The 67,092-nt window shown below is 60.6% G+C and overlaps 4 protein-coding genes across 4 annotated transcripts; 3 read left to right on the top strand and 1 right to left on the bottom strand.

The window, feature by feature from the left end:
- Positions 1–10,544: 10,544 nt before the first annotated feature.
- On the top strand, positions 10,545–14,903 carry LOC125084421 (homeobox protein MSX-3-like). The gene is given in 4 exon segments (XM_047701648.1): positions 10,545–10,899; positions 11,530–11,792; positions 14,462–14,541; positions 14,900–14,903. Coding segments are annotated over 4 exon segments (702 nt in total).
- Positions 14,904–22,894: 7,991 nt separating this feature from the next.
- ZNF511 (zinc finger protein 511) lies at positions 22,895–26,477 on the bottom strand. Its single transcript, XM_047701708.1, has 6 exons — positions 26,325–26,477; positions 26,044–26,117; positions 25,572–25,773; positions 25,282–25,406; positions 24,106–24,255; positions 22,895–23,286 (listed from the first exon to the last, which is right to left on the bottom strand). Exons 1-6 carry the CDS (start codon positions 26,475–26,477, stop codon positions 23,208–23,210), a joined length of 783 nt encoding a protein of 260 aa, XP_047557664.1. The 3' UTR covers positions 22,895–23,207.
- Positions 26,478–26,487: 10 nt separating this feature from the next.
- Positions 26,488–44,678, top strand: TUBGCP2 (tubulin gamma complex associated protein 2). The gene is made up of 18 exons (XM_047701706.1): positions 26,488–26,623; positions 29,042–29,224; positions 30,437–30,565; positions 31,319–31,492; positions 32,459–32,618; positions 34,697–34,904; positions 35,190–35,389; positions 35,767–35,956; positions 36,545–36,690; positions 38,173–38,353; positions 39,034–39,214; positions 40,059–40,231; positions 40,494–40,622; positions 40,893–41,013; positions 41,518–41,661; positions 42,180–42,308; positions 42,984–43,147; positions 44,274–44,678. Exons 2-18 carry the CDS (start codon positions 29,075–29,077, stop codon positions 44,407–44,409), a joined length of 2,715 nt encoding a protein of 904 aa, XP_047557662.1. The 5' UTR covers positions 26,488–26,623; positions 29,042–29,074; the 3' UTR covers positions 44,410–44,678.
- Positions 44,679–46,027: 1,349 nt separating this feature from the next.
- On the top strand, positions 46,028–56,586 carry ADAM8 (ADAM metallopeptidase domain 8). Its single transcript, XM_047701707.1, has 24 exons — positions 46,028–46,550; positions 47,384–47,493; positions 48,318–48,394; positions 48,485–48,563; positions 48,654–48,730; positions 49,014–49,197; positions 49,483–49,545; positions 49,623–49,691; positions 49,800–49,969; positions 50,092–50,173; positions 50,344–50,495; positions 50,576–50,753; positions 50,940–51,029; positions 51,117–51,306; positions 51,399–51,480; positions 51,820–51,982; positions 52,461–52,538; positions 52,970–53,054; positions 53,655–53,760; positions 54,132–54,282; positions 54,721–54,786; positions 54,999–55,049; positions 55,824–55,901; positions 56,217–56,586. The coding sequence occupies exons 1-24, from the start codon at positions 46,508–46,510 to the stop codon at positions 56,265–56,267; spliced, it is 2,475 nt and encodes an 824-aa protein (XP_047557663.1). The 5' UTR covers positions 46,028–46,507; the 3' UTR covers positions 56,268–56,586.
- The last annotated feature ends 10,506 nt before the right edge of the window (positions 56,587–67,092 follow it).

Raw genomic sequence — 67,092 nt, 5'->3', positions numbered from 1 at the left:
ACAACTCCCTGCCTGCTGCCTTGATCAAGAGCAGGAATCCTGCGGGCTCGGCCTCTCTGAGCAGAGTCCCAAGTGCGGCGCCTCCTCCCCCATCCACCCCCACTGGAGGTAGGGAGTGGGGGCTCCCAGTAACATGCCACCCGCTCTGGCGAAATCTGTGAGGCAGGAGAAGATAGCGACTACCCCGGAGTGGCCGTCGAAAACTTCAAGCCCGGGCCTGCACACCCCGCCCCTCACTACTTTCCATGACCCCAGGATTCTAGTTCCCTTTCTGGCCTCCTCCTGCAGTGCCGGCCTTGCCTCTGTCCCCAAAATACTCCCGGCATTAGATTCACTGCTCAGATTTCATGATTTGGGTTTCCCTAACCACACCCCAATGTCCTGTTTGCCCCAGTGGCTCGAAGACTGTGGAGGGATGTGTTCCCTGCCCCTAGCGTGAGGAGTGTCCCTCACTCTGTCCCTGGAGAGGTCAAGTCTTGACCAGAGGCCAGTATGGAGGGTGGACAGGGCCCTACTTCCCCTGGACCAGGCTGGGCCTAGGCACCAAGGGAGGCCGAACAGCCTGCCACTTTCTGGGACCAGCCTGCTAGAGCCTCACACCAGGATGCCGCCTCTCACGTGCCATTTTTGGGGATGGAAGCGGTCAGCTTGGAGGCACCACTCCTTTCCATGTACTTACTGAGGCAGGATCAGTGCTCAGTGTGAACCCGAACTCCAGAATGCCCACAAAGAACCCCAGTGTCTCCCGTCTGGTTCTGACCCAACCAAAGTGGTTGTGGAGGGCCCAGCTTTGGTTTGCTTTGGCCCTGGACCTCGGCTGGGCTGAGGGTAGGGCGCAGAGGGGCAGCCAAGGCTGGCCCGGCTGCCTGTCAGTTTGTCCTGGACCCAGATCCCCAGGGCCCTGAGGGGCTCAGGGCTGGGAGGTGGCCACTCTCCTGGCCTGTCGCCAGGGCCGGTCTCAGCTGGGACTGCTGCGTGTGGCCTTCCTGCAAGCCTGCGAGGATCTGAGGTCCAGCAGGATTAGGCCGGATTACAAGCCCCAGAAGCTTCCCCTCGGTGGGCTCAGGCCTGGCCGGAGCACCCGTTTGCAGGGAGAACTCCCACTTGTCAATGGCTGGAGGGCCTCACTCCGGAGCGGACAGAGGTTGGCTGGAAAATCACGGTTGAGGCTGCATTTGTTCTGAGAACTCATGTACCTCAGTGAGGATCCAGCAAAGGAAGCTGTTAGTCCTCGAGGGTGTGGGGCTTCCTCCTCCCTTTCCACAGCTGAGAAGTTTGGAGGGGGTTGTGCTCGGGTCCTGTGCCTTACTGTAGGGGCGAACCAGCTGAGGCCAGGGCTGCTCACCACGCCTCGCTGTCCTGACACCCTCCGCTGGGACTCACAGGCCTTCGGACTTCCTGGGGCTCCTGGCAACCGCAGAAATGAGGTTTGGGAATCAGGGTTTCAGCTCCGAGTTCCAGGTCCAGGTAGAAAATGGCTCACAGGTCCCCGGGACCTTGCTGTTGGTGGCCCATCTGTGGAGTCTCCCGGCAGACGACTCTGCAGCAGACAGTGGGGAAGCCCTGGGTCGGCCCCTGAGCACAGCCCTCCGCCCCAGGGCTCAGGCTGGCCAGCATTGACCCCACAGACCACCCGCAGGAACTCGACCATCCAGCCCTCAAAAGCTTCATCTCCTCTAATGGGAGTGTTGGGCTGGCCTGAAAGACAGGAGGAAATCCTCACAGAAGCGTCAGGCCCTGTCTGCTCAGCTCAGAGATCTCTCCAGCGTTCGTGATCGTGTATCTAGGAAATGACCGAGAAACTCTCCACAACATCCCCAGAACAGCACATCTTGCGGCCTGAGACACCGCCATGCAGTGAGTATGGTGTTGCCAGGCAAGGGCAAGGTCTGGAGTGACCATCATTCTCCTGGGGCCTCCCAGGTAGGGCTGACCTAACAGACCTTCCCAGTGTGGGGACACAGGGAGTGGCCACCGCTCAGCTCTGCCCGGCAAGGGGATGGGTGTGTTACTCTGGTCCAGAAGAGGGGGTGGGGCTCTGCGAAGTGGGAACAACAGACTCGGTTGTGGGTTTTTTTAAGTCCCATAAAAAAATATTAAATTAATCGGGGCGCCTGGGTGGCTCAGTGGGTTAAGCCTCTGCCTTTGGCTCAGGTCATGATCCCAGGGTCCTGGGATCGAGCCCCACATTGGGCTCTCTGCTCAGCGGGGAGCCTGCTTCCTCCTCTCTCTCTGCCTGCCTCTCTGCCTGCTTGTGATCTCCGTCTGTCAAATAAATAAATAAATAAATCTTTAAAAATAAATAAATAAATAAAAATAAAAATAAAGCCTCATCATTCCCTGGGTCCTGGCCCAGTTCAGGGTCTCTCTGAAGGCTGGTGGGCTTAGGGTCTTCCTGGGAGGAGGCCTAGCCCCTCGCCCAGGCCTCTGCAAGGATGCACTGGGCCCTCTGGACAAAGGAAGTCAATTCCAGGTTCTCCGGTCCGGGCCGGGGCGTTAAGTGACTCTGCTGGCCCTGAAGCGGTTTTCCGCAGCCAGGGAAGCGCAATTGTATTTTCCAGCTCATTAAGCCCTCGCACAAAGCGCAGCTGTCCCCAGGCCCCAGCCACCCTCCAGGGATTCCACAGGTCCCTCCCCGCCTGGAGAAGCTGTGGCCCATTGTCCCCGAAATGTAGTGCCTGATTATGCAGCCACGCCTGGGAGACTGTGCCCAGACAAGCTCCCCCCACCCCACCCCCGTTAAAGGGCCGGCGCCCAGGGCAGAAACATGGATGCAGCCTTCCCAGGTCAAGGTGCTCCGAGTGCCTGCAGGCGCCCCCCCACCCCGTCCCCATGCTTGGGGGCGGGGCGGGGGCACTCTCAGGATGCTCCTTGAAGGCCTCCAGGCAGGGGTGCACGTGGCCCTAGCCCAAGCCCACCCTCTAACTTCCCCATGGTGGGGGCCTGTCGAAGAGGACCCCTCTATCCCTCCCTCAGGTGGGGTCTGGGAGGTCACCTTCCTCACCCAGGCTCCTGCACAGCGACCACTGCGTGCTGTCCCTGTAAGTTGAGCGGTCCCTTCAGCAGTGAGCCGGCGGGGGTGGGGGGGTGGGAGCACACCTGGTGGCTTGCGTAGACCAGGGCGGCTGCCCCTGCACATCACCCAGTGCGCACAGGCGCCCCCACCCCTGTGGGTAAGCCGTGGTACAGACTCCCGGGCAGCACCAAGAAAGCAGGGAGGCTCTGAACCTGGCCCGTTTGCCTTCTGCTTCCCTTGCTTTGTCTGTAAGTGAGGGCTGCAGCTCAGGAGTCCTGGCCATGACCCTAAGCTCCAGGCTGTCCCTTCCCCTGCGGCTCCGGAGTCCTCATAGTACACTTGCAGACCACACAGTGGCTGGAGGAGGCCCACAGCACCCCACAGCCCCACAACCCGCCCCCGCGCCCAACTTGCCCATCGCTCCCCGCACTGCACCCACAAAGGCCTCCTGCCCTTTCCAGGCCAGCCCCACCAGCCCCTTCTCAGCCAGAGGGTCCTGATACTCAGGTCTGGGCAGAGCACCTTTTCCCACTAGTCAGCTGGAAAACCCCATGGTCCGTGGGGTCTGGGCAGGGGGACAGAGGGCCCTGCCTCAGTTGGGGGAATAGTCCTGGGTGAGCACAGCTCCAGACCTGCCTGAGACATCAAAAAGTACTCGAAAGGACCAACCGTTTCCAGACAACTTACCCACATCCCAGAGCAAAACTCAAGGGCATTTCCAGGAAATGACAGTGAAGCTGTCCACTCGCCAACAAGGTAAATTCATAAAGTGTAACATCTAATAAAATATTACCAAGAAGTAAAAAGCAGTAAGATATGACCCTAGTGAAAAGAAATATCAAAACTGACCAAAACCTGAAATAGATGAAGCACTTGGTGTAGCGGTTACTGTAGCAAGATCTCAATGCTCGGAACAGTGGGTAGAGATATGACACGTGTCAAAAGACCCAAGTAGTGGGGCGCCTGGGTGGCTCAGTGGGTTGAGCCGCTGCCTTCGGCTCAGGTCATGATCCCAGGTCCTGGGTTCGAGCCCCACATCGGGCTTTCTGCTCAGCAGGGAGCCTGCTTCCTCCTCTCTCTCTGCCTGCCTCTCTGCCTACTTGTGATTTCTCTCTGTCAAATAAATAAATAAATAAACCTTTAAAAAAAAAAAAAAAAGACCCAAGTAGAATGTCTTAAGATGAAAACTGCCACGTCTGGGCTGAAACAAAACCAAAACAAGTAACAAAACACATCAATGGCAGAACAGACATCACAGAAGAAAAGGGTTAGTGAACTTGAAGACAGTACTAGGAAATAGCCCCCCCCCCAAAAGGAAAAAGGTAATTTTTTTTAAATTTTTTTTTAAAGATTTTATTTATTTATTTGACAGACAGAGATCACAAGTAGGCAGAGAGGCAGGCAGAGAGAGAGGAGGAAGCAGGCTCCCTGCTGAGCAGAGAGCCCGATGTGGGGCTCGATCCCAGGACCCTGAGATCATGACCTGAGCCGAAGGCAGAGGCTTAACCCACTGAGCCACACAGATGCCCCAAAATAGGTAACTTTTTAAAGAATGGAGCCATAGAACGACTTCAAGAGGCTCAAGATGCATGTGATTGAGTACCCACGTGCGGAGGACGTCAAGAAAAATCCCTGAATAATGGCTGACAATTTTCCTAATTGAATGAAAACTAAACTTGCAGATCCAGGAAGTTCAACAGAAACCAAGCAGAAGAAACATAAATAGAATCACCCCAAAGTCCATCATAACCATATTGCTCAAAATTAATGATAAAGATAAAATCTTAAAAGTAGCCAGAGGGGGCACCTGGGTGGCTCAGTCATTAAGTGTCTGCCTCCCACTCAGGTCATGATCCCAGGGTCCTGGGATTGAGCCCCACAACGGGCCCCCTGCTCAGCGGGGAGCCTGCTTCTCCCTCTCCCACTCCCCCTGCTTGTGTTCCCTGTCTCACTGTGTATCTCTCTGTCAGATAGATAAATAAAATCTTTAAAAAAAAAAAAAATGTAGCCAGAGAGAAAAGACACCTTATGCATGCAGAAGCAAAGATAGCAAACGTCCACGACAGATTTCTCACTGGGACAACTCAGACAGTAAGGAGGACAACATGTTCACAATACTTTGACCTGTCAAGTCACAGTTCTGCTCCCAGGAAGATATCTTTCAAGATTGTAGGGGAGAGAAACATGTTTTCAGACATACAAAACCTGGAAGGAGAGTTTACCTGCAGACCTACACTACCAGAAACACTAAAGAAAGCCCTTACACAGGACAGTGGCGACAGACGTAAGTAGAAATGGACCCAAACAGGTGAAGAGCGCCGGAAGTCGTACCAATGTGAAGGGATAGAAGAGATAGTTTTCTTACTATTCAAATCTCTTTAAAAGATAACTGACCCTTTAAACAGAAATGATGTCAGTGTAGTGTGGGGTCTACAAGACATGGAAGTAAAAGGTGTGACAGCAGTAGCCCCAGGGCCTGGAAGGACAGATGAAGACACCAGACACTCCAGCAAAGTTCCCACACCAGACACAAAGGGACGATGCCACGAGCAGTTATGTTGTCATAAATTGAATACATTACGTCGCCCTTACAGCAGCCCCTAAAGTGACAATAATAAAAGAGTTACAGCCAATAAACCAACAAAGGAAATATGCTGGAATTATAAAGAAATTCAAAGGACCCGAAAGAAAGGAAAAGTGTGACAACAACGAGTGGGGACTTGCAACGTGATCAGTGGGATGACAGACTTAGCAGAGGCGCATCAGCAAGCACAAGAATGTGAACAGTGTCACTTCCCGATAAAGAGGCAAAAACGAGCAGAACGTGTGGAAGAGCCAGACCCGATGGCCCGCAGCCTACACGAAGCACCGCTTATTTTATGTAGTTAGTTATTTTTAAGGATTTTTTTTTTTTACTTATTTATTTCAGCGAGAGAGAGAAAGAGAGGAGGGGAGGGGAGCGGCAGGAGCAGACTCCCCGAGGCCAGGAGCCTGACCTGGAGCTCAATCCTGGCACTCTGGGATCATGACTTGAGCAGAAGGCACAGGGTCAACTGTCTGAGCCACCCAGGTGCCCCCACAAGGCATTTTTTAGGGACACCAGGTGGCTCAGTCTTTAAGCATCTGCCTTGGGCTCAGGTCATGATCCCCCATTAGGCTCCCTTCTCAGCGGGGAGCCTGCTTCTCCCTCTCCCACTCCCCCTGCTTGTGCTCCCTCTCTCCCTGTGTCCCTCTCTGTCAAATAGATAAAATTTAAAAAAAAAAAAACACTTTTTAAAGACACAACTATATTAAAAGTAAAAGCATAGAAAAGATATCCCGTACTAACACTGGTTAGAAGAAAGCCTGAGTGTCTATACTACGATCTTAAACACTTATGCAACTAACAAGACAGCTTCAAAATATACTAAGTAAAAATGGTAGAACCAGGGACGCCTGGAGGCTCAGTCGGTTGAGCGTCTGCCTTCATCTCAGGTCATGGTCCCAGGGGCCTGGGATGCAGCCCCGAGTTGGGCTCCCTGCTCAGCGGGGAGCCTGCATCCCCCTCTCTCTACCTGCTTGTGCTCGCTCTCATTCTCTCTCTCTCTCTCAAATAAATAAATAAATAAATAATATTTTTTTAAAGAAATGGTAGAACCGCAAAGAGAAATCAAACCCACAGTGACTGTTGCAGACTTCAGTTTGCTCTCAGGAACTGATTAAACACGCACGCAGAAAGCCCGCACAGCTGTTGTCGTACGTGCGGCATCCAAATGACCCAGCTGACGTTTTCTGGACGCCCTGCTCTGCCATAGACGAACCCATGGTCTTTTTGAGGCAACAGAACATTGGCCAGGATAGACCATATTTGGGGCCATAACACAAGTCTCTAAATGTAAAAGGACTCATGTCCCAGTGCGTCCCTGACCTCACCAGAAGTAAACTGAAAGTCAGTTTAGAAACATCCCTGGAAAATGCCCCAAATACTGAGGAGCTGAATGACACACTTTTAAGTGACCCTGGGTCAAAGAAGAAAAGGGAAAGCAAAGGTAGCGATTCGAACTGAGTGAAGATGAAAACATCCCAATTGCAGGATGTCACCACAGCTGTACTCGGGAAAATCTGTAGCACGGGATGTTCTATTAGAAAGGAAGACAGGGGGGCGCCTGGGTGGCTCAGTGGGTTAAGCTGCTGCCTTCGGCTCAGGTCATGATCTCAGGGTCCTGGGTTCGAGCCCCGCGTCGGGCTTTCTGCTCAGCAGGGAGCCTGCTTCCTCCTCTCTCTCTGCCTGCCTCTCTGCCTACTTGTGATTTCTCTCTGTCAAATAAATAAATAAAAAATCTTAAAAAAAAAAAAAAAAGAAAGGAAGACAGGTTTGAAGATCAATGACTCAGTATCCCCCTTAAGAAACCCACAAAAGAGCAAACAGAACCCAAGCCCAGTAGAGGAAAGGAAACAATAAAGATTGGGGGGACCCCCGTGAAGCAGGAGCCAGGAAACCATAAAGTGATGGATCTGAGAGCCGGTGCCTTGAGGTCCGCAGTACTGCTGAGCCCAGGCTGCCCGCACAGCCGGAGCCCACACACTCCTGCAGGGTTCAGGTCCCTGTCATGCCACCGTCCTGCCCTGCCCAGCCTGGCTGAGAGCAGGGGCCCGAGGCCCTGGGTCTAATGACGGCTGCCTCTGGGGCCTTGGAGCTGAGCCAAGCTTGGAGGGGCAGCCTGGCTCCCGTTTCCAAAACCGTCCTGCACTCATCCTCGTCTGGCTTCAGTGGTCTTGTCCCCGCTCTCCACGGACTGTTTTTCTTTCCCCAAGGATCGCCAAAGAAAAGTTGTTAATCCTCGATGCAAATATTGGGGCACCTGGGTGGCTCAGTCAGTTGAGCGTCTCTGCCTTTGGTCAGGTCGTGATCTCAGGTCCCGGGATGGGGTCCTGCATCTGCTTCTGCCTTTCCGCCTGCCGCTCCCCCTGCTTGTGCTCTCAGTATGCCCTGAGGCCCTACCTTTGTGCCCAGGCCCCTTTGGTGAAGGGGTCACATCTGTTCATCAGCCCAGCCAATGCCAGGGTGACAGGAAAGCCAGAGTCAGAGACACAGAGACAGATACAGAAAGACAGGGAGGCACAGAGAGGGAGACGTCAGAGAGAGAGAGAGAAGGTGCACGGAGGCAGCATCTGGGGCCTGGTGGAAGTGAGAAGAAGCCCCAGTCCTGTCTGAGAAGCTCTCCTGGCCTGGAAGGAAGCCTCCTCCGTCCTCAGCAGCCCCACCCCACCTGGCCCTGGTGTTCAGAGTCTCCAGCCAGCACAGTTAGGTCTCGGGGGGCTTGACAGCAGGCAGACAGCCAGTCTTGGTGTGTGTGGACCGTTGCTAGTGCACGGGGTCCTCACAAAGGCACAGAGCCACCTGCCTTCTACCGCCTGGGTATGGTCAGCCGGCACCCTGTGCCCAGTTTCTCAGGGTAGAGACAACTGAGAACACGTCCCACCTCAGGGGCCGTGGAGATGGGCTGAGCACCCGGAGCAAGGGAGCCTGGGAGGGAGGCCCGGGCTCCAGGGGGAGGCGGGGCCAGAGAACGGGCCCCAGCGTCTCTCCTGGTGGCCAGACACAGTGTCTCATCTTTCTTCACACATAAGACATGGGTTTCTAGCTCCAAAGCCACTACAGTGGCAGCAATGGGGACCCTTCTCAGCCCTCCCCACTTGTTCCTCTGCGCCAGGCCCCGGGGGTCTGAGGACACGCTGCTCTGCTGGAAACCTGTTTGTGCTGAGTGCCGGGGCCGGATCTTCATGTCCAGACCTGGAGGCTCTCCCCAGCCCCCACATCTTCCCTCTCTTCTCTGCCACTTTGCGGGAACCCATGCCAGGCAGGGGCCTGGTCAGCACTGGCCCAGCCTTGCCCTGCCAGGAGGGACAAACACCAGTTTGGATACCACAGGGAAGGAAAGATTTCCCAGAATGTTGGGACTGTATCTGGCCCTGAAACTCCCTTCCTCCCCCGGGCCCAGCCAAACCCCAGCAGAGACTCCCACCTCACCCACCAGACGCCACCTTCGGAGGGAGCTGAGCAGACCTGGTACGGGCTGGGGCAGCTGGCTGTTACCCTCATTAAAATTCTTCTTCAAACACATCTGTGAGTGTGGCTTGCAGAAGACAAGCTACCAGGAGAGAGTCCTTCAAAGAAAGTGCTTTCGTGATGCAATTTACTCCATTCAGCTCAACATCTTTACTACATGGGAACGGGGCAGCCCGTCTCAGGTCGGAGAGCGGCCCGCGCCACAGACACTAGGCTTCGCCGCCCAGCGGGTCCCAGGCCGCGTCAGCCGCACTTCTAAATTCAAACTAATGGAGAAAAAAAAGTTCTAATTGTATTCTCTGGCTGAGCCCGAGAGTTAACTGTCCCCAAAACTGGATTTCATGAAACCAACTTTGGGTTTTCAAAAATAAATATATATGGATCCAGGTTGCTGCTCCTGGGTTCTGGGACAGTAATCAGACGTAAAGCCTCCTGCAAACCAATCTCATGATTTGTTCTAAAACTTCAGGGAGAGAACGCAGAGGGAGGCCTACAGCACCCAAGAAGGTTTTTAAACCAAAGATGGGTCCAGTTTTGGAGAGGTGCTCTGAAGAAGCGCAGGTCTCCGCGGGGCTCGCGGGGCTCGCGGGGTTCTCCGGGCTCGCGGGCGCCCCCCCAGAAGCAGCTCCGGGGATCGGTCGGAAGCCCAGGAGGTCCCTCTCCCGGGACCTTTCCTTGGTGCCAGGTCCCGGGTCCCGCGACCTGGGATGATTAGGGTGAACAAGTGCGGAACAGGCCCCCCGCCGGCCTGTGTCCCAAGCCCGGCGCCTGAGGCGGGTAAGGTGCCCCTGCCACCCTCCCGGCGGCCGCAGGCCCCGCGCAAGGACCTTCGACGCACCCGGCTGACGCTCCTAGGGCCGGACCCTGGGACACTTGGGCAGTGCGGCGGGCGACCCCCGCCAGGGAGGGCGCAGCGCAGCCACAGGTGACTGAAAACCATCCAGGGCCAAGGCGACTTCAAGGGGACAGAAGCAGAGTCGCCAGTTTAGGCGGCGGATCCATCATATGCGGCCCCAGGGTTGAGAGTGAGCGCTGGGGCCAAAGCAGCAGAGCCGAGGGTTCCGAGTCCGGGCTGGGGCGCAGGAGAAGAGCGGGCGAGCCACAGGGGGACCGCACGGCCTCCGATGGTGCTGCGCTCTCCGCGTCGCAAGATCCGCGCTGTCAAGGCCCGTGTTCCCCTCGATTGTGCCCGCCGTCGAGTCCTCCCTTTGGGGAACCTGGGGCCAGCTCCGCGTGCTCCCTGGGTGTCCCAGGCACCTCCTGGGCAGAAGGAGCGCGGGTCCGGCCGGCAGAGCTCCGGGAGAGGCCGGCGGGCGCTGGGAGAGGGACAGGGGCGCGCCAAGCCGGCGGGGACCTGGGGCTTAGGGTCCTAAGCGGCGGACCAGCCCCTCCCTGTCCATCCCCCGCTCCCCCACCCCGCCCCAGGTCAACGAAGCCAATGGATACACAGGCTCACGCTGCCGCGGCCCCGGCGATTGGATGGCGGCGCATGAAAGGGGCACCGCCTCCGTACAGGGGTCCGAGCGCGCGGGCTCCTCCTGGCCCTCTGCAACCGTGCCGCGCGCGACCCTCTCGTCGTGTCTGCCGGGCCCCGCCAGCCCTGCGCCCGCCCGCCTGCGCATGGCCCCGGCGACGCTCGGCATGAACCTCGCTGGACTCAAGACGTGCAGCGGGGGGCGCGCGGGGCCCGGCCCGCTGCCCTTCAGCGTCGAGTCGCTGCTGGAGGTGGAGCGCCGGCTGGACTCGGAGCCCGCAGCGCTCCGGGAGGAGAGGCCACGGGGCACCGCGGAGCCCTGGGCCTGGTTCCCGACGGCTGCCCGCTCGTCCTCCCCACGTAAGTGCCCTGTCGCACGGTCCGGGCAGCGAGAGAAGCCCTTATCCGGCCCGTGCTCGGAGGACGAGCGCGGGAAGGGCGCTGTCGCTCTTAACTTCGCAAAGTAGCGGCTAAGGCACCTGGCTGGGGGGCAAAGAAAGAAACGAGCCCACCCGAGCCCTCGTGCGCGCGCCAGCCCGCAGCGGCTCCTGCGGCCCACGCCAACCCCGAGGCAGAGTCGGGAAACCCGTGAGCCCGCGGCTTTGCGGCTCAGAGCTTCCCGGCCCAAGCATCCCCCGACCCGTCCGTCCCTGCGATGCTTAACTTCCGCTTGGCCGAATCCCACCGCCACCCCCGCCGCTCGGTTCTTGAGGCCGCCTCCCTCCAAACGGGCAGAGTTAACCTCCTCCCTGGCGTGCGGGGCAGCCTACTTGAGGAGCAGAGCTGGAGTCCAGGGCCCACCGCCCCGCCCGCGCTCACACGGCCTCCCTGATGCCCTGTTCTCTGGCCCCAGGGGCTTCTGGAGTCTCGACTTCCCTCAGGGCCGACACTCGCATTGGTAACCGGCCTTTGCGGGGACCCGAAAGTGTCGGAAAGAGGTGCGCACTGCTGGCGTCTGAGCGCCCGCTTTGTGCTTTTCTCTCCTCCCAGGCGCCCCCAGCCCTCCACCCTGCACCCTCCGAAAACACAAGACCAACCGCAAGCCGCGGACTCCCTTCACCGCCGCGCAGCTGCGGGCGCTGGAGCGCAAGTTCCGCCAGAAGCGGTACCTGTCCGTGGCCGAGCGCGCCGAGTTTTCCAGCAGCCTGAGCCTCTCGGAGACGCAGGTCAAGATCTGGTTTCAGAACCGCCGCGCCTAGGCCAAGGGGCTGCAGGAGTCGGAGCTGGAGAAGCTCACGCTGGCGGCCCAGGGCGTGGGGTCCTCTCGCGGAACTGCTGCTCTGCGGAGCCCCCGGCACTTCTTGTTCTGTTTGGTTTTTCAGTTTTTATGTTTCTGCTACTGTTAATACATGTATGACTGATGCCTCAAGCTTACTTGGGGTTATCTCACGGATCTTTTAAAAGAATCACATTCCTACAAACTTCTCTGCAGGGAATGAGGGCAGCTTCCTTCTGAGTCCTCGGAAGGGGCCACCGCAGAGCTTCCCATTTTGGGCAAAGCAGCTAGTAAGGTGTTCTGAGGTTTACTCTGTGGCGTGTCTCCTGCACCCTTCCTACCTTAAGCAGGACGCTCAGAACTGGCTCCGTGGTTTGGGGCTTCGGCAAGAAACTGAGGCCCGAACAAGGAGGTGAGAATAGTTTGGTGCCAGGAGTGCGAAATGAACTTACTAGTTACTTCCACTGACCAGGTTTGTTGCCATCCTGACCAAAGTTCACGCTTATTTTAGGGATTTTGCTCGCATATTACTGTTTTCGTGGAGAATGCCCTGCAGCCTTCTGCGAAATGCTGTCTGTAGGAGTGTGTGTGCGCGTGTGTGTGCATGTGTGGGGGTGAGTGCCTTTGGCAGGTGTAGCCCTGCGGGGGCGGCACACTGGGGAGGCGGGGCGCGGAATGGGGATGAAGCTGCCCTGGTCGCAGGACCCGCAGCTCCTGGGTCCTGTTGGTCGACCTGCCTGCCAGGGACCAGCGGCTCAGCCGCCACCGCCACCGCCGCTTTACTAACCCAGGAATTGGGTTAAGGAAGCCGATGGTGTCCCTCTCAGCGTCCACAACACTCAGCCTCGGCCCAGGGGGCGGCTGAAGTTCCCCACGAAGACCCACAGGGCCCATTTCCTGTCCTCACTGTGGCTTGGGGCTGCAGCAGCCCCTCTGGCCCCGCCCACCCTGCACACGGCCCACCCAGACCACAGGGTGGGGGGTTCCAAGCCTTTCCCTCCAGACAGGACCGCAGGGTGGTTGCCCCGGACTGGGGTGCTGCCGGCCCCAGGAGGGGGAGGACCTGGTTTTACTGAGCAGGAGGCTCCCCAAAGTCCTAATATTGCATGAACTTGCCTATTATTCTCCCTACGTGTCAGGGAAATGAGAATTCACAATGGATTTTCAAGGGCCCCCACCCCCGCTGCCGCCAGTGACAGTGAGCGGCCAGGGAGGGAGGGAAGCCCCTCCCATTTTCCCGTGCTGAGGACAGGTGCGCCTCCCACTATGCTAGCTCTGAACCGAGTCCAGGTCCGGAGTCCAAGGGCGCAGGTCTGCACATATGCCAGAGGCGTGGCTGCAGGACCCTGCACAGGGGCCAGTCCCCCCCAGTCTGGACAGTCCCGTTCAGCCAGCACTGATCTCTTCACAAATCTGAGTTCCCTGAAAGTCAGGACCAAATCTTATGGACAGACAACAAGGCTCACTTTGCAAATAGTTTGAAGATCAGTGTGGTCATTTGGGATGAGCCAGGGCAAAGGCAACAGTGACACGAGCGCGGGAGGGAAACCCTCATCCAGCACCCACTGCCCAGCATTTCCCCTCGCATCCCCTGGTCTCCATTCTGGTGGTGCTCTGGCCATGGAGCAGGGGTCTACACACACGTCTCCACACTCGATTCCCATGGTCCTGCGCAGCCCAGAGCTGGACGACTATGGTGCTGACTCAGTTTGTTACTATTTCTCCATAACCATTTTCAGCCCAAGATACCTGCCTGCTCAATGGCCCACTAGCCCAGCACCCTTGTCGCTTGTCAAGACCAAGTCTGTCTGCTGTTCTGGAGAGGGCTACTGCCTTGGGCAGGGACTGTCCTTCCTCCTGAGACTTGCTGCCTGTTTGCCTTCCCCCTCAGGTTCCTGCATGTCCTGGGCCAGATCCCCAAGCCATGTGGACGTGCTGGTCTCTCTCCCAGCCAGTGCGTCTCTGATGGAAGTTCTCAGAGGCCCAGAGGGTGTCCCAAGCTTGCCAGAGCTAACATGGAAGGGTTCACCCATCAGGAACCTGCACGGAGGCCTGGGGCCTCTGCTGCCCTCGTCTTGGGACAGACACCCTGATCTCCGAAGTCATGCCCCTCATGTGTTCCATGCCCGCAGAAGGAGGACAAGGACAATTCTGTTCCAGTATTTCTCTGGGAAATATTTCTCTGGGAGGGACTCCCGCCGTCTGACCGTAGGTCCCAATGATCACAAAGAAGCCATTGCCTAGAGGGCAGAGGCTCCTCATGGGACTTCTGGAAATGGGACCCCAGGGTCCTTCTTAAGCTGGGCAGTGGGGTGGCGTCTACCGTTCCCACCAGGACATGTGACTTCACATGTGCATTTGCACTGCTAGGCATCTCGTGACAGGAGCACACTACTTTCTGTCGGGTACAGTGATTGCTAAAGAACGCCACCGTCTCTGTGCCCTGGGATGCAGGCACGTGCTCTGGGGGGCTCCCCCGCGTCTTGTGGCCCCAGGACCTGCCCAGGCCCCAGTGTCTGCGAGTTCAGGCGGCATCTTTGGGCAGACGGGCTGCACTGTTTCTTCGGTGTGACGATACATGAAGCTGTCCCGCTGCCTGAGTGCTCGTGCTTTCATTCTGACGTCCGCGGAAGTGGGGTCTCCCTCCCCTGAATGGACAGTTTTCGCTGTTGCTGGTGCTCCGCACTTACGTCTTCCGCCGCCAAGGCCATTAAGAACGAGCACTGTGCAGCGCTGACGCGGACACGACTCGTGAAGCTCGGCGCTGGGCTGCAGAGGCGGCGCGGGTGGGGGGAAGCAGCTCGCGGTGTGCAGGGCGAGCATCTGAAACCCACACCCAGCGGCGACACTAGTCCTTTAAGCGCCCAAGGGTGCTGGTTTTTTCCAGGTTGTACTTTGAAAATGTGTAGAACGCAGAATGACGTACTCACCCCTGCCCTCCCGGGCCCCTTTTTACGGCTTGGGACTGTGAGCGCTGCCCCGGAGGCCCAGGGGCCCTGCGACCCTGCGGGAGGCGGGGAGGCCATGGGCGGGAGAGACCCGCGTTCTTACTCTGTTGCAAGTTAGTGTCGGCGTTTCCATAAACGGAGCTGAAAGTCCGCACAATGGGACGTACCCTCAGCTCTTTTCCCTGTCACTGGGCAGCTAGCGCCTCCGGCCTCGGTGTGCACAGAAGCTGCCAGAAGGGGCATCTTGGTCTCATTCTTGATTTTTAAAGGAAATACTTTTAACACTTCACTATGAGCATAATATGCATGTGGTGGGTTTTTTGAAACACCTTTTCCAGGTGACTGCAGTTCACTTATGCAACTAATTAATACAAACTGTCATCCTCAGTGAATGTTGTACTTTTATCAGATTCTTTTCCTGCATATATTGATTGAGATGCTGTGTTTCCCTCAGTCTGTTAACGTGGTAAAGATTCTCCAATGTTGACACTAGTGTGAATTCCTAGAATAACCCTGGGGAGGGGAGATTTGACACATTTAGGCAAAAAAAATGGTAAAGATAACAAATGATGGATTGATGCTGTAACTGTTCAAGTCAGGTCCAGCAAAACAGCACCAGGAGAGCGGCGTCACGTGGTCTGCCCTGGAGACAAGGCGGACACGCCTGCCTCCCTGTGGATGTGTCCGCGTGCATTTCTGGAGACGAAATCCTATCCTGTGGACCGCACGCGTGTTTGCGTGTGTGTCTGGCTTTGTCCGTTCAGTGTAATGTTTTCGAGGCCCTTCTGTGTCATAGCAGGTAATAGCTTCATTCCTTTTTACAGCCAAAGAATATTTCATCATTTAAATACACCACATTTGTTTGTCCATTCGTTAGTTGACGGATCTTTGGGTTGTTTCCACCTTTCGACTACTATGGGTAGTGTGTAAAGTTCTGTGTGGACATGTTTTCATTTCTCAGGTGCACGCCCCTTTCTCTGGCATGTGCATGTCCAGCTCTCCCGGTACCATGTGTTGGGAAGACCATTCTGTCCCCACCAGTCGGCCACAAGTGTGTTTGTTTGTTTCCAGACTCTCAAATCTATCCCATTAATCTGTGTGAATTTCTGCAGGTACCACAGTGTCATGGTTACTGTTACTTTGCAGTAAGTTTTGAAACTGTGAAATTTTGTTCTCTGTCAAGACTGTTTTGGCTATTCTGGGTCCCTTGCAACTCCATAGGAATTTTAGAATCAAGCTCGTTAATTTCCACGAAGAAACCCACTGGGATTCTGATGGAGACCGCTCTGCCTCTGTAGATCGGGGAAATTGCCATTTTAACGACATCAAGTCTTCCAATCACGAGCATGAAATTTTCTCCAATTCTTTAGACTTTTAATTCTTTGAGCAATGTTGTACAGCTCTCAGAATGTGCGTTTTATACTTGGGGAAACTTATTCCCAAGTATGTTATCTCTATTGATGCTATTGCAAATGAAATCGTTTATTTCTACTTTTGGATTGTTCATTGCACGTGTGTAGAAATATAATCAATTTTGTATATTGATCCTTTACCCTGCAACCTTGTTGAGCTTGCTGCTTTTCATCATTTTCCAGTGGGTTCCTTAGGATCTTCTATATACAAGATCATGTCTTCTGAGAATAGAAATACTTTTACTTCTTCCTTTTAAATCTGGATGTGTCTTCTTTTTCTTGCCTCGCTGCCCTGGCTGGAACCTCAGCACAACGTTGGACAGAAGTGTCCTTATCTGCTCCTGAAAGCATCCAGGCTTTCACAGTACGTATGATGCAAGCTGTGGGCTTTCACAGATGCCCATTATCAGATCAAGGAAGTTCCCTTCCAACCTTAGTTTTTTAAAGTCTTTTTATCAGGAAAGGGTTTGGGTTCTTGTCAAATGATTTTTCTGTATCAGTGGAGATGACCCAGTGCTTTTCGTTTTTTATTGTAATGATACTATGCTATGAGGTAGTACGCCAGTCGATTTTCTGGTGTTAAAGCGACCTATCGTTCCTGGGTTAGATCCCACGTGGCTGTGCTGTGTGATTCTTTTTACATGTTGTTGATTTGGTTTGTTGATGTTTGCTGAGGATCTCTGCATCCGTATTCACAAGAGGTATTAGACTATGCTTTTCTTTTCTTGTGTGTCCTTGTCTGGTTCTGATGACAAAGCAGTACTAGGCTCAAAAAAGGGAGTTGGGAAGTGTTTTCTTCTCTGCTATGTTTTGGAAAACTTTTTTAAAAATTGCTATGAATTCTTTCTAGGTAACTGGTAGAAACAGAGAAACTGTCTGGTCCTGAACTTCTCTGCTTTTCTTTACGGGCAGATTGTTGTTTACTAATTTAGTCTTTTTACCGGTTACAGGGCTATTCAGACCGCCCATTACTCCTTGAGTCGGTTTCAGCCTGTGTCCTTCTGGGAACCTGCCTGTTTCATCTGAGTTCTCTGACTCTGTTGGCATAAAACTATTCATAACATTACTTCCTAGCTCTTCCTATATCTATTAGGTATGTAATAACATCCCCATTTTCATTCTGATTGCTGGATGTAGAATTCTCAACAGCTTTTCTCTTGAAGCACTTGGAATATGTTATCCTCCTATCGTCTGGCCTCCATTACTTCTGCAGGAAACTCCTCTTAAGTTTACCGAGGTTCCCTTGTAAGTAATGAGTCACTTGGTCTTGTTGCTTTTTAATTTTTAAAGTGGGCTCCACACCCAGGATGGCACGCTGAGATCAGAAAGTCGGACCTTAACGGACTGAGCCACCCAGGAGCTCTGGTCTTGTTGTTTTCAAGATTTTTCCTTGTCTTTGACTTTCAGCATTTTTATTATGATGTGTCCAGCTGCTCCCTATGTTTATCCTACTTGGAATTCACTGAGAGTCCTAGATGTTAGGTAACTTGTGTTTCTATGAGTTTAGGAAGTCTTTAGCCATGATTTCTTCAGTTTTTGCTCCTTTCTCTCTTCCTCTAGTGTTCCCAGCACTAGTATGCTGGTGTTCTTAATGGTGCTGCAGTTTTCCCTGAGGCGCTCTTCGTGTTTTTTTATTATTTTTCCTTTCTGGTCTTCAGCATACACAATCTCAACTAAGCTATCTTCATGTTCATTTATTCTTTCTCCTGTTAGTTCAGCTCTACTGTGGAGCCCCTCCAGTGGGTTTTTTTTTTTTTTTTAAGATTTTTTATTTATTTGTCAGAGAGAGAGAGGGAGAGAGAGCAAGCACAGGCAGACAGAGTGGCAGGCAGAGGCAGAGGGAGAAGCAGGCTCCCTGATGAGCAAGGAGCCCGATGTGGGACTCGATCCCAGGACTCCAGGATCATGACCCGAGCCGAAGGCAGCTGCTTAACCAACTGAGCCACCCAGGCGTCCCCCTCCAGTGGGTTTTTTAAAAATTTCGGGTATTGTATTTTTCAACTCCAGAATTTTCCCTTGGTTCCTTTTAAAATAATTTCTATCTCATTGTTGATAGTCTTCATTTGATAAGACATTGTACTCATCCCTTCCTTAATCATTTTACCATAGTTTCCTTTAGTTCCGTGAAATGTTTATGATGGCTACTTTGAAGTCTTTTCTGATAAATCTGACACCCTGTCCTGCCCACAGTTTCTGTTCCTTGCTTTCTCAGATACAAAGGTTATACATTCCTTTCTTTGCATGCCTCGTATTTTTTGTTTGGAAATTGCACATTATAGTTAATATATCACAGCAACTCTGGTTACCAGTCCCCCTCCTCTGGGGCCTATTATTATTTACTTACTTATCTGTCTAGTATGTGGCTGGATTATTTGAGTGAAGACTATTCCTTTCCACCTCCACACCCCCAACATGCTGAGCCTCTGGTGTGTCCATAGGACTGTGCAGCTTTGGGTAATCCTCAGACCCCTCGGAGAATAGTGCTTTCCTGGGACTCACCTCCTCTTTCCCTGACCACTGCTTGCCAGCTGATTGCTCTACTGTTGTCAACAATGCCCTGGGCACAAATTCCTCTGCAGACTAAGCCAATCAAGTTCTGGCTTCCTGGGTTTCAGAGGTCAGTGTTTCATATTTATTTGACCCCAGGAGGTTCCTCCCAGTTTCCTTATTTCTGGGTTCTCTCCTATGAACTGGCCTCTGATCCAACCTTCATCTTGACTCTTCTCCCACCAGTCTTCACCACTATTTCACTGCTTTGAGAATGTCCTGGGGCTTGAAATTTTTCGTTTTTAAAGAATCACTCTGAGGGATGCCTGGGTGGCTCAGTTGGTTGGACGACCGCCTTCAGCTCAGGTCATGATCCCAGGGTGCTGGGATCGAGCCCCGCATTGGGCTCTCTGCTTAGCAGGAAGCCTGCTTCCTCCTCCTCTCTCTCTCTCTCTCTCTCTCTCTGCCTGCCTCTCTGCCTACTTGTGATCTCTGCCTGTCAAATAAATAAAATCTTTAAAAAATGCCTTTTAAGTAGAGCTTTTGGATTCTTGCCAATGTGTGTTTAGGATCTGTCTTTAGAAACATATTTGCTGGGTCAAAGGGTGAACGCAAAGGCAATTGTGTTAAATATCGCCAAACCCTCTTCTCGGGGCTCCAACACTTGGCAGCCCTGACAGTGGACGCAGTGTCTGTTTCCACACAGCCCTGACAACAGAGTGTGACCAAACTTTGGGGTTTCTGACAATTGAATGTTTAAAAAAAGGCCTCGGATTATTTTTATTTCTAATTCTCTTGCTGTGAGTGAAATGAGGGGGTCTGTTCCTCTCACTGTCATGTTCTGCTTTGGCTGAGGGTCATGTAAAGGCAACACAGAAAGAACATTTGTAGGAAAAGTCGGTTGGACTGGGAACCCCTACCCAATGATTCCTCTTTTTTTTTTTTAAAGATTTAATTTATTTATTTACATGACAGACAGAGATCACAAGTAGGCAGAGAGGCAGGCAGAGAGAGAGAGGGAAGCAGGCTCCCCGCTGAGCAGGGAGCCCAATGTGGGGCTCGATCCCAGGACCCTGAGATCATGACCTGAGCCAAAGGCAGGGGCTTAAACCACTGAGCCACGCAGGCGCCCTGCAATGATTCTTCTTAAAGTGACCCAAGATTGGGAGCACCCCTGGTCACAAGACAGAAGCAAATACTAATTTTTGCTGGAAGAATTCAGACATGTCAGAGAAATTCCATAAGAAAAGATCCAAAAAATATAAACTCACAGTCAAAAATCACAAAATTCACCAGGAAACAAGGCAGTATGAGTGAGTCAGCAGAAGAGATGAGCAAAAGAGTAACACCCACAGAATCTTCGCTATAGTTACAGATACTATTGATGCTACAATCAGTAATGTAAAACTAGTTCAATATGCTTAAGAAATAAGAGAATGAATTGAAAATGTGATGGACAGGGGTGACTGGGGGCTCAGTTGGTTAAGTGTCTGCCTTCGGCCCAGATCATGATCCCAGGGTCCTGGGATCGAGCCCCACATCAGGCTCCCTGCTCAGTGGGGAGCCTGCTTCCCCTCTCCCTCTCTCCCTGCTTGTGTTCCCTCTCCCGCTGTGTCTCTCTCTGTCAAATAAATAAATAAAATCTTAAAAAAAAACAACAAAGAACTAACAAAATCAAAGATGATAATTGTTGAAAATAAAATCTGAAATAGTTTAACAGCAAATCTGATATAACTGGTATGAAAATTTGTGAACTGGAAAGTAGGTCTGAAGAAATCGTCCAGAATGAAGCAAAGACCACACGGGAATGGAAAATACAGAAGGGCTGGTGACAAGCACTGATGACAGAGGAGGAGGGCTGCCGCATGCGTGGCTGGAGCTGGAGGAGAAGGAACAGAGAATGCGGGAGAGGCAGCGTGTGAGGCGGTAAGACCCCAGGCTCGCACAACAGAGGGAAGAGCCAGCAGCACACGGATGCGGGCCCCTCACCGTCCAGGGAGCCGCGGAACAGCGAAGACGGAGACCAGACTGAGCCCTTCTGAGGAACGGGGACAAGACTGGCCTCGGAACCCTTGACAGCAGCCATGAGACCAGCGCGACCCACCCCACTTGCTTAGGGCAAAACAGGCCAACCGAGCGCTGTATTCCTGACCAAACTATCCTTCGAGAACAAGAACAGAACTTAGCCCGGCAAAGAGAATTGAGAACTTATGACTGCTGACCTTCACTAAATTCTAAAGAGAGTCATTAGGCAAAGGACAACCAAACAGGGGTCTGAGGCAAGAGGAAACACCCAGCAGAGGCCGGTGCGAATGACGGAGCCATGGCAGGACACTCCTGTGGGGACAGAGAGGACCCAGACACCAGTGTGCGCCTTTCCTCACGTACGCCACACCAGACGGTGGAGGTGAACTCCGCACTCCTTGTACTGTTTGGGGGAAGGGAAACAATACTGATTAACCTTAGATCCCAACTACTCACATATTAAAATTGCTGAGATAAAACGAGTGTCTAACTTCCCAAATGCCAGAATGAGAATAGAAACCCACTCCACCCAAAATAAGGCACAAAAAGAGAAAAGAAAGAAAAGGTGAGCCAAGGGGCACTGAGCTGACTCATGAGGCTCTTAGTATGATTTCGAGGAACTCCGCAAAAGCTGAGGACATGGTGCCCCAGGACAAGAGCAAGGCCCAGTGCTCTGCTCTGCTCCCTACGGGCCTGAGCACTGCACACACTGATTAGGAACAAATGGGGTCACCCTAATGGGCTCCAGTCTCCCAAATAACAAAGTGTTGACGGTTTCATGTAAACTAAGCATAATAATCCCGTTTCCCACCAAAAACAGACTAATGCAGGCTCAGCATCCCCAAATACTTGCCGACAGCCTGTCCTGACATCTGGCTGCCACGCACCCTGCAAACGAGCGCGTCATCGACGGGTGAAATTGAGTTTTCCCTTGACACTGGACCTGGAAACCACACCCAGGTTTGGCAGCAGAAACACTCCACACCGAAGTCTGACATCCCCCCATTTCTCAGAAGAAAAAGCAGGACAGACTGAAGGAGCAACTTTCTGGGTGGGACTGAAGCGAGGACTGGAACCCAGGACGGCCAGGTGCCAAAGACTACACAACAGTCTCACAGGAGCCGACGCTGTGGATGATGACGTTCACCAGAATGAGCCACGGTGGAAAAGGCCAGAGACGACGGAGCCATGCATGCGGCCGTGCAGGAGCTGGGGAAGGAAAGGTCTCGGAGGGGAGGTGGATAGAGACAGAATGGGAGTTTTGTGTGTTCGCGTTTTTCTCCATGTTGTGCTTTTCAAGAGCCAAAGAAGGGACTCTGGGGCAGCCCTGCCACATCACCCCTAGCCACGGCTGGACCCCGCCACCCCCCAACCCACGAAGTGCACACTAGGTCTCTTGCTGATGTTCTAGGACCTGTGCTTTAGGTTTTGGACTTTTCCCATAAGCACCTGGTAACCTACCTTAAAAGCTTTTACTGCGTGAAACATCTGGTGTGACATGCCAGCCCTGACAGTCCCTTTGCTCCGGACTCCGGAGAGTGACAGGTGTGGCTCAGCAGGAGCTGGGGCACAGCCTCCAGGCCAGGAGAGCCACAGATGGCCCCCAGGTGCCTCTGGCCGAGCCCAGAGCCTGGAAAGGACAGGCTGGAGGAGCCCCACCCTCCTGCTGCTGGCTGACCTGGAGCCCTCAGGCCAGCTGCCAGCCCAGACGTGCCCCAGGCACAGGCACGATGGGGACCGGCCGTGGAGACCCCGCTGTCGGGCCCCCGCTTGGCCGGGCCCTGAGAGCCCCGACGGACGCCGCTGCTTCTGTGTGGTGCTCCTGGCACTGCTTTCCGGTGGCGACCTTGGCTCACTGTGAGAGCGCGTGACAATTCTGCCCCGTTGCCGCTGGGCACAACTAGCCAGGCACTGGAGCTCCGGCCAAAGCCCCCTCCCTCACCGCGACACTCCCTCCTCTGCGCCATCACAGTCTTTCCTTGGAGAAACCACCCCGGCCCCACTGCTCTCTGCGGAACCACGTGCTCCCGCTGAGGCACACAAGCCGTCTCTGGTTCTCACCAGACCCATCGGGTCCAATCACTGATGTGGTGGATGGGTGACCCCAAGCCACGACCATCAGCAACTCAGTGCCGCGTGCTGCCCTCACCCCTGGGGGTCTGCCACTTCGTAAATCTTCCTGAAATGGAGCACCGAGAACAGATCAGCTGCGGGCAGCTGCTGCTCACTCCTCTACCCAGCCCAACAATGCACAGGTGACGACCAGAGACTGCCAGAGGCAAGGGTTTACGAGTTTACAAAGCACAGCGTCCTGGCCCTGCAGAGGGAGGCAGGACGGTGGCCCCAATTTCATTCCCTAGACCACGTGCTGGGGCCACTTCTGGAAACGGTGGGCCTGTCACTGCTTTTGCGGTCACACACTGGTCCATCGAGGGACTGGCATCGAGGGTGGCAAAGGCCCAGGTCCTACGGTGGCCACACCAGAAGGCGAGAGAAACCGCACCACGGACACCGCATCCTGCCAAAGGCAACCGCCCCCCCGGGGTCTGCTGAGAGGCCCGTGGCTCTCTGTCCATGTTGTCACTGGTGTTCCTTTCTTTTCTTGGTGTTTTTAAATCCTCGTGACGCACCTTGACCGAAACAGATGGTAGAAGGTATTCTGAAAAGGAAAAGAAGTCTTTGTACTAAAAACATCACGGTTTTTGCCAACAAAACACCCCACTCATAAAAGGAGCATCGTGAGGACAAGCTCTTCTTGTTCTGGGGGCTCCTCCTCTTTCCCTTGTGGGACACCCAGCACGTGGGCTCTCCTTTCCCTAGATGCCCTGTACCCTGGGCTCCGGGGCAGCTCCGGCCGGCTGCAGCCGCAGGACCTGCTTCCTGAGGGAGACCCTCCCAGCCAGAGGGATGCTTGCCTGGGACACTTGGCCAAGAGGGCCCCTGCTGCCAAGTTTTCAGGCCCAGGCTTCTCGAGACCCACCATCTGGAAGAAATCTTGACTGCCACGGGCCTCCAGGACCCACCTGCAGGCTGAAGTCTGGGTGGCTGCGGGAGGGCGGCGGACAGACACGAGCCCGTCTTCCTGCCCGTTTGCGTTTGTTGGCTATCTCTTCCCTTCTAACGTTTTTCCCAAAATGAGACTTGGAATCAAGTTTAAGCCAATAAGAGCATAATTACTATGAGAAAGACAAACGTGTAGATCGTAACTTAAACAACTACGGCCGGTGTTGGTTCTGTCCCAGGTCAGGCCACAGTTCGAAGCGGAGGCGGCACCCTGCCTTCCCAGTCCTGACCCAGAGCGAGCACGAGAAACCGAGACGTTCAAGGAAACACATCGTCAGGCTCGCAGCTGCTGCGGAAGGCAGCGTGCCGACCCAGCGTCTGCTTCTCAGTGCGAACACTGCCCGAGGTCAAGCCCAGCACCATCGTCATAAAACACACAAGCGGAACTTGCTGCGGAAAGACGCCAGGTACTAACCTGTGGCCGTACGTCCGCCGCTCGCCCACAGGTTCTGGGCGGGGGTCTGCGTGCTCAGGGCAGACATCCATGGCGTCCCCTCCTGACTGCTCCTCGCCCTCCCCCAGAGCTTCTGCCGACTCCTGGACGGCGGCCCCGGGCGTGGCTGGGCTGTGGAGACAGCGATGTGAGGGGCGGCCCCTGTGGCCTTGTCTTCCCTCACGGGCCCCCTCCCCACCAAAGTGCTCCTTTTTCTCGCAGAAATAGTTTCTAGCTATCCTGGTGTGGCGTGATTCTCCGACCACTGAGACAGACTAGGATGGCGACAGAGCCCGAAGCGAACGCGTAAATAACTGCTCCCACGTGTATAAGCTCAGGGGCAGTTGCACTTACTCTTCTGGAAACAGAAGCTCCGGGGTGCCCCGTGGTGCCTACCCTCCAAGTGAAGGTCGTCTCACGCCCTCGCGTGAGAAATCTACTGACCTTAACTCCAGCGCACAGAACGTCTCCTCCCTGACCCTACTGGACGCAGCACTGTGGGGCTTTTCTCCTTGACACGATCCCTCCAAAAGGGGAGCTACCGCACCTCCGATGCCTGCTCCCCGTTGCCCTGCCTCTCAGAATCCCGTTACTAAAGAGCAAAGTCCCGCCGAGAGAAACTGCTCTGAGAAAACCTCAAGCTGCCCCGTCCTGGCGGCTCTGAAGCACCACTCAGAGCATCACTAGAAAGAGGCAGCGGAGCAACACGGATCCGGTCCGCAGGTGCGCGCGGCGGAGCGAGGGGCAAAGAGCTTTGCGGTCAAGTCACCCACCAGACAAAGAAAGTCAGGGAGGGTGTGAGGGGGACCCGCAGCCTGGGACAGACTCCCAGGGGCCGTCAGCACCAGCGCTGGGGCTGGTGCGCGGGAGGGGAGGAGGGGCAGGAACAGCTGGAGCGGGAGCACAGAGAACGCGCCAGGAGCAGACACCGCGGAGACCCCAGTCCCTCCCAGCAGGGCAGCAAGACCTTCCCCGGCGGGCTGAAGCCCTCCAGACCCACAGCCCCACGTCAGCGTCCCCGCATCCGCAGCTGCACCGGACGCGAGGCAGAGGCTTGGCCCGCGCGCCGCGCCCGCACCAGCGCCCGCACCCGCGGCGTCTCCACGCCCGCAAGGCTTGTCCAACTCCAGGGCCCGCCGCGCGCCCCGCCTCGCGCACCCTCTGCTCCTCTTCGGTTTATCGAACCGGAAGTCCGCCGGGTACAGGTGCCGCCGCACCAGGTGCTCCTTTCTGTCTCTGCCGCTCCTGAACCTCTCCGCACAGCCCTCCACCAGGCACTGGTACTGAAACACAGGCTGTCAGCCCCGCCCTGACCTCCGTCCCCACGGGGCCCCCTCGCCTCGCCCCTGACCCCCCCGGGCACTGGTGCCGAGGCAGACGGCCCGGCAACAGCCCCCCCCGCCCCAGATGCCGGCACTCGGGCCAGGGGACGCGGGCGCGTCACCCACCATGTCCTGCCTTTCCGACAGGATCTGGAAGAGCGAGTCGTGCCACTCCAGAATGTGGACGTCCAGCAGGTGGACGGACGGGAAGGCCCGTCCGCAGAAGGAGCAGACGTTTCTGTGCAGGGTGTGGTAGTGGTGCTCGTAGTTCTCCAGCGAGTCGAACACCTGGCAGCACCCCGCCACCTGGCAGGTGAACTCGGGCACCCTGGCGAAGGAAGCCCCCGTTGGAAGGTCCCCCTGCTCCTGGCACAGGGCCTCCGGCTGCCGGGCCCCACCCGCCCTCCACGGAGCCTGACAAAGCTTTGAGGTTTCCTTCCCGATCCCAAACCCTAGGGTTCGCAGACCAGCTAGAAGGCGGCCAGGCCCGACCACAGGGCGGGGGACGGCGGTCGGGCGGAGGGCGGGGTGGCAGGGCACTCGGGAGGGCCGGGCGGGGCGGGGGGCGGGGGGCGGGACTGGGCCCAGAGCCGCTCACCTGGGCCTCTCGGGCGACCCTGTCACCTGCGTGAGCACGTCCTGGAGGTAGAGGTGTCGCTGCACATCCCCGTCCTGCTGGACACACGTGTGGTGGCCGGGGCCGGGCGCGGCGATACCCGCACCCCCATCGGTCCCACCCCGCAAGCCCCGCCCCGAGCTCAGGCTCCGCCCCCGCCCGTTGGCCCGCCCCTCCGTTGGCCCCGCCCCTCCGCGGGCCCCGCCCCTCCCGCAGGCCCCATCCCCGCCGATAACTGCCTTCTCTCTCCTTTGCTCACACACCTCGAAGAACTCGTGGTCCCGCGGGAAGCGCACCCGCCGCGCCGCGAAGTGGAAGGGCGGGGCCCCGGCCGCGGGGTCCCGCTCCACAGGCAGCGGCTCAGCCGCCCCGGGTGCCCCCAACAGACGGGAGTGCAGCGCGGGTGGCAGCTGCATCACTCTGCGCGCCGGCGGCCGCGCATCCTGCCGGCCACCGTCCGCGAGCCGGGCGGGGCGGGGCCGGAAGTGACGTGGGGCCATTTCCGCTGCCGGCGCGGGCCGCGGGGCTTCGGCGGGCTGGGTCGGGACGCGCTGTACCCGCGGTGAGTCCCGCCGGGGGTGGCGGCGCCTGAACCTTGGGGGGCAGCGGGGCGGGCGCGGCCCTCGTTCCCTGCGCGCCCGCCCGGCATGCGCAGCGCCTCCCCGCGCCGGCTGCCTGCGGCTCGCCCCTGGACCGCGCGCTGTCAGACCCGCATGCCCGCGCGTTGGCGCCGCCCTGGCCGCCGCGCCGTCCGGCCGACCGTAGCGTCCGCACGCGGGACCTCGGGGTTCCCTTCCCGGACCCGCACCCGCGGACCGCCGCCCGGGGACGCCCGCACTGCCCCTCCCAGCCTCTCTGCGCGCAGCGCGTCCGCCTCCCGCGGGCGAGGCTGGGGCGGCCCTTGGGTCGTTCTGCTCCCGAGCCGCGCACCGGACCCGAGCCCGCGCGGTCGTGGCGGCCGCGCTCCCTCGTAGCGTTTCTTGTTGGAAGAAGGTCGCTCCGCCCCCTTGGCCCAGTGGCCCTCGCTTGGCCGGCCAGGCCCGGTCTGTCCGCCTGCCTTTCTGGCGTGCTGCGTCCCGCCCGCGCCCGAGACGTGCGGGGCTGTGCGCCGTGCGCGGTGCCGCCGGGGGCACGTAGAGGCGGGGCGGCCCTTTGGAGCCTCTGCCTGGCTGGAGAGACGCAGGTCCGGCTGTGAGACGGTTCCCCACTTAGAGTGCTGGGGGCCCTGGGCGGCGGGCGGGCGGCTCTGAGGCCGACCCCACTGCCCACCCAGATGGCCCCGCGTGGAGTGGGGCGCACACGTGCGCGCGGCGGGCCGGGAGACGGGTTCTGCGTCTTCAACACATGAACAATAGCTCTGAGGTGTAATTCTGAGGGTGCAGTGACCTCGCTTCGTTCTGGAAGGAAAGGCTGGTGCCTGTGCGCCCCGTCGGTCCCTTCGCGGCCGGGAAGAGCTCTGGACGGACCGTTGCTCATCTCATGAGAAAGCATTGAGAGTCTTGACGTTTTCTCACGAATGGCACAACGCTTTGCAGGCCCCTTTGTGCAGTTGGCTTTGAGCCCTCAGTAAAGACCCGCTGCCACTTCTCTCTGCCTCACTCACCCCCGGGGAAGCCCCGGCCCCTCCTGCACCCCGCCTCCTGCACCCCGCCGCTGGCTCACAGTGGGGAGGGGTTCCGCCCCTCCCCCACGGCTGTTTGGCGGCCAGCCGGGGAGCTCAGGAGTGGGCCTGGTGACGAGATGCTCCTGAGCTGTCCTCAGTGGGCGCTGCTGACGTTTTCGGTGGGATGCTTCTCTCGGTGGTCCGGCTCTCTGGCCTCCTGCCCACCCAATACCCAGAGCCCCCTTCTGGTCGCTGTGACGAGCGGAAGTGTCCCTTACACACTTCCCGACGTCCTCCTGGGAGGTCCTGACGTCCTCCTGGGAGGTCCTGCCCGCCGTCGAGAGCCACCGTTGGTGCCGGAGTCGTCCGCATCCCCACGGAGACCTGGCTTCCTTATGATCTCTGTGACGAGGGCGTGTCTGTGCTTGTACTTTTAGCACAAACACAAGGTTTCCTGCAGATGCTTCCCTCAGGCGGTCACTCTTCTGAAGGGCTCTCCCCTGCGTGTACCTGGTGGACAGGTGTTTCTTTTTGGTGGGAAGCGCGGTGTGCTTGCCGTCTGGCGTGACGAAGGGTCTTCGGTGCAGCCAGCGCGGGACAACCCCCATTGCTGAGGACCCTCGTAGCGCTCGGATGGAACCGGATGCCCTTAGATTCGGAGAGGCCTCGGGGGGAAGTTCCGCGTCCTCTTTGCTGTCTTGCTCGTATGTTGGAGGTCCTCTGTGATTGGTACCCGGTGGTTTGGGATGCTGTCGGTTCCCAAACTCGGATCCAGGGTTCCTTTTGTAAATCCAGCCCGTTCTCCAGGAACGACATTTCCACGCGGTCAGTCCTACGTAATAAAAGCACGTTTGTTCCTGCTTCTCCGGTGACGACGCCGCTGGAACTTACTGGGTGTGGGCTCTTTGGTGCTCTATGAGGGTGATTGTGTTGAAGCTCTGTGGTAGGAGTAATAGTCACCCCTTGTCAGAAGCCCAGAGAGGCCAAGGTCTTTGCCTGCGGCCCCACAGCTCAGAGCTGGCCAGGGCAGGGTTCAGACCGGCTGGGACTCCACAACCCATGCCCTGCTGTGCCTCGTGTCGGTGGCTGTGGTTCCCATGACCTGATTCGTAAGTGTGCGTGTTCGTGCTGAACTCTTCTGCTCTTACGTTTGGAGACGGCCTGGCTCTGGCCAGTTCTCAGCGTCTGTGCCACAAGACTAGAGCTTCAGGGTCCCGGTGTGGAGCTGCACATCGGTGCTCACTGCTTAGTTCGCAAGCGTGGCGTGTGTGCCCAGTCTTCTCTGCTCGATGCTCGATGTTGAACTGGGGCCTCCTCGTCCTCACCAGGCTTGTTAGCACAGTTTTGTTTTATAAACAGCTTTCCTCTCACTTTTAGGAGAACCTGTTGTGATGTTTCTGAGCCAAAACTATGAGTGAATTTCGGATTCACCACGACGTCAATGAGCTGCTCAGCCTGCTGCGTGTCCATGGAGGGGATGGGGCTGAGGTCTATATCGACCTGCTGCAGAAGAACAGGACCCCCTATGTCACAACCACTGTATCTGCACACAGTGCCAAGGTGGGTTCCGTCCCTGGTGCTGCGCTGGGCACCGGGCAAGCTGGGCCCCGTCCTGGTGTAGCCCGTGCACAGAGTTCACGAGTTGCCTGACGGAGCAGCCGTAGCATCACCAGTGTCGATGGCCGACAGCACTCGTGGAGGCTTTTCTTGGACCATGTCCTCTGCTCAACTCTGTGCTTCTGATGCTCCCTCATACAAGCTCTTGTCACCCACCCTGTTGTACAGATGAGTAAATGGAGGCTCGGGGAGAGTGCTGGGATGTCAGCCTGACCTCAGAACCCAGGTTCTGGGTCCCATGAGGAAGGAGGCTCCTGTTCCTCTGCACGGAAAGGAAGCTCCTCGTGGCGCCTGGCTGGCTCAGTTTGTGGAGCAGCTGGATCTCGGGGTCGTGAGTTCGAGTCCCACGGTGGGCGTAGAAATTACTTAAAAAAAAAATTAAAAACTTGAAAAGAAGAGGAAGCTCCTGGTATTAACTGAATTGAAATCCCTTTAAAGCAGAGTTTTCTGTCTTTATTCAAATAATGTATAATTCAAAATTACGGATTTTCAGTAAAGAGAATTTTTTAATTTATTTTTAGAAACGCACTGTGAAGCTTCAGTTATTTAAATACGTTAACGATGGCAGCAGGAGAGTTAGGAGAACTTACTGAGCAGGCAGTGTTTGGGAACACAGAAGTGAACGTGATTTATTACAAAGGGAGCGCCGAAAATCAGGGAGCAGACGTAACCCAGAGCCGAGCCTAACTCCGGAGGGAAGAGCGCTGAACGTGCGAAGCAAGTGCACAAAATGGTAAAAAAAATCCAAGTGGCTGTTTCCTGGTCTCAGGCTGAGGAAGCAGGAGGGGAGCTACAGAGGAGTGTGTAGGGCCAACAGCGAGTGTTGGGCGTAAGTCTTACTTCAGACGTATGGGATCATTTAGCCTACCTAGTTGCACTGTTTCGGTTTTTGTGTTAATTTTCTGGAAGATTTCTTTTTTAAGATTTTATTTATTTGACAGAGACCACAAGCAGGCAGAGAGGCAGGCAGAGAGAGGGGGAAGCAGGCTCCCCGCTGAGCAGAGAGCCTGATGCGGGACTCGATCCCAGGACCCTGAGATCACGACCTGAGCCGAAGGCAGTGGCTCAACCCACTGAGCCCCCCAGGCGCCCCTCTGGAAGATTTTAAAAGTTGTTTGCTATTGTCACTGAATCTCTCATGTTTATGCTTTTGAGGTTAAAATAGCAGAATTTTCTCGTACTCCAGAAGATTTTCTAAAAAAGTATGATGAACTGAAATCTAAAAACACGAGGAACCTTGACCCGCTGGTGTACCTGTTATCAAAACTCACGGAAGACAGAGAGGTAACAGCCGCGTGGGCTCGCGTGGGGCGTGTCGGGCAAGGCGACTGGGACGCGGGTTTCTGACGGGGCTCGTCGGGTGGGATTGCTCCGATGGACACTCACGAGATTTGCTCCCTTGACGCAACGCCTCTGACGGCACATTTCTGCCCCCGTGTAGCTCCTTCGACGTGACGTAGGAACGTGTCTGTGGAGCTTCAGGAGGGACAGTGACTCGCGCTGGCGATAAACTTGAGAAGTAGTACAGCCCTTGCCTCCCAGGCTGGGGGCCTTTATTTTTCATCTTGTCAGATGTGTTTTCGTGTGTTGTGCGTCGGACGTGTGCTGCTCGCCGCACTAAGAAAAGCACTTAGTGTCGAGGCTGGCAGAGCCGCTGCACCCCCAAGCGTCCAGGGAGGGGATCGGCCCTCTCCTCTGCAGGCCCAGGGCCCGTTCAGGGGTGCAGGGTGTGGCTAGGCCCATTTGACTGCCCGCGCTGGGGATGGACAAAGGGACGCGGTCTCGCCGCAGCCCGGGAGACTGGCAGAGTGTAGCGAAAGGACCGTGCCCTTGGGAGTGGGTCTGGGGAGTGGCTTTCGGGCGGCCTTGGGGTGCTCCTCCTCTCCTGCGTTGGAGCCGTGGCACCTCGCAGCAGCAGACACCGAGAGACGGGACTGCAGCTCCGGGGCTCACGGGGGTCCTGCCGTCCCTCCACGTGGAGTCGGGAAGGAAGGAGCCAGGGCTGGCCGTGCGACGCAGCGTCTCCTGTGTTTCCAGACGCTGCAGTATTTACAGCAGAACGCCAAAGAGCGCGCGGAGCTCGCCGCCAGTGCTGCAGGCGGCGCCGCCAGCTTCAGCGTCCCGGCCTCGGCCTCCAGGATCTCGGCGCAGGAGCTGGAGGAGCTGAGGAAGCAGCTCGGCAGCGTGGCCGTGGGCTCCACGCCGCAGCAGGTACGGAGGCCCCTTCGCCCTTGCGGGGGACAGACCTGGACCACAGGACTAGACGACGGTGCAGGAAGGTTCTGACCCGCCGGGCTGTCGGGCTTGCCTGCTGGGGACCCTCGCGTGGCTCTCAGCCTCCGTTAATTGTGATTCTTCCTTCCCCTCAATTAGTTTTTGATAGTTTTGTTTTTCTAAGATTGTACTTTGTAGACCATTTTCTCTGCGCCATTTTCTGTCTCTCATACTTAAAAGCTGCTTCCTCCTGCTCTCCATCTCATGTCCTGCCCCAGCGCCTGGCTGTACGACCGTGAGGGTCTGAGCAGGGTCTCTGCTTGTCCAGTTCTGTGGCTCCGACAGGCACGACGGCCAGTGCTGGTTGGGACTGTCTTACATCAGCACCACGGGTGTCCTCACTCTGCTACCCTGTGTGACAGATGAGCGGATGGTTTGCACCCGCCCTCTCTCTGGCCACCCTTGACCCGGAACTTCTGAAAGCTGGGTCCCTGGAACTGCCCTGGTCAGCCTCCGGTGGCCTGTCGCACAGGAGGGCCACTGCTCTGGGCATGTGCTGCAGGTGCTGGCCTCTCCCCCTGGCCCTAAGGGGCCTAGGGGGGCCCCCTTCTCCAGTTGGCTGTCCCTGGAGCCTTGTCTCCACCCATCAGGTCATGTCTAGACTTTGTGCCACCGGGAAAAAGCCATTGGATCTATGTGTAGGCGTGCCCAGGAAGGGTGCAGCCTGTTCTGGTGCTCCTGGTGTCCCTGGGGGTCCTGCAGACCGAGAGCCTGAGGAGGGGTGGGGTCCCTGTCGTGCAGCCAGCGCCTGGCGCCGTGATGGGCCTGGAGATACTCCTTTCTTCCCATCTGTGCTGAACCTTCATGTGCTGAGTGACTGCCTTCTCCCATGCCCTCGATGTCTGTTTTAAGTGTTGGTACTGAAAGTCTGTTTCTTTTTCTTTTTGAAAATACCCTCACCAGTCTCTGGAACTTACCAGAAAGCTGCTTCGAGATAAGCAGAACAAAAAAAATTCGGGCCAGCGCCTCCCGGTCTTTCCACCGTGGGTGTACGAGAGACCCACACTGGTTGGGGATTTCCTGACTGGCTCAGGCGTAAGCACAGACGCGGCTGTGCCTATAGGTATGTGACGCGCGTTTCCAGTATCCGGGCGCCCTTGAGCAGCGTGGCGCGCCGACCTTCCCGAGTTCTCGTCCTTGGTAGCGCCAGGCTCTTAGGTCCTCGCTGCCTCGGCATGTCCCTTTCTCTCCTGCTCCCCCCACCCTCCCTGCCAAGTGCGTCCTTGGGGCTTGCTCTCAGGTCTCCCTTGCTCCTTCCCCTTTGCAGGGTGACCTCGTTTGTTTATCGTCTCCGTTGCGATCCCAGATCCGTACCCTCAGGACGTCTCCCTGAACTTTGGTCTCCCGTGGGCATCTGTCTGTCGTGTGTGCCTGCCGTGGGGCTCCTGACCTTCCCTCTAATGTCTCCACTTTTCCCGTGGTGACTGGTGTCACAGTTCACCGGGTCCCGGAGCTGGGGGCGGCACCTGTGCTTGCTTCCCCCGCTGCACCGACCTGGTCCCAGGTCCCCCACCTCCCTCTGCTGCTCTTGCCCAGACGCGGTCCTTCTGCTCTCCCTGGCTTGGGGCTCAGCACCTCCCCAGAGCTCCCTGTGGTAAAGGGAGGTCTGGATCTGCCCTGCCTCGTGCAGGGCTGTCTGCTGGATGTAGCTCTGGGGCGATGCGGTGCAGCTGGTGTGGCTGAGCAGTGGACGTCTGTTTCCCTCTCACTTGGCCCAGGTAGCCGGCGGCGTGGGTCCTCGCACCCAGCCCTGCTGCCGTCATCGCAGAGCTGGCGGCTTTGAGCCTCCGGCCTGTGTCCCGCGTGGCCTGTGTGGTGACTCCCCCAGCGCTGGCGGACAGGCCTCCTGGCCACGCCTCACCGTGCAGTGTCCCTCACCCTGGCTCGCTCCTGTGTCCCTTCAGAGCTCAGCCTCCAGGCCAGCTGTGCCGCCCGTGGCTGTTCCCTTCCTCGGCCTGTGACCTGGTCCTTTTCCGTGTGCGGGTAGGGTGCTGGAGGGGCATGGTGGCGTCTGTCCCCAAGGCCAGGGGCCCTACCCCAAGGCCAGCTGACCTGGTGCTGTACCCCTCACCCCCCACTGAGAGCGTCCACTGGGGCTCTAACTGGGGCGATGCTCAGATTTCAAGTGAGTGGTGGTGGGGCTTGGTGGCAATTCCTAGACGGCACCCCCGCGCTTGAGGAACAGGAAGCTGCACCTCACCGCTTCAGTCGGAGCCGTGAGTGAGCTCGTCCTGACAGCCGCTGGCGTCGGGAAGAGGAAACGGAGCTTGAAGTTCACGCAACCCATGCCACGCACGGACAGGTGGCTGCTGGGCTCAGAGCCTGTGTCCTGCCGTCAGCAGGCTGGCGTACGGGTGTGTGACGCCAGCTGAGCTTTTGTGAAGTGACGTGTGGGGCTGTGCCGTCCGGAGCCACCAAGCCTGGGTTCTGGGATGCCATGGGGCTGACGGGGCCACCCCCTGGGCCAGCTGCGCAAGTCTGGGCTGCAGGCAAGGGTGCAGAGACACCCTTCTGTCACTGCCACCTCTGGCTCCCCACGCGTGGCGGTCTGTCCCAGCAGGTGCTCGGGAGGACGGCGAGGGTTGTCCTGGGGCTGTGAACCAAGAGGGGCAGGGAGCTGCTGGGGCCAGGCGGCCTTTGGCCGATGGCACAGGAGGTCCTTGGTTAGATGGTGGTAAGGAAGCCTCCTCATATGGCACATGGGTGCTGGAAATTGTCACCGCTTTAAAGCCTTCAAAGACAGCCTTATCCCATAGCAACCCAGACCTGTTAAGTTGTAGTAAGTGCTGGGAGAACGGCTTCCGCCAGGAGTGCTTCTTAAATCCTTAACTTTATCCTCTTAAATGTCGAGCTCTTACTTGTGTCCGGAGGGTTTTATCTTCCTGGTGCTTTAGGGCTGTGGCACATTGCCAGGCCCCACCTGTCCTGTGCTCCTGGTGCTTTCCGAATCCCGGCCTTTGTGCCTCCCTGGGATGAGTCCGATCCCAGTGAACAGCCGGATTCTCGTGGTCATGAATGTTTGAGGGAATCACAGGGAAGTCAGCAGAAGGCACCTGAGTAGATGGGGTCAGGAGAAGGGCCAGTGGGAGTGAGGGGCCCTGGAAGTGAGGCCGTGGCCCAGCTGGTGTCTGTGGCCCACAGGCACGCTGCCCCTGGCCTCCCAGGAGTCGGCCGTGGTGGAGGACCTGCTGTATGTGCTGGTGGGTGTGGACGGCAGGTACATCACCGCCCAGCCCCTCACCGGGAGGCAGAGCCGCACCTTCCTCGTGGACCCCAACCTCGACTTGTCCATCAGGGAGCTGGTGAACAGGATCCTCCCTGTGGCTGCCAGTTACTCCACAGTGACCAGGTAGGCGCCCGACAGGCCTTGAGGCTGGACGCAGGCCTTCCCGGGCGCTCTTCACCCTGTGGCGCACCCTTTGTGTTCGTGAGGTCATTTGAATCCTCTTCTAGGAAGCGTCCTTGTCTTGTTGCGACCGGTCTCGTGCCTGGCACGGTTCCGAAGGGCCTGGGGACGAGTGCAGGGGCTGGTGTCTACACGCCTGAGAGGGGAGGGGGCTCAGAACGTCTGACCTCTGATTGGAACATGTAGCCTCCCCTGCTCATGGGTCCCGGGTGCTCTTTTCCCTCCTAGGTTCATTGAAGAAAAGTCTTCCTTCGAGTATGGACAGGTGAACCACGCCTTGGCGGCCGCCATGAGAACCCTCGTGAAGGAGTACCTGATCCTGGTCACGCAGCTGGAGCAGCTGCAGAGGCAGGGCCTCCTGTCCCTCCAGAAGCTCTGGTTCTACATCCAGCCAGCCATGCGCACCGTCGACATCCTGGCCTCCCTGGGTACGTGCCTGCCTCCCACCTCGCCACACCGGCCAGGCCCCGGGAGGGACTTGGGGCAGCGGGCAGGCACCTTCCATGGTGGAGCAGGTCGTGGCGTGTGCAGGTGAAACTCCCAGGCCAGGCTCGAGGCGTCCGTTTCTTCACCAAGGACACCAGGGTGTGAAGCCAAAGCCTCTGTTGCTTCCTGTTTTAGTTTGTGGCAGGAAAACTCTGGAAGCGCTTACTGCTTAAATGCTCATCAGTGATTTCGAGCTTACGGTTTGAGTGTCTCCCACAGAAGGATCATCTGTCCCTAGAAGGAGAGCCTGGTCTGTCGTCACCTAGCTGGGGAGCACGGGCACCCCTTCTCAGCTGACTGCCGCCTCCCCTCCTGGCAGCCACCTCGGTGGATAAAGGCGAGTGTGTCGGGGGGTCCACCCTGAGCCTTCTCCACGACCGGAGCTTCAACTACACGGGCGACAGCCACGCGCAGGAGCTGTGCCTCTACCTCACCAAGGCCGCCAGTGTGCCGTACTTTGAGATTCTGGAAAAGTGGATCTATAGAGGGATAATCGATGACCCGTACAGGTAGGGCTCGCGGAGCCTGAGGGAGTCGGGTACGACAGCCACGTGCAGCCACGCAGCCCAGAGAGGCTTCAGCACGCCGAGGGGCGCTCCTGGCCTCGCCGTGGGCTTCCGTCCCGGCTGGCGAGGGCTCCTTCCCAGCCTGGGGGTTTCAGTACGTTCACGGAGCCAGGCGGCTCGTGGACAGCTCTGTCGCGTTGAGTACTGCTCAAGCACTTTCAAAGTCAGGGCCAGAAGCAGTGTTTTTCTGCTGCTGGTTCCAGTAACAGTCTGAGGGGAGGGCCTGACAGGGAACGTGTTTTAAAACCGTGCCCCGCTGAGTAATGTCTGAAACAGGCACGAAGGGGTCGCACCCCTGCCGTTGGGACCGGCTCGTTGCCTGGTTTCGCACGGGAGGGAAGTGCTGCATTTCCTGACGGCTGGGACCACAGAGAGGTCAGCCTGCGACCCGGGGCCCTGAATGCCTCAGAGCCTCAGAGCGGGCGCACAGCTGGGCACTGACGGGTGACACTGCTCATGGGCGTGGGACCTCCCGAGCCTGCTGGGCCGTCGAGCTCGGCTTGCCGCCTGAGAGCGTCCTGTGCTCGCCAGCGAGTTCATGGTGGAGGAGCACGAGCTTCGGAAGGAGAAGATCCAGGAGGACTATAACGACAAGTACTGGGACCAGAGGTACACCGTGGTGCAGCGGCAGATCCCCTCCTTCCTGCAGAAGATGGCCGGCAAGGTGCTCAGCACAGGTGAGCCCCGTGCCCCAGCCCAGTGCACACTTGCCCTCTGTCCTGTGGCTCTGTCATTGTGTCCCCTGCTGCAGGGAGGTGCCCCGCTGTGCACAGGGCTGGAACAGCCTCCGCAGGGCCTTCCTGCGCCTCGTCGTTGTCCTGTCCAACTCCTGTGGCTCTGGGTGCCATTGTTTTGTTCTCTGGCCCTGGGAGGTTGTCTCACAGATGACTTTTCTCCACTACCTCGCTTCTAGAAACCATTGACAGGAAAATTTCTTTCCTGCTCCCAGCCGGCCCCAGACATGCGGCTTTTCCACACCAACGTCCAGCTCTGCTGCTGCCTGGGGACACCCGCTGGGTGTCCCGTGAATTCCCCCCGTCCCGGCACGGACCACCCAGGGTTGGTGGGTGTGGGCTCCTCGGCCCCAGAGCTCAGGCTCTCAAGGCGGCCCCCGCGTCTACGGTGCGGGGCCCTAGGCCACCTGCACGGCCGTCTGATGCGGCTGCGCGTTGGAGGTTCCCCTGACGCCCCGGTGCAGGGTTGGCCATTTGCTAGTGCGGCTCACGGAACTCAGGGAGACACCGTGTCTTCTAGATCACCGCGTTGTTAGCAAGGACGCGAGCGAGCAGCCGCGTGGAGAGGTCCTCGGGTCGAGGTCTGGGCGGGTGCCGAGCACGGGAGCTCCTACACGCCTGGCACCGGGGGCGCCGCCCGCGTGCGGATGTGTTCAGCACCCGGACACGCGCCTCGCTGCTCCGTGTGGGGCTTTAGGGAGGTTCCGCGACGCAGGCGCGAGTGAGGGGATCTTCGGCCGTTGGTGACTTATTCTGCCTCCGGGCACCAGGGGGCGGGACCAGACCTCCAGCCTCTGGTCACAGGGTTGGGTCCCCGGCACGCAGCCCCCATCCCGAGCCGTCCGGGGGCCGCCCGGAGTCCCCTCGCGGGGACAAACTCAGCTGCTCGGAAGGGCCTCCTGGGTCTCGAGGTCGCAAGGGTTGTCGGAGCTCGGTGCCAGCAGCGGGGACAGAGGCCAAGGGTCCGTGTCCTCGTGGGTCACTCTCATACACCACCACAGGAGAAGCGGTGAAGGACATGGGCCTCAGTGGCCCAGTGGTGTTCCAGTCGCCATCACGTGGGCTGGGAACCGGAGTTAGAAGCACAGAAGGGCTGAGGTACTAGACAGGCTTACGCCAGAGACCCGGTGGTCAAGGATGCGGTTGGAAGACGACTGAAAATCTCAGTCTCCGAAAGCTTCTCGGAATTATTTCTGTGCTCTTTGTCAGAAAACCCTGGCTAAGAGAGAGCCCGGCCCCTTACAGCACTTAGCGCTTCTGTCCTTTTTGGACATCACTTGTGTTTCCCTGCCTTGTGTAAAGGGCTCTAGGACCGTGTTTCCAGGCCCCAGCTAGTAGTGGGGTCCCAGTATCTGAGGTTCAGGCCTGTGGTTTAGTGTCTGTATATAGTGAAATTTTTTATCTGTTTTCTTCTTGTCTTTTCAGGAAAATACCTGAATGTAGTCAGAGAGTGTGGCCAGGATGTCACCTGCCCAGTGGCCAAGGAGATCATCTACACTTTGAAGGAGCGAGCATATGTTGAGCAAATCGAGAAGGCTTTTAACTACGCCAGCAAGGTCCTGCTGGCCTTCCTGATGGAGGAGAAGGAGCTCGTGGCGCACCTGAGGTCAGCTTCTGCCTTCTGCCTTCTCACTCAGCTCGTGGAGCCCTCCCGGTGTCTGACTGAGGCCAGACACTGTTAGCGTCCCCGTTTTGTCACTAGAAACATGAGCACGCTGCCAGGTTGTCTCCAGCCTAAGAACCTTGCACATTTGTGACCCTGCCACCTTGTTCCTGCTTCCCGAGAGGCTCAGTGGGGCCGTGTCTGCCAGTGTTACCTTGTCAGAGGTGGTCCAGCTTGCCAGCCTTGCCCCCATGCAGGGCCGCCAGCCCCTTCTGGGTAGTGTTTCTTGCCGTAGTTGGACACAGAGGTCCTTCACCCATGCCTAAGAGCTGTTCGTTCCTGCTCTTTAGAAGCTGACCGCCGGTCTCCCCTTTCTAACGCACTTCTCTGGTCTGTGGCCTTAGCCCCCTGAACGCACCTGATCGTGTCTGATCCAGGAAGCTGAGCAGGGTTGGGCCAGTTAGTACAGTCTGTGTACTTCTCCATGGGGAGTGCTGCGGGGCTCGGCTCACCCTCCCTGGGCCGTACACCCACGGCCCACACCCGGCCGTGCCCACCACGTCCAAACCGCGGGTGGTGGTGGGAGCCGTGTGTCTGCACACAGCTCTTCCTTGTCGGCCGCCCGTGGGTTTTCCTGAGTCTGGGCCGCTCTGCGTGACCTCCGGGCCCCACCTGCTCTTCAGGTCCATCAAGCGCTACTTCCTGATGGACCAGGGGGACTTCTTTGTGCACTTCATGGACCTCACCGAGGACGAGTTGAAGAAACCGGTGGACGACATCACGCCCACCCGTCTGGAGGCGCTCCTGGAGCTGGCCCTGCGCATGAGCACGGCCAACACGGACCCCTTCAAGGATGATCTCAAGGTGGGCCGGGGGCTGGGGCAGCACCCTCAGACCCGTGTTCCTGTGTCCAGAGAGGTGGAGCGGCCGCCTGAGCAGGACGGCCGACGTAAAACCCCCGGGGGGACCTGACTCCTGCCGGTGCTACCACAGCTCACCCTTGGGCAGCACGGGGTGAGCCGAGCAGGCGTGCTCGCGCGCAGCTTTCTTCGTCGGGACAGTACAGCGACGTGAACGCGTTTCCTTTTTACTAACATCTCCTCCTTTGTAGCTTGCGTTATCGGGAGGCACACCCCGTGCTGCAGCGCACGACACGCATGCCCGTCACCTGTCTGCGACCCTCCCGGCGGCTGTCGGCTGTTTGCCACTGGGGTTAGGGGAGGTCAGCAGACCCCGTGGGTTTTCAGCTGAACCAGCACGTTCACAGTCAGCCGTGACTCGCTGCGTAGTTCCTTGTTTACGCCCGTGGGTACCTTACAAGTCGTCTCCGCACTTCTCCTTTGTGGCTGGTGGCAGCGGCTGAGGCCTTACTGGCAGACACTCAGTTTCGTAAGCCGGCCTTCCGGATGCCGGGTCCGTGCCAGAGGAAGCTGTGTCAGTCCTGGACTTGCTTCTCCAGCTCACGCGGCAGCCGGGCTGGGGCCCCAGTCAGGATGCAGCGCTTTTTTTTTTTATAAGATCTTATTTATTTGACAGAGATCACAAGCAGGCAGAGAGGCAGCAGAGCGAGAGAAAGGGGGAAGCAGGCTCCCCGCTGAGCAGAGAGCCCGATGCGGGGCTCAGTCCCAGGACCCTGGGATCATGACCTGAGCCGAAGGCAGAGGCTTAACCCAGATGGGTGGCGACGCTTTTTTCTTTCTTTCTCAAGATCGATCTGATGCCTCATGACCTCATCACTCAGCTGCTGCGGGTTCTGGCCATCGAGACCAAGCAGGAGAAGGCGATGGTCCATGCCGACCCCACTGAGCTCACGCTGAGCGGCCTAGAGGCCTTCTCCTTCGACTATGTCGTCAAGTGGCCCCTGTCACTGATTATCAATAGGTGAGCGTTGGTCCTTCCGGCGCTGGCTTCCGTGGACATGCTTCCAGGCTTGCAGGGATGGCAGGTTGTGTCTGCTCAGCAGACCGCTCGGAGCGGCTGTGCACTGTCACTCCTGCGCAGGGTGGGCCGCCCGGCTCCTGGGGTACAGGACGGCATCGGTGGTGTCAGAGCCTTGGCCACCGTGTGCCGTGAGCATCACGATGGTCAAGGCCAGCAGCGCCCGCCTGGTGTTGCTCAGCATCCTGTGCCCCTCGTCTTGCAGGAAGGCACTGACGCGCTACCAGATGCTTTTCCGGCACATGTTCTACTGCAAGCATGTGGAGCGGCGGCTCTGCGGCGTCTGGGTCAGCAACAAGGCCACCAAGCAGTACCCGCCGCACGCCGCAAAGTGGTGCGTCCCTCGGCCACCGCACGCCCTGCCCACAGCTCTCGAAAGGCGGCTTGTCACCCCCTTGTCCCTTGATCCGGGACAGGTTTCACACTGTGGCGCAGGGCCATGGCCCCCACAGCGGACGCTGGCTCTGTCCCTCTATTGTTGGTCACCGGCTGGTGACAGCAGGTGCCGTGTGTGCCTCTGTGTGGGCGCTCGGAGGAGGGGCCCCAACCACGGAGCAGGGGGCGCATGGCGGCCGCAGCAGGAACCGCCCTTGTGCTCACGCAGGTTTGCGGGCGCCTTCACCCTGCGGCAGCGGATGCTCAACTTCGTTCAGAATATTCAGTACTACATGATGTTTGAGGTGATGGAGCCCACCTGGCACATCCTGGAGAAAAACCTGAAATCCGTGAGTCTGAGCTTAACACGCCCTAACACTGTACAGGCTCTGCACCAACCAGGTCGCACCAAGTAGGTTCTTGGAGGGACGGAGGGTCGGACGTTGAGGGGTGAGCGCTGCGCCTGCCCCGGGCTGGCGATGACGAGAGAGCAAAGCCCTCCGCACACACAAGGCGTTTCCTTAGGAACATGGCCTGCGTGTGTATGAGCCCGGCCGTGAGTGTCGGGGGGCAGGGAGCCTGGGGGCTGGGGTGGCTCTGTGCCCCCCCTGCACACTCCAGGCCTGTCAGCATGTCGCAGTAGCGTGAAGGGACAGCAGCAGCGTTTCCTTCTTTCTGTGCTTAAGAACCCAAACCCTGGACTTCCGCCAGCATGTTGAGCACCCAAAGCCATTGGGTCACGTAAGGAAAGGACACAACACAGAAGCGTGCAGAGCCTCGGCCTGGCCCGTGTAGGGCTGGTCTCCTCGCACAGTCATGCTGCGAGCCAAGGCGGGTGCCCTCTCTCCGCACAGGCGTCCAACATCGACGACGTGCTGGGCCACCACACGAGCTTCCTGGACAACTGTCTGAAGGACTGCATGCTGACCAACCCCGAGCTGCTCAAAGTCTTCTCCAGACTCATGTCCGTGTGCGTCATGTTCACCAACTGCATGCAGGTGCGCCGCCCGCCGCGCGCAGGCCTCTGTCCCCGAGCCCTCCTCCACTGCCAGGGGCCGGGGCCAGCAGCTGCCGCGGCTCCGACCTCGGCCCTGTGCTGGGCACCTGGTGTCTTTTTGTGCAGTTGCAGTGACGACTCAGTTACGGGTATTTGCCTCAGAATGCTGGCACAGAGAGTAAGTGTTGGGAGGCAGAGGGGGTGACTCGAGGCTCACCAGGGCTCTAGAGCTGGGGAGTTGAGCTGGAGGGCATGTGACATGGTAGCCGACCTCTGGGGCCAGGAGCCTGGGAACCAGATCTGTGTGGGGCTCACTGTCCTCAGAAGCCTGTCGGCAAGCTCCCAGACGGGCACCCTTGGAAGCCCACCCTTGTGGCACACCGCGGCCCCGAGTCCACGTCTGCTGCCCCGTGTGTGCTGCTCCGAGTCTGCAGACGGGGCCTCAGCTGTGCGGCGGCACGTCCTTTACTGGGGTCGGGTTCCTGGAAGCTCACTGCCGCGTTTCTTCCTGACCCCAAGAGATTTACGCAGAGCATGAAGTTGGACGGCGAGCTGGGCCGGCTGATGCTGGAGCACGGCACGATGCTGGGGCCGCCCACGGAGGCCGAGCGGGCGGAGGAGCGTGCCCGGAAGGAGCTTGCTAGGAAGGTGTGCAGTGAGCGGCTCCTCCGCAGGCCCGCTGCTGGCCTGCACTCTCTTTTCCTTTTCGTTAAAAAAAGCTCATCCCAATTAGGTTCCGAAAGTGAGCTAGAGGATCTCCTCTCCAGACTTGTCCAAACCTCAGCTCGGCTGTGCGTGAAGGCGACGCCACAGTTCCCCGGAGCAGGGCTTGGGGTGTCCGCGGAGGGCCTGCCAACAGGGCCCTGCCGGCGGTACAGTCAGAGCCCAGCCTTAACTAGAAGGGCCGGGTGTGTCCGCCTCCTTGGAGGGGATGCTGGGGATGCGGCCCCGCAACGCCAGCCGCAGCTCCGGAGGGCGTCCAGCCCTGTGCTCCCAGCCCACACCCTTGTGCCGAGAGGGAGCCAGGAGACAATGCTGCGGCTGCTTGGCAATCTGAGCCGCGTAAAGAACCCACGAGGGGCGCGGACTTGCTGTTTCCATGTGGTGGGAGCGGGGCAGGGCGCCCGCTGCCCGAATGGAGCGAGTCTCTGTGTCCCACGGCCTCAGGAAGTTTTATGTCACTTTTATCACATGAAAACTTGCCCAAATCCCTCCTATTTTCTTTCTTTTTTTTTTTTTTTAAGAAGGAGGGGAGGGAAACCAAGCTGGTGGAGAGAGGCCAGGGTGGGGCTGGGGCTCATGGTGTCCGACTGCGCCTTCCAGTACGTGGCGGAGCACGTGGATGCGCCCCAGCTGACCTCCAGCTTCGAGGCCACCATCAACAAGTTTGACAAGAACTTCTCAGCGCACCTGCTTGACCTTCTGGCCCGCCTGAGCCTCTACAGCACCAGTGACTGTGAGCACAGCATGGCCAGCGTCATCTCCAGGTGGGTGCGGGCGGCTTCCTGTGCGCCGCCGTGGCACCGTCCTGTGCCGTTGGGTCGGGGGTCCCAGCCTCCCCCCACGCTGCATGTGCTCCCCCACCGTTGCCTCAGGCCCCCTCGGGAAGGAGTGACTGAGGCGGGGTCTGCTTGGGCGCGGCTTCGCCCTTCACCTCCGGTGCCACTGCTGGTCGCCTGCAGTGAGAGGCCTGTGCGCCGCGGTTAGTGTTGAGCCCTGAGTGTGCGCACCAGCGTGCGCCAGGCCGCCCCATCGGTGCCCCAGCACCGGTCCCTGTCTCTGCTGGGCTGGGTCAGCCTCGCCCGACACTTGGCTCCGAGCCAGGACCCGGGATGCTGGCAGGGCCCCCCCAGTTCCCAGCCCTGGGCCGTGCATGGCAGCGGCATCACCCCGTTTTCAGAAGAGCAGCCCGGAGGTGGGCCAGGACGTCGCTGGGGGCAAACAGTGGGGGTCATGGCAGTGCTCATTAAAGCCTGCAGGTTTGGGCTCTTGGGCCTGGGTGGTGGGTCTTGTCGCCACTCTCAGGAGCTGTCACGGAGCATTCCCGTTGACTCTGGGAGGGGCCCGTTGGGGAGGACAGTGTAGGAACGGTGAGGACAGGTGCAGGGAGCCAGCAAGCTGGTCAGCCAGTCTGTGGTTCTGGGGCCAGCAGGTTCCCATGGCCTGTGGAGCCTGGCAGTGACCTGGACGCCCCTCTCTGCAGATGCCCCACTCGGATTCCCAGGGGATGGGGGGGTTGTCTGCCTGGGAAGCTGTCAGACAGGCGTCTGATGTCCTAAGTACAGGGCCTGGGAGGTGCCCACAGCCTGAGGCCCCCTCAGGCCCCTGTGCCAGGCAAGGCCAGCCCCAACATCCCGGGCCAGGGCTGTGGGACGGGTACTCTGCTGGAAGCTTCTGCCTGAACTCCTAACGAGGGGTTTCTGTGGTGCAGTTCTCGTGTTGCGTGGGTGTTTACGTTCAGACGTCCGTACTGCTTGCACCCGGAAGGCTGTGTGGGTGGGTGTCCCTCGCACCTGGTGCAGAGCCGACCCTTTGCCTATGGGGGGGATGGGCTGCCTGGCATGGCACTCAGGGCGACCCAGCCGGCGTGCAGCCCAGCCCTCTCTCCCGCAGACTGGACTTCAATGGCTTCTACACGGAGCGCCTCGAGCGTCTGTCTGCAGAGAGGAGCCAGAAGGCAGCCCCCCAGGTGCCCGTCCCACGGGGCCCCCCAGCATCAGTGCCCAGGGTCGCTGTCCCCGCACAGTGAGGCCGCCGGTGCCGTGAAGAAATGAGTTTGGAAGCTTTTACTTGATTATCGACAAACCACCTGTTTTTGTTTAAACATAGAGTTTGAATGTTGTCCCTGCCATGCTGGCCTCAGGTCCCAGGGTCCTGGGTTCTGCTCTGCCGCAGCCGCCCAGACCTGGGTGGGGGCGGGGGTCTCCACAGCTGGGCCCCTCTGTGGGCGGTCTCCAGTTGAGCAGGGCCACTTTTTAAGATGTTTTTCTTCTCAAATAAAGACAAAGTGAAAACATACGGTGTTTGCGCAACATGAAGATAATTACCAAGGTGCCATGCAGGGGACAGGGTCCAGGTGCCCACACGTGGGCTGGTACACTGGCCCGGACCCCCAGAAATCCACCGTCATGCTAGGATGGGCTCCTGGCACTAGGGGGCAGCATGGTCCTCTCGCTGTCACAGGGCCTGCCCGAGGCTGGGTGAGTCCTGAGGACACCTGCGGCGGGGCTGGGGAACCTGACCCCGGCCTGCCCCACGGCTGGGACCCCCACCACAGTGCTCTGCAGTACTCCTGCCGTGCTGCCCACCTGCCGGAGGTCACGTGTCACTGTCCCAGTTCAGCTCTGAGCACCTGCTTCCGGAGAGGGGTGTCCTGGTGGGCAAGGAAGAGTGAGAGCCAGAAGCAGGCTCCTGGAGGCAGCCTGGGTCCCCCCGCTTGCAGCCGGGGTGTGGGCAGCCCCAGCCTGTCCACCACCTTGCACAGGAGGTACCGTGGAGCCGGGGGCTCCCGTTCAAGCCACAGGCTGTTTCCTCTTCCAGTCTAAAGCCTGTGGGGGGTGGCCTGTGAGCCATCACGGCCAGAGCCCCGGCATTGTTCAAACCTCGCGCTGTGAGCAGAGTAGCCCGCTGGCCCCTGGCTTGGGGCCCTCCTGCCCTGCCCTGAGGCCCAGAAACCTCGTGTCCCCATCCTGGGCTCTGGGCAGGAGGCTTGCCAATGCACCTCAGGGCTGCAGGTGGTGAGGGGGAGGGCCGAGGTGCATGTGGGGTCCTGGTCCTGGCTGCTGACAGCAGCTGCACGTGGCCGGTCCGAGCTGCCCACGGAGCGGAGTGTGGGCACCCACAGCAGCTTTGGGTTTTGCCTTTTCCTTTTTGTTCTCAAAGAATTGCCACATGCGAGGAAGGAAGAGATCAAGATCGCTGGGGCGTGGGGGCTCCTGTACCTCGTTTCATCACAAGAAGTTGTGTGTGAGCAGGGGACAGAGCCTGTGTATTCGGACCATTTCCACGGCCTCTGTCGCCTTTGCCTGAGATGCCTCCACATCCACATCCACATCCATGAGCTCCTGCTGCCATTTGCTCTGGAGGAAGTAATGGTCCAACTCTGCCCTCTGGCCCGGAACTGCCGGTGGGCAGCACAGGCTCCCACGCTGCCATCTCAGGGAGATTGTCCAGAAAGCAGCTCCGGAGCCACATGGTTCAGCCGCAGGCGGTCTGGGTGGGCAGGTGACAGGGACCCACCGGGAGGAACCCAGGTGCCAGGCCAGAGCGGGGGCGGCCCCACCCCCCCCCCAGAGCAGGAAGAGGCACTGGGGCGCTGCGTGGGTAGCTCTCTGTTGCGCAGGAAGTCTGCGCCCCTGAGCCCCCCTGCCACGCCCCGGACAGAGCATGTCCAAGCCACTGCCCGGCCAGCAGGCCCCTGGGCTAGGCCAGCTTGGGCTTCTGCTCAGAGCAGAGGGGCGACCTTCCAGGGAGGGGCTCAGATTGTCTGCCGCCCCCCCCTTAAATCGATCCGCATTTGTGAAGCTTGTTCCTCGTGCGGGACACCAGGCGCTGTTCAGGAGCCCGCAGGGGCCCAGGAGTAGACGCGGGAAATCCGCGGGGCGAGGCGCCCCTCCCGGCCGGTGTCCAAGCACCGCCCCTCCCGGCGTCGGAGGGGCCGATAGGCTGCAGGCCGGGGGCTGGTCTCCGGGGCGGGGCGGCGGAGCCAGACCTCTTCCCCCGCGCGGAGCCGCCTCTGCCAGCGCGGCGTCGGTAGACCCTGGACCCCGGACCCCAGACCTCGGGCCCCGTGCGCGCCCTGTTCTTGGCCAGGACCCCAGTGTACGCCCCCCGAGCGCGCCCCGGCCATGCGTGGCCTGGGGCTCCCGCTGCTCGCCCTGTGTCTGCTAGGTGAGTGCTGCGGGGAGGGGCCGCCGTCCGGGGCGCCGGCGAGTCCCCTGGCCTTCCGCACCCTGCCGAGCTCCGGGTCAGTCTCCCGGGTCGGACGCGCCGAGGGGAGTCCTCACCGGGAAGGCCCAGCGTGGCAGACGGAAACTTCAAAAGGGAACTGGGGGGAGAAGCCGCCTGGGGCGCTTCCCCAGCGCTGGTCCCGCTGGGGACTCACAGGGCACCGGGGAGAACCGCGCCTCTCCCCATCCACCTGGAGCCTTGGGATGACTGCCCACGCCCACCCAGGTCGCCTGGCCTGGCAGGGAAGGGAGGACCGAGGAGCGGTGACCTGGAGCTGAGGGTGGGCATTGGGGGAGGAGGGCGGAGGGGGTAGTCTAGTCCCTTGGGACCGCCCCCCACCGGCCTCTGGGCTCCCCGCTGCTCTGGGGAGCTTTCTGGGCTGAATTCTGTGGTGGCCCAGACCCCAGCTTGGGGGGCCTCTGCTCGGAGCCTCTCTGCGGGTGCTCTGCTAGATGAGGGTCTCATCCATTAACGCTCTAGGACCGAAGAACCTTGCCGGGTGGCCGCCCTCTGGGCCTCACCCCACTCCCAGGGCTGTTTGTTGTTGGACACCTGACAGCTGCTGGATCTGGGCTTCGGGAACGGCCTGCAGGCAGGAGGGCAGACCTATCCCCCGAGGGGAGGGGAGGGGACAGGAGGTCAGGTCAGGTCTAGGTCAGCCCGGTGGGTTCCACCCAGGGCTCCGAATCCCTGGTGCTCACACTCTGTGGTGACCACCCAGGGGAGGAGGTGCAGGCCCACCACTGGCCGGCTGACCCCCTTCTCGCCCACAGTGGCAGCCCCCAGCAGCCCACTGCCCCACGTGGAGCAGTACGAGGTGGTGTGGCCCCGACGCCTGCCAGCACCCCGTGCCCGTGCCCGCCGAGCTCTGCCCTCCCACCTGGTAAGTCTGGGCGGGGAAGCCGACCTGGGGGGCCCCACTGGCTCCCCGGAGCCTGTCCTGTCTGTAGCTCCGAGCGTGCCCGGTGAGCAGCGGCCCCGAGGCCCCGCAGGGCTGTCTTTGCCCGCACTTCCTCCACCCTCAGCCCCCTCCCCGCATCCTGCCTCAGCCTGCCCCACCCCCACCCCGGCGGGTGGGGCGAGGTGAGTGGCTTCTGCTGAGGGGGGGCCCCTGGGGCTGCTCCCGCTGCCTTTCAGCAGCCCTGATGGCTCAGGGCACGTCACAGTTTCACTCACTGGCAGGATAAGTCTGATCCCTTTCAGGCCCGAGGGAATGGCTCATCTGGGGCGTGTCACCGGACGGGTTTGTGGTGATTGTGATGACGCACCTTCGTGGGGCGTTTGGAGCTGGGCTGGGATTCCCCGAGGAGGGCTGCCTGGAGGCATTCCTGAAATCCCTGTGGGACCGCCTGTCCTGACCTTGGTATCTGGAGAAAGCCTTCTAGAGGTCGGCAGGCTGGAGGCACTCCCCTGGTGTGCTCGGTCATGTGCCCCCATCTCCTCTGCTACCTTGGATCTAAGGGCTGCCGGTCAGGGCCCTGTCTCCCATCCCCGTGCTTCCTGGGAAAGGGGATCTAGTCATTACGTGTGTGGACAGATGGGGAAATTGAGGTCTAGAGCTCCGAGGTCCTCTGAGGGGCTTTCAGATTTCAGGGTGCCCTGGCCTTGACTGCACCCCCAGCCCAGCCCCAGCGTGCCCAGGTTTGAGGCGTGTGTGCCCTGGGTTAGGGCCCCTCACCCTGGACCCCTCCCTGTCCCCTGGTTCAGGACCTGTACCCGGAGAGCGTGAGCTACGTCCTTGGGACCCAGGGGCACAACTTCACCCTGCACTTGAGGAAGAACAGGTGAGTAGAGGCCCGGCCACTCTGCCAGGCCAGAGGCGGCTTTAGTGGGGGGCAGACAGGGCCCCGGGAACCACAGCGGCTCTTTTCCAGGGACCTGGTGGGCTCGGGCTACACGGAGACCTACAGGGCTGCCAATGGCTCCCAGGTGGTGGAGCAGCGACAGAGGCAGGTAGGGCCCAGGACAGCCCTGGAGAGGCCAGCGGCCAGCGGAGCGGGGGGCTCAGAGCTGCAGGCCCCTCACACCTCCCCCCTCCTGCAGGGTCACTGCTTCTACCACGGCCACGTGCAGGGACACCGGCACTCCGCCGCCAGCCTCAGCACCTGTGTGGGCCTCAGGTGGGGGCCGCAGACCTGGGGGGTGGGGGTGTCAGCTGTCCCCCACTTGCTCCAGAGAAGTCATCAGAGGCCGAGAAGAGAGGGGTTCAGGGTGGTGACCTTCCCACACACGGACTGTGGCCTCTTAGAAGTCACAGGTTCCCCGGGCTGTGGGGCTCCCCGCGGGCCCTGCAGCCTGTCCCGTGTACCCCCCCACCCCCGTCCTCCCAGTCGCCTGTGGGCGGGGTGGGGGCGGAGGGGCAGTGCGCCGATTCAGAACCGCCTGGCTTCCCTCCACCCTCAGGGGCTTTTTCCGGGCTGGCTCGGATGTCCACGTGATCGAGCCCCTGGACAGGGGTGGCGAAGAGGGGCGGCACGCGCTGTACCGGGCGGAGCATCTGCAACAGAAGCTTGGGACCTGTGGGGTCAGCGACACCAGCTTGGAGCAAGCCTTGGGGCCTCGGACCTCAGCAGCCTTCAGGCCCCGGGTAAGGGGGGGCCCGGACCAGCTGCTTCACCCCCGTCCCCTGGGACTGCATCCCCCAGACCCTCCTTGTGCTCGGCTGGGGGTCCCCATGGCCATTGCGTCTGGCTCTGCCAGTGGCTACCGAGATCGCCCCTTGGCCTGAGCTGGAGCCTCCTGGATGGCACCCTCAGTCCCGAGCAGGGGCCCGGGTGCCAGCTCCAGGACCCCGGGAGAGGGTCAGTGTGCAAACACTGGGCCTGGGCCAGGACTGTGGCTGGGGCAGCTGACCAGCGTCTTGTGCCCCCAGAACGGGCCGTTGCCCCGAGACACCCGCTATGTGGAGCTGTATGTGGTCACCGACAGCGCAGAGGTAGTGCGGGCGGAGCGCGGGGGCAGGGCTGGGGCTGGCTGGTGGGCGCGTGCCTCTGAGGGCCTGCCTTCCTCCAGTTCCAACGGCTGGGGAGCAGAGCCGCCGTGCGCAGACGGGTGATGGAGGTGGTGAACCACGTGGACAAGGTGGGTAGAAATCTCGGTGGTCGAGCGGACTGGGCCAGCAGGGAGCGGGGCTGTGTCTGCAGCCCTCGCTGTCCCCGAGCCTGACCTGGGGCTCCCCTGCCCTCCCAGCTTTATCAGGAGCTCAATTTCCGTGTGGTCCTGGTGGGCCTGGAGATATGGAGCCAAGAGGATGAGATTCAGGTGAGCTCGAACCCCGACACCACGCTGGACAACTTCCTGCGGTGGCGGACGCAGAGCCTGGTGGGACGGCACCAGCACGACAACGCACAGCTCATCACGTATGTGGGCGCCCGGCGCAGATCCGGGCCCCTGCGGCTGGGGGGCTGCGTGGGAACGCCGGGGCACGTGGGACGGAGGCAGTTGCGGGGCGTCCACCTTTGCCCACTGCTCTTGTTTCCAGTGGCGTTAAGTTCACCGGGACCACCGTGGGACTGGCCAAGGTGTCGGCCATGTGCTCCCAGGACTCAGGGGCTGTGAACCAGGTTTGCTGGCCTCTGGATGGGGAGCCCTGAGGACTAGGTCCACATGCTTGTCCCCACACTGTCCCCATGGGCTGGAACACCTGGGGGCCGCCGCCCCGTGCAGGGGTGCTTTGAGAAGTGGTACTGGCGGGACGGGGTGTGGCTTTAGCCGGTGCGGCCTCTCCCGGTAGGACCACAACCTAGAGAACCCTGTCGGTGTCGCATCCACCATGGCCCACGAGATGGGCCACAACCTGGGCATGGACCATGACGAGAACGTCCAGGGCTGTTACTGCCCCGTGCCACGGGAGGGCGGAGGCTGCATCATGGCGGCCAGCATCGGGTGAGGCCAGGGGCTGCCCGGGGAGTGGGGTGTCCAGGGTGCCCCCACACCCTGACCGAGGCTCCACCCTGCACCCCCAGCTCTAAGTTCCCCAGGATGTTCAGCCAGTGCAGCCGCGCCGACCTGGAGATGTTCGTGGAGGAACCTCGCACAGCCTGCCTGGCCAACGCCCCGGACCCCAGCCGGATGGTGGGCGACCCTGTGTGCGGGAACCAGTTTGTGGAGCGTGGGGAGCAGTGTGACTGCGGCCCGCCCCAGGTACAGGCCAAATGCCCGCCGCCCTCTGCCCGCACGGACGCCCATTCGTGACCCACCAGCCGCCCCGTGTGCCGCGGCCACACAGCAGAACGCTTCTGCTCTTTGAGCCCTGTCACCACCTGGAGGGGCCTCTGGGGAGGGGGCCCAGGGTCCGCCCTGGAGCCCACTCCTGCCTCTGCCCTCCAGGCCTGTCGGAACCCCTGCTGCAACGCCACCACCTGCCAGCTGGCCGCAGGGGCCCATTGTGCCCAGGGTGCTTGCTGCCAGGACTGCAGGGTGAGTCCTGGGCCCCCAGGCCAGTCGGTGGGAAGGGTTCCCAAGGAAATGGCTGACAGCGCACGTGAGCTCTGCTCTGCTGGGCAGGTGACGCCTGCCGGTGAGCTGTGCCGTCCCCCAAAGGATGTGTGTGACCTTGAGGAGTACTGTGATGGTCAGCGGCCAGTGTGCCCGGAGGACGTCTTCCAGGAGAACGGCACACCCTGCCCAGGGGGCTACTGCTACAATGGGGTCTGCCCTGCGCTGGCCCAGAGGTGCCAGGACCTGTGGGGGCCAGGTGAGACATGTGTGCTCTGGCCGTGTGCCCACAGGCTTGCGGGGCATCGCGGGGCCCAAGCCAGAGGACTGACCCCTCCTGGGCCCCCACAGGCTCGCAGGTTGCCAAGGAAACATGCTACACCTACAGCATCTCCCCAGGCTGCCAGGGCAGGCCCGCGTATGGTTCCGGCAGGTGAGTGGTCATCTGTGGCCTGACCCCGCCGGGTCGAGGGCCACAGGATGTCCCTGGAAGTGGGGCTGCCCAAGAGGGTCTTCTGCACAAAGGAGTCTGGGGTCTGAGTCAGAGGGTTTTCCAGGGGGTCCACCCTGCCCTCCAGCACCCCCAGGCCTGAGCATCTGTCTGCCCTCATGGGAGGGAGGATGTGTCGCTGTCACTGGGGGTGGGGTAGGTGCCCCATCCGAGGGCTCGGGGCCTCATTTCCTGCAGCTCCCCAGGTCCTCCTAAGGGAGGGCCCACAGGCATCAGACAGGAGACCCAGCAGAGTTGGCTGCATGGCTTCTCAGTCCACAGGGTCGACATGTGTGGCACTCTATACTGTGAGGGCGGACGGAAGCCGCCGGAGCGGAGTTCCTGTACCCTCACCTTGCGTACGGGCACCTGCCAGGCTCTCGCCCTGGAGGGAGGTGCTGCATATGAGCCAGTGCCGGAAGGCACCAAGTGCGGCGAGGAGAGGGTGAGCTCCCCGAGCCCCCGTCTGCTGCAGGGCACATCCACTGGCTGCAGCGTAGAGGGGCTTCTGAGGGCTGTGACCCAGACGTGAGCCTGGACGCGCCCCATGTGGCAGTCCTAGACACTTGTCCCACAGGCGAGCCCACGTGGTCTGAGGGCTGTGCACACGGGCTCCTGTGTGTGCTCAGTCGAGACGCTGCAGGAGGACGGGAGGTGCTCAAGCAGCCAGTCCTCCGCTCACGGGGTGTGAAGACCATTCTGTTCTGCAAGGCCACACCTCTCTGGGCATGGGGGACTCCAGCCCTCTGGCCCTGGTGGCCACTGTGGCCTGGCCAGTCTGGGTGTGATGGCCCCGGCCTGCCTCCCCCAGCGCTCCCCAATCAGGCTGAGGGTTCGCGTCAGCTGATGGTAGAAGTGGGGACACAGGGGCTCCAGGCAGTGGTCTAGAATGTCTGCCTGAGGAGATCCCCTCTGCCCTCCAGGTTTGCTGGAAAGGACTCTGCCAGCACCTGCACGTTTACAGATCCATAAACTGCTCTGCCCAGTGCAACAACCACGGGGTACGTGAGCCCATGGGGTGTCCCGCCACGCGCCCTCTGGGGCTGAAGCAGACCGGTAGGCCGTGCTCACATGAGCCCAGGCCCAGCAGGGGACACTGCCAGAGGCTGGTGGGATCTGGGTGTCCCATGTGAACACCGAGGCCTGGGGCAGTGGTGCCGGTGGACGCATGGGCTGGGGCTTGGCAGACTTGAAAGCTCTCAGCTGTCAGTAATGTGTGTCACGATGTGGGGACAGTCAGCCGCTGAGAGCTCGAAACACCAGGGCTGGGGTGCTCCCTTCTGACCCCCAGTCTCAGGGAGGTTTGGGGGTGTGCCCCAAGGACAGCACACAGGAAGCCGCCAGATGAGCTCACCTTGCTGGCCGCACGTTTGATGGGCGAGGCGGCAGACAGGTATATGGCGGCCTGGTCCTCACACCGAGTCACCCCCAGGTGTGCAACCACAAGGGAGCGTGCCACTGCCACCCAGGCTGGGCCCCGCCCCACTGCACAGAGCTGCTGCCCCACGTGCACACAGGTAGGCCTGGCAACCCCGGGGCTTTCGTGCCTGCACGGCCTGATAGGGTCCCGTGCAGGTTCCGTCCTTCCTCAGACCACCTGGGCTGGGCTGAGAAGGACACCGCGTGCCCTCAGGTCCATCAGGCATTGCTAAAGACGCAGGTGTGCGGCCCTCGGCCTGGACTTTCTGACCCCACGGCTGCTGCCTGGGCCCCATGTGAGACAGGCAAGAGGCCTGTCCTAGAGGGAGGGCACAGTCGTAGCGACAGGACGCAAGCCGGTTTGCTCGGTCCTCGGCCGCCTTCTGAGCGTAGGAGTCTGAGGGCCCCCCACACCCGCAAGTGTCTTCTCCACTGTGCACACGGCTGCCCACAGCAGCATGGCCTCCTGAGCCTGGCCAGACCCTGCTCACGTCACTGTGGGCCAGGGGCCAGTCACCACCAGGCCCTCCAGCCCCTGCTCTGAGAGCCCACAGGGCTGGTGTAACAGACTCGCTTTCAGTGCTGAGGCTCCTCACGTGGGCTCTGGGGTCCTGGGTCCCCGCCTGAGAAAACAGTCCCCTCCTCGGCCCTGGGGCCCTCACTACCCTATTGACACCTGGTCTCCTGCACCCCCACAGGGTCCAGGAGCCTCCTGGTGGGCCTGCTGGCATCTGTGGTGCTGCTGGTGGCTCTCCTGGCAGGCGTGGTCTTCTACCGAAAGGCCTGGAACCGAGGCTCTGGGAGGTGAGCGTGCTCTGGGGTTGCAAGGAGCACTTCCCGTGCATACACAATTGGGAAACGTCCTGCTGCTGTTTGAGGAAGAGGAACAGCCCTCTGCACAGAGAGCTTGGGGCCTCTGCCTCTTGAAGACCGGGCAGGTGACAGGCGTGGCCAACAGGTGGGGGTGGTAAACCCAGACAGAGCCCCTCCGTCCCCACCCTGATCAGTGCCAGAGCACTGGGATGATATGGGCTTTGCCCATCGTGGGCAGCTGCCCACGGAGTTGCCATGGGACCTCACCCCATCTTGCTGGCTGCAGGACACACCCAGGAGCCCGATTCCCTGGGCCAGACCCCAAGGCCAGGACACACTGACCAGTCTTGCTTTCTCCCCAGGAGCTCAGTGCCCAAGACTGCCAAGGGGCTCTCCAACCCCCTGTTCCATGAGGGGCCCAGTGTGCCAGCCAAGGGTGGGGCTCCAGCCGCCACCAGCCAGCCCACCAGGCCCATGGTCTCCAGGACGACCCCTAAGCAGCCGCCCCCTGCTGTAAGCAGTGCAGCCCACCACCCCTGGGCCATCCCCAATCCCTCCCAGCAGGGCTTGGAGCTGCCCCGCAGAGGCAGAAGCAGGCTTCAGGGTGGACAGTCTGAGAACCCGCATGAGCCAGTGACAGACTAGACCTTGGACTTGGACATGAGGCTCTCGGCCTCTGCAGGATGGACAGAGAGGTGTTAAGGCCCAGATGCCCTCTGTCCCTGCCCCGCATCTCTGGGCCCCTCCACAAGGCTGACAAAGGGGAGGGTGGGAGTCGCACCTGGGCTCAGCCTTGGGGATCGGTGGGGCAGGGCAGAGCCCTCCATGTGCACTTTACTCTCCCTCCTCTGGGAGGGGTGGGAACCTCGGGTTCTGGCTGGGACCTCCAAAGCCGGGCTCCCTGGACATAGCCTCCCTGTGAGACCCAGGTCCCCACCCTGTTCCCTGCAGCCTCCAGTTACCATGTCCAACCCACCCTTCACCATTCCTGTGTACACCCGGCCGCCCCCAGACCAGGTGAGCAGCAGTGGGACCCAGCAGCCAGGGAATCTGGGAGCACTAAGTGGGTCCTAGGCGAGGAGTGCGGGGGCTGGGGGTTGGATTTGGTGAGCTGGGGACCCCGGGGCAGCAGCCCCTACACTCTGGAGGCTGATGGCCCAGCCCAGAGAGGATGTTTACTAAACCCAGGGGACTGAGGGGCCCTGACTGCCGCTTCTCCCTCCCACCAGCTCAGACCTCCTCCTCCTGCCAAGCGCCTCCCTGAGCTGAAGCCCAAGCAGGTGAGAAGCCTCTGCCCTTCTGGAGACTCCTCCAGCGGCACGCGTGCCCTTCCCTGGCTGCCGGGCCCCTCCTGGCCAGACCCTGTGGTGTCCTGGCTTCCTTTTGGAGCTCAAGTCCAGTGCTCTGAGATGCGCGGCGGACGACTCCTTACGCTGCGATCCCCCAGGGTCTGCTGCGTCCATCCGGAGACCCTGCCAGGAGCCACCGTTACTGTGGTGTTTGCTTCATAGAAATTCTCTTTTTTAATTTTTTGAACTAATTTTAGATTTATCGCAAAGCCGCAAAAATATCCTTGGGGGAGGGTCGAGAGGAAAACTGGACAAAGGGGCAGCAACGGTCTAGCCGGGGAGCGGCTTCAGGGGAGCTGCTCACACCAAGGGTCTTCCCTTGGAGGGGGGTGGCCAGTGCCCACGCTGGGCCTTCCCTTCCTGCACCCAGATCCTGGGAGCACTTGCCCTGCCTGCCCAGAGGAAGCGGAAGTGTAAACAGAGGCCGACTTTAGTGTGAATTCTCAGCATTTGAACTTCCAAAGACCCACATTCTGGCCATTTAAGAGCCTTTTTTGGGAAATGCTGGGGTAGGGTGCGGTGGGGTGGGGACGTTGAGGGAGAAGGGGAGGTGGGGAGCCAGAGTGCAGCTGATGGGCCAGGAGGGGGTTCTGCCCCAGCTGGGGGCACTTCTTTGTGGAGAAGCTTGCCAGGGGGTCGGGAGCAGAGCCAGTGCTGGGGAAGATGGGGCCTTCGACGCTGTCGAGTCTGCTGTCTGTCCCCCAGGGTGTGAAGCCGACCTTCCCACCCCCGATGCCTCCAGTCAAGCCTGGGACGGGAAGGGCCACCCCTGGACTCGTGCAGGTGAGCCTGTCTCCCCCAGGGCGCTGGGCAGCAGGGCGGGTGGTCTCCCTGGCTGGCTGGCTGGGGCACTGCCCCGGGGTCACGGTCCACCGGCCTTGTCTCACACCCACTTGCGCCTGTCAGGACTTCTCTGCGAGCCGCCCCTGTTGCCCCTGCATCTGTTCCTCCTGTCAGCCAGGGGGCCAGGCTGGGGTCGCGGGGGCTAGGCTTGTGGCGGGTCGCGGCCGGTGTGGGCCGCGGTGACCTCCGTTTCGAGGAATGCACGAGGAAGCGCTCCGGCCGCGGTTCAGCTCCGGTTCTCCTTCCTCCTCCCAGGGCGCCGCGGGTGCGAAGGCGGCTCCGAGGCCCCCGGTGCAGCGGAGGTGACGCGGGAACTGCGGACATCGGCCCACGGCCCGGGTGGGGACCGCGGTGCCCTCCCCGCAGGTTTCGGGTCGGGCGGCCCCCGCCCCCCGTCCCCGGGGACCCGTCGGGCCTGAGGAGCGCGCGCAGAGGAGCCACGGCCGGCCGCCCCCCTCCCGGGACCCCCCGCGCCCCCTTCCCGGGACCCCCCCCCCCGGCGTCCCGCACCCCGAGGGGCCCCCGCGCCGGCAGCGGGCCCGGAGCTGCCGTGAAGTGTTTTCGGACCAAGTCACCGACCGGGTCTGAGCGGTCGGGACCGTCATTAAATCGACGCGGGACCGTGTGCGCGACCCTGTGCAGCGCGAGTCACTACTCGTTCGCGGCCGGGCAGCGCGGGGCGGCGCCTCCCTCTACCCGCCTCCCCGGCCGCGCGGCCCCTCCCCGCCGGAAGTCAGCCGCCCCGCCCCGCCCTCCGCCCCGCCCCTTCCGGCCGCCGCGGCTCTCCGCTGCCGTCGGCGGCCCCCGCGCCCGGCTGGCCGGGCCCGGCTCAGCCGCCCCAAGCGCCCCCGGCCCGGGACTCGGCGACGGCGGCTGAGCGGGGCCGGCGGGGAGGCGCCGGGGACTGGCGGGCCGGGGAGGGTGGGGGCCGCGGGGCCGCCCGTCAGCCGTCGGCGAAGCGGCCCCAGCAGCCGGGCCCGGAGGCGTCCCCGCGGCGCGCGCTCCCTGCACGTGCGGGACACCCGGGGCAGGGCGTGAGGCGACGCCCCGCGCAGCCGCCGGCCCCTGGAGGAGGAGCCACGCGGCGGCCGGGCTCCTCGTGCGCCCCGCCGACCGCAGCCCCGCTCCCCGGGCACCCACGCGCCGCCGGGGGGCCTGCATCCTGGCCGCTGGGTCCGCTCGCCCAGGACCGGGCCGGCCCCCGGCAGGGCGCCGCCGCCTCGGGAGTCCTGGGACGCTGACGTGTTGGAGGCCACCAGGCGGGGCCGGCCTTGCGCGCCGCGGCCGCGCGGGCGGAGACTGGGGCACCAGCCCATCGCGGCTGCTGGGCGCGCTCGCCTGCGGACCCGGAGCTGCGCCGGCGCGTTCTCGGCCGCCTGCCCTCCCGCCTCCCGCCCCGCCCCTTGTTCTCCGCGGGCGACGCGAACCTCCCCTCCCCTCCGGGCCTCTGGACCACGGTTCTCAGGCCGCTTCCCTGACGGTCTCTTCGGTGTTTGTGTCCCTGTCCACTGGAGTCACCTCATTCCGCCAAGAGGACAGCGCGGTCAGCTTGAGACCACCCCCACCAGGGCATCAGTCCTGCCCTCGGACCGCGTCTCCGGCGCGCTGACTCCCCGGTAATTCCGGGCGGCGCGCTCGGCTCCAGGCCCTTGCGCTCCTGGGGCGGACCGGCTGTCTAGTGGGAAGCGTCCGTCGTGATGGGCAATAGGAAGCACGAGGACCCTAAGTGACAGCGGAACGAGGAGTGGGTGATCTAGGGGTGCTGCAGTGGGGAGCAGGGTCCCTGCGCCCCAGAAGCTGGGCAGGCGGGGAGCTCAAGCTGCTCGGGGCCCCCAGAGGCTGTGGTCAGGACCTCTGTGAGCCTGAGGGGATATAGGAGGGACTGTGGGGTTGACACCTGGGCAAGTTCTGGTAGGATAGAGAACCGAGAGGGAGAAGGGGACTTGGGGGGAGGTGGAGGCAGGGGGGCTGCTGCTCAACCCCAGGGGTGGGAGGGGTAGGCTCTGGGGGTGGTGAGAAGTCCCCATTGCGAGCACTTTGGCGGGGAGCCTGCGGGACTTTCTAGCCAAGAGGTGAGCTCTCCCTCGGAGACCCAGGTGGAGACAAACAAGTGGCCAGTTCCGACCTTCACCTGTCCTCCAACAGTGAGGCTCTGGGTTTCCGGCAGGGGTGGTTTTCTTCCCTGCACCCTAATCACCCGCCTCAAATCACCCAGCCACTTGGCTCCACCCTGGGAATCAACACCTCCCCCGACACACCCCAGCTACTGAGTCATTAACAACAAAAAAAAAAAAAAATCTGGCCCCAGATGGCCCTGCTGGGAACAGGATGGATGCGGGGTTTCTGTGGGTGCAGGGTGAGAAGGCCCACGAGCCCCAGCCTGTCCTCCAAGGAAAGCTGGACCCACCTCCTGGCCCCACAAAGCGTGCCGCTCTGAGGGCCGCACCCCCACCTCCTTTGCAGGAAAGTCTTTCACAAGCTGCATTTGTGGGTCTCAGAGATGGAAATCCAAAGGGTGGTGGCCAGCACGCCCGGGGTCATCGAGCCCATCTTGTGTGCCCCGAAGGGAAGGGTGAGGGGTGGCACTGCACGGCAAGTCCCGCTCACAGCAGCCGTTTTTGTTGGGGCCCTTGTGTGGCCTTTGCCCTGCTGTGTTGGGGTGGTGGGATGTGGCCTGCGTATACGCCAGTGAGAACAGCACGGGTGACAAAGGCCCTGCACACCCACGACCCGGGGTGCAGACTCAAACTCCAGCCCTTGGCCCTTTCCCGGCCGGACCCACCGGCCCCGGGGCAGTGGAAACTACTGTGCCCAGGCCGGCCCCGGGCCATGCTCTTTCCTCTCCAGCTCCTCCCGCCCGCCTCTGTGCCTAGAAACACAGGGAGGTGTGTGGGCAACAGGCCAATGAGCAGCACCTCCGGGGCTGGCCCTCTCTGTTCAGCCTTTAAAACCTTGGCAGGACCCAGGACCCTGCAGTGCTAATGCTGGCAGACCCTGGGCAGAGCTCGCCAGCCTGGCACACACGGTCGTACCCAATCCCTGGGTCAGGGAACTGAGGCCCATCGCAGCCCCCTCGGGCCTCCCACAGACGGCGGTGTCCGACGAGGCTTGTGGCACTCTTGACTTCACACTTCCAGAAAGGCAGGTCCTTGCTCTGAGGGGACGGCCAGGGGAGTCCCGGGTCCAAGGCCACCCAGGCTGCAGCTTTCTGAGAGGGAGCCAGCGGCCCTGTCCACGGTCCACACGGGCCTTTCAGAGGCATCCAGGGCGGTGCCGTGGGTGGATGTCAGGGCGGTGCCTGCGTGGCGCCCCAACCCCACCCCCTGGCCGAGGGGCCCAGCCTCTCCTCTGAGCTCCTGCGTCTGCTCACCTCATAGACGGGCTGAGCTCCACAGGGCCCTCCAGCACGAAGACCCTTTCGAGTCAGGAAGACTCCAGAGAAGACGGGCCACTGTGTGTGCACAGGGTGGGCCCCTGCCTCCTGATCTCAGCTCTTATCCCTGCACCCCTCCTGCATTAAGGCCGGGTGTTTGCCTTTTAGTCAGGACGCAGCCCATGGGCCGCGGGAGCGCCTGGAGTGGGCTGCCGGAGCTGCTGGAGAAGGAGCAGGCCCTGGCCTTGCTGCTGGAGACAGTCAAGGTGCAACGACCTGGGGGCCCCTTGGTGCCCAGACGCCCCCCAGGAAGCAGATGGGTTGCATTCCTTTCTAGGAAGCTGGGCCTGGTGTGGGTGTGGCAGTGGCCGGGTCAGGCAAGGCCCCTGACCAGGGAGCACCATACTTAGTTTGGCTACTTAGCAAACTCCCTTAACTGTGGAACATTCCAGGCAAGCCCGGAAACAGCAGAGTACGGTGGACCTCCGTCCCCCGTGACTCACCGCCACCCAGCCTTGGCCATTCCCAAACCCCAGGGCCCATGGGGACTATGGACGGTCACAGGTGCTACCACCCAGAGGCCCACAGGCTGGGGGCTCAGGGGGCCAAAAAACACTCCCCCCAAGGCACATACCTGGTTCCACAGGGGCACAGCTGTGCCTCTGCTCTTTCACTAAGGGTCTCCCGTGCTCCTGGGTTCAGGAAGTGCTCAAGTGCCCTCCCCCATGTCCACCCGCACCCCCCCCACCCCGGGGGAGCCCAAGCCACAGGTTTGGACCTGAGACGGTGCAGGGAGCCGCGAAGAAGTGTGAAAACAGCCTGGCTCCCTAGCGGATACCCAAATCTTGATGAGCTGTTTTCCTGAGGAAGCAGGAAGGGGAGATCGTCATGTGGTTGGGATTTGCTGAGAGCGGCAGAGAGGAAGTGGTAAGCAGCAGCATCGGGGCTGAGGTTGCCGTCAGGCCCTCGCCGGTGGCGCTGGTCCATGTGCCCGCAAAGCGCTTCGTAACCGTTTGACTTCTCCAAACCGGGAGGGGAGTTCCGCTGCGCCTGCTATTTGAGTGCCGCGGCCGTGATGGTCACCGGTGGGAGATCCTCCCCCGGAGAAGAGAGACTTGCAGGGGAGCGTGGGGGAATTCCTTGGTTCTGCCTGTTGGTGGAGCCGCTGCCTCGGGTCCGGGAGGGAGGCTGTGGGTCAGCAGGGGTAGGGCGGTAGGAAAGCCCCCCCCCCACGGCGGATGGTGCTAGCTCCGCGTGTGGCCCCAGGTCCTCACAGCTCGTGCCTGGGGACTGAGCATGGGGCCAGTGGCAGGAGGTGGGGGCATGCCAGGTCCCGCTGGCCCACGCTGCCCGGTGCTCACGGAGGGGATGTGTCTGCTGGGTCACTGACTCGTTGCCTCAACCGGCGGGAGCTGTCTGTCCACGGTGAGGGCGAGGGCTGTCACACCACCCCATCCTGACAGCACCTCGTGCTTGGGGGCAGACAAGCTTTTGCTCCCTGCTGGGGTGGGCCTGGGTCTATGCTTCCAGGAAGGGGAGGTTTGTGATGTGCCCAGGGCCGGACAGCCTGCGGGGTGGGGCCTGGCCATTCCTCCAGTGCAGACATCAGCATGGGGACGTTTTCTTGGCTGTTAACTTTTAGAAGAAAACAGTGCACATGCTGCCCCAATGCCGTGCATGCGTCCAGTCACCCAGCATGTCCACAGGCAGGCCCCCAAACCTGCCAGGGGGCCCCGCGAGCCCTTCCGGCAGGGTGGGGCTGCGTGAAGTCCTGGCAGCGGCAACGGAGACAGCCAGCGTCTCCCAAAACCTTCGTCCCCGACTCCCTTCCTGCCTCCAGGACCCCAACTGCTGGGACACACCCCGGAGTTTTGGTTCTGCTCTGGCCTCCCTCTGCCTCACCAACCACCCCCACTGCCTGGGGCCTGAGCCTGGCCCCGTGCAGGGACCCAGAGCCAGAAACCGCCTCCAGGCACCCCAGTCCTCCCCAGCCCTCAGTCAGACTGCGTGTCTCTAGGCACGTGTCAGGGCTTTGGGGTCAGAGGTTGGGTCTAGGGCCGGGGAGAGAGAGAGAGAGAGAGAGAAAACACGAACTGGGGCTAAGCAGTTTGGGAGCACGACCCGGCCAGGAGGCACGTGGAGACTCATGGGTGGTGGCTGTCTTGGCTAGAAGCCAGGGCACCAAGGTGGGTGGAGGGTGGGGGTGCTGAGTCCAGGCGGGGAACCATTCTGGAAGAGCTCTCCTCTGCCTCCTGGGCCTGGGAGGAGCAGTCTGGGAGGTGATCTACACAGCCTGCCCCTGGAGAACAAGGAGCCACAGGGTTTGTGGGGCTCTGTGGAAATCGGGGCAACAAAGGGCACGTGCTTGTTCCTGGTGTTGGGAGCTCGCCCAGCCCCCGCAGCAGGGGGCTGCCTGCCCGCCCCGGGCCAGACCTGCAGACACCCGTGCTCTCCTGAGGCTGCTTGGCTTTGTGGAAACAGGAGGCTGCCGTGTGTGTGTGTGTGTGTGTGTGTGTGTGTGTGTGTGTGTGTTCGTGCCCACGCACCCCCCGGTGGAGGGGACCCTGAGGGCTGGGTTTTGGGGTAGAGACAGAGGATGGAGCTTGGGGATCGTGGCCCTGGGGGTGATGGTGCCTGGAGACAGGGGCCACTTCCAAACGCAGGCCCGGCTTGCTGACCAACAGGCCCATGGCAACCTCTTTGGGAAGGGAGGACGTGGAGGGCTGGGGGCGCAGGCAGGGGAGGGGTGTGGGCCCCACCCTGGGTGAAGGAACAGCTTGGCTTTGTGCCCCCAGCACAGGCTGGAATGAGGAACAGCCCTTGGTGGGGGTCTGGGATTCAGGGGGAGACGGGGCACATCAGACCCCATCTCTGGAGGGCCTGATTCAAGGGCCCGAAGCCCCCTCCGACCAGCCCAGCTCCTGGAGGGACACCCCCTTCACCCCTGCCCTGGACAGCAGACCCGGTGGTCAGGTTAACGGGCAGTGGGTTCTGAGTTCTTGGCTGTAGGCAGAGCTGATCCCAGCTGTCCCCACCCCTGGGGCAGTGATGGGGGAAGCTACCAAGCCACACCCCACAGGGGGCAGGACCGTGGGCTGGCGCTTGCCCCTCCAGGCTCTGTATGGGAAGCCCCGTCCCAGCAAAGACCCCCAAACTGAAATCCCAATGATGGTTCCTTTGGGGGCTCCCTCTGGCCCAGCAGCACCCATGACCTTGGGTGGCCGAGGTGTCACAGGACTTAGCCTCTGTGGGGCTGGGGACTGATAGCCAAGCCTGGGTGCTGGCCAGGGTACTTCACATGGGACCCCAGGTTAGGAGGTGGGGTGGGGTTGGAGCCCCCTGCGGAGAGCAGACTACTAGTGCCCCCTCAGGCCCTCCCTGCTTGGGAGTGCCACTTGGAAAAGGCTGACTGGGGGTGCAGGTCCTGGAGGGGATGGTGTGTGCAGAGTTGGGGTTCCCTTGGGGCCAGTATGAAGTTGACAAGTGAACCGTGGGGGTGCTGCTGTGGGCCCTCCCCACCACATTCTGTTTACCTCATGGCCAGGCCAGCACAATCTCAGGCCCAAGTGGTTTCTGGATCCTTCTCCAGGAAGGCGGGGCACCAGCACAGTGCCACAATCTCGGAGGGTTTTCATCCCGGGTCTGGGGCCCCCCACCCCAGGCCACAGGGGGCTCTCCAGGGGACCACCAACCCCTGGGCTTGGGTTCTCCTAGAACCTGGGGTGCAGCTGAGGGTGTGACGCCTCTCACGCCCGCCTCAGGGGCTCCTGCCAATGGTCAGCAGGTTGGAAGGTGCGGTGCTCTGGACGCCCAGAGTGTGGGCCGGGCCTGGGTCTCCAGTGCCTCCCCGCCGCCCCAGGAGGCAGATGTGGAAGAGTTGCCTCAGTGCCAGGTGCTCATGGTGGCTCACAGTGGCTCATGGTGGCGGCGAGCTGGCTGCTGGCCAGGCCTCCTCGGGAGGAAGCCGTGAGGGACCCCAGGCAGGTGCTGTTTCCCAGGTAACCCTACAAGGGACTGAGCCTGGGGTAAATTTAGGATGAAATCAGAAGCCAGGCCAGCCCCACCCTGCAGGGGCTCTTCCTCTAGTTCACGGTCCGCTGAAGCAGAGTGTGGGCCAGTAGCCTCCGCCAGGCCCACAGGCCAGCAGACCTCGTTCCTGCCCGTGGTGCCCGCGCGGAAAGTGCTAGAAGCAAGTGAGCGCCGCAGAAGGGATTCCGTGTGCCGCAGACCTTCATGCCTGTGTCCGGAGATGGAGGCAGAGCAACGTGGGCCGAATGCGGGCCTGAGCGCAGAAGCGCCCGGCGACCTCCCCCTCAGGGGCGAGGCTCTGGGAGGCCCCGAGCAGCCCCGCGGACACGCTCCCGGCGGCGGTGCCGGCGCTGGCGTTCCCACACACGCAGCCCTCCCTCCGCTGCGACCCCGGGTTTCTGGCCGAGCGCAGGGTGAGCGACCTCCGGCTCTCTCCCGCGGGAGCCGTGCGCGGGGGCAGCAGCGCCCTCCCGGCCCTGCCTGCCCAGGCCCGAGCGCAGGCGGTGGGCGCGGGGAGCTCGGCCGCCCGTTCAGTGGGCAGATCTTTCCGCGTGTTCATCTTCTAGACGTTGTAAGGGAAAACCCTGGGGTGCACAGAGGTGTCACGTGGACCGATGCCTGCAAACCCGCTGCCCAGGAACGCTGAGTGCGCCTGCGCCCGCCTGCGCCCACCTGCGCCCGCCTGCGCCCGCCTGCGCCCGCCTGCGCCCGCCTGCGCCCACCTGCGCCCACCTGCGCCCACCGCGCCCACCGCGCCTCCCGCCCCACCCGCCCCCGCCCAGGGTCAGCCAAGATCTGGGGCGACTTGGGCCTCGAAAACCCACTTCCTCATTTGTAAAATGGGGAAGCGAAGTTGGCAGGGGGCGGGGGGGCGGGGCCTCACTCCCACTGCCCCCCACCCCGCCCCTGGGGGCCTGTGGGGGGGTGACCCCATGTGGCCTGTGCAGGAATCACGCTTTCTTGACTCAAAAATGGGCAACACACTGCTGGGGCTTGTAAACACGGCTGCTTTGGACCTGAATGACCAGCAGGCCCGGCTTCCCTGTTCCCTTCCCGCCCGAAAGGCCTGGGGATTCCCACTTCAGCGGGAAAGCTGTGAGGTCGCTGCCGCGGGATCCAGGGTTGGGGGAGCGGACGGTGGGCAGAGACCCGTGCGGCCCGCCTTGGTCTGTGCTCCACGGGGGGCCCCTGCCCGCCCAGTGCCCCTCCCTGCCTCAGGAGTCTATGTTTTCATGAATTTTGAAACAACGGATCCAACTTTGGAATATCTTCTGCACCCACTTTTCCATTCCCAGTTGTGTTTTCTGGTGAGGGCCGGAGTCTGGGGAAGTACTGCGCAGGTCTGAGCTGGACACACCTGGGGGGGGGGGTCCCAGGAATCTCACGGGCCCCACAAGCTCCTGATGGCTTCCGTTCAGGCAAAAAAGTTATTTCACGCGGGCGTGTGGTGCCAGGGGCAGTGGTTGGAAGCGAGGGAGGAAGACCCTCTCTCTGCCGGTTTCAGTGCCCAAGCACTCCTAGGAGCAGAGGGACGGCATCCCCACCCTCCTGGCACAGGTCCTGCAGTGGCAGGGGAGGGAACCACAGGCAGGATAGGGCGTGGGGGCACCAACCGGAAATGGGGTAGGAATGGAGAAATAAGAACTGGGGCATTGTAGAGGCGTGTGGTCAAGGAAGAAGAAATGACTTGAAGAAAATGAGGTTGATGGTTCAGGAACTGCAGCAGGTACAAAGGCCCTGGGGCAGAGAGCCAGGGGTCCGAGGGCTCTTGTCCTATGGCCTGTGGGCTAGTGGGTTGGGGCTTGGGGAGACTTTGCCCTGAGAAAGGTGGGAGCCATTGGCAGGTGCTGGACAAGCGAGGGGCTCAACATTCTGTCAGGGCCTTGTGAGCCCAGTGGGTTGGGTCCTGTGGGCTGGGAGGCCCCCCAGACAAGCCTGGTGGACGAGGCCCTGGAGACAGCCCCAGAGGTCTGAGAAGTCCTGCTCTTTGGAGGTGGAGCCAGCAGGACCGGCGGTGAAGGAAACCTTGGAACAAACGTCCTCAGCATCACTGATGAAACATGTCCAGAATTCCAGAAAACAGGGAAAGGGAGGCTTTTGCTGAAAGTGCCGTCCATAAAGCTGTTCCCAGGCAGAATGAAAACCCCAAGGTCCAGGGCTCGCATGGGGCTCAGACACTGTGTGAGCTGCTTCGGTCGCACTCCCGAGCTGGGGACGGGTGGCATCAGCTTCAGGTCTGTGCAAAGGGTTCCTTCATAGCTTAGGACTTTGCATATCTTTTTGCAGGGTTAAATGTTTTGTAACTTTATTATTTTTTTTTTAGAGAGAGGGCCCACAAGCAGGGGAGGGACAGAGAGAGAGGGAGAAGCAGGCTCCCCGCTGAGCAGGGACCCTGATGTGGGGCTCGATCCGGGGACCCTGAGAGCATGACCTGAGCCGAAGGACTGAGCCACCCAGGCGCCCCTATTTTGTAGCTCAACATTTTTTAAGGGAAAAAACACTCAAGGATGCACAGAAGGTGTGAAAACGTGAACTGATGATTAGAAATGCTCTGTTGGACATCCTGCTTTTGTAAAACTTTAGAAATTTACTTAAAATACAAAGTGTAGATCAAAGTTTGAATGACCTCAAGTGCTGAGTGCACGGACGGGGAGTGGAGCCGCTGGGGAATACTCAGGAGGAGACCTCGCTGGGTGGCGACCCTCCCGGCCCGTTGCCCTCCCTGCGGGGGTGCCTGCAGACCGCCCCAGGCCTGGCAATCGCCCCACGGCGGGGGCCCCCCAAGGAGGTGAAGGAGTGCCTGGGAGCGAGGCTGGTCGGAAACCAGTGCAGGGACCAGTGATGGCTTTTGGGCCGTTATGGTCATCTCTTCTCCGTCTCGTTCTCCATTTCCATAGTAACAGGGAAGAAATGGAAAATGTTGGTTCTTCCCAGCTTGCCTGGCAGATGCGGAGATCTGACCCCCTGCCTCCGGGCCCCACCTGACCAGGAAACGCGGAACCTGGCGGCGGGGGTGGGGGGTGGTGATGGGCAGCCTGCAGGGTTCCCTGCCCCAGGGGAGGGCGGGGACCATCCAGGCCTTCTGACTACTGCCGCCCCCGGTGGCAGGGGAGGGAACAGCAGGTCCGAGTAGGGGAGGGGCGGGGGCGGGGGCGGGGGCGGGGGGCCGGGCGGAGGGTGCGGCCATCTCCTGGCTGTGTCAAACCCAACCCTAGACTCCTGACCCTGCTTGGCACGGTGCCAGCTGGCCCACCCTGCCCCCGTGTGTGGCCCACGCTGGGCCGCTGGTTGGTGGGTGTTGAGCCCTCTGGGCTCCCAGAGGAAAGCCCACCCGTCCAGGCTTGGCCCCAGGAGTGACAGAGCAGGGCTGAGGGTTGGGATTCAGTGGGTCCCTCCGCAAAGACCACGGCCATGCCTGTCTCCCACTCCCGGGGCCTGGGGGGCGGCGTCTCAGGAAGGGCCCACCCTCCCCGCACATCGCCCCGAACTTTCCGATTCTCCTATACCCCTTCTACCCAGTGTCCTGGTTGGCCCAGCCCTGGGCAGCTGCCTCAGTCACTCTGTCTTCACTGTGTCCTCGCTCCCCGTGGGGAAGAAAGTGGAGGCTGTGCTCACATGCATTTCCAGGCCCGGAGGCCTCTGACCCCATCCTCGCTTCCCCAACACGCCCTTCACCAGCCTTCCCCACTCAGGGGCCTGGACCTGGCGCTGCTCACGTTTACTCCCAGA

Source organism: Lutra lutra, chromosome 14 (genome assembly GCF_902655055.1).
Source record: "Lutra lutra chromosome 14, mLutLut1.2, whole genome shotgun sequence".
In the NCBI taxonomy this organism is placed as follows: domain Eukaryota; kingdom Metazoa; phylum Chordata; class Mammalia; order Carnivora; family Mustelidae; genus Lutra; species Lutra lutra.
This window is presented reverse-complemented; position numbering and strand designations above follow the sequence as displayed.

Bases quoted from the DNA above. Each gene is read 5' to 3' on its own strand.
- TUBGCP2 (XM_047701706.1), top strand. From the start codon at position 29,075: ATGAGTGAATTTCGGATTCACCACGACGTCAATGAGCTGCTCAGCCTG. The intron at 41,662-42,179 runs GTGCGCCGCCCG...CCTGACCCCAAG, and splicing joins TGTTCACCAACTGCATGCAG to AGATTTACGCAGAGCATGAA. The intron at 43,148-44,273 runs GTGGGTGCGGGC...TCTCTCCCGCAG, and splicing joins ATGGCCAGCGTCATCTCCAG to ACTGGACTTCAATGGCTTCT.
- ZNF511 (XM_047701708.1), bottom strand. From the start codon at position 26,477: ATGCAGCTGCCACCCGCGCTGCACTCCCGTCTGTTGGGGGCACCCGGG. The intron at 25,407-25,571 runs GTGGGTGACGCG...CCTGTGTTTCAG, and splicing joins TGTCGGAAAGGCAGGACATG to TACCAGTGCCTGGTGGAGGG. The intron at 23,287-24,105 runs GTTAGTACCTGG...TTTCCTTTTCAG, and splicing joins CGGCGGACGTACGGCCACAG to AATACCTTCTACCATCTGTT.
- ADAM8 (XM_047701707.1), top strand. From the start codon at position 46,508: ATGCGTGGCCTGGGGCTCCCGCTGCTCGCCCTGTGTCTGCTAG. The intron at 49,198-49,482 runs GTAAGGGGGGGC...TTGTGCCCCCAG, and splicing joins CAGCAGCCTTCAGGCCCCGG to AACGGGCCGTTGCCCCGAGA. The intron at 54,787-54,998 runs GTGAGCAGCAGT...CCCTCCCACCAG, and splicing joins CCCGGCCGCCCCCAGACCAG to CTCAGACCTCCTCCTCCTGC.